Genomic DNA, 69967 nt, shown 5'->3' with positions numbered 1-69967 from the left:
AGGCTGGTCAAGATAAGGAACGAATGCCAAACCACTGAGAGTGAAATCAGGTGAGACTGGCATATGGCAGCCCTTAAGCAATCTCCCATATTTTATCAAGTGACAAGGCCTCTTCATTACATTTGCTCACTTATGTGTAGGGGTGTGGGTGTCAGCACATGTGTGGAGGTCGGAGGGAGACTTGAGGTCAGTTCTCTCCTCGTATCCCATGGGCTTGAACTCAGGCATTGAGGCTTGGCAGTAAGCATTTTTACACACTAAGTCATCTAGTCTGCCCCACAAAAGGAAAGAGTTTTTATTTCATAATTTAACTTGATTCAAGGATTAATATTAATTAATTAATATTGATATATCAGTAAGGATATAACAATTTCATGAATACTATGATCTATGGTCTATGCTTTTTAACTCAAACATTTTTTCAAATTTGTATAGTCTACTATTTATAATATGTTGACATAAAATTATTAAAAATAGTTCAATTCAAATAAAATATTTATATCAGGCATTAAAATACTATTAAAATACGCATAATAGGGACTAGATGGATGGCTCAGTGGTTAAAAGCACTGGCTACTCTTCCGCAAGACCCAGATTCAATTCCCAGCACCCACATGGCAGTTTGAAACCATCTGTAACTCCATTCCCAAATGATCTGACACCTTATTGCAGCTTCCACAGGCATCGAGCACACATGTGGTGTATACACATACATGAAAATCAAACACATACAAAAAATAAATCATTTAAAATATGCATATATAGAGCACATATTAACATTTTATCAACTACTAGCCTGGAATAATATATTAATATTAACTAATGTAAATCAAAACTAAAGGTCTTATCATATACATGAATGGTCATAATAGTATTGTTTAGAATAGACAAAATGGAAACAATCCAAATATCCACTACCTGTTGATCAAAGTGTTTGTACAGACATAGAACACTGTCTGTGATAAAAAGGAGTAAAACATTGGTCTGTATAATGACCCTCAGTTGTAAGATTGGCTATTACATGAACGCTGCCCCATAGTCACTTGATCCACCATGCATTTTCTGGGAACTGCAAAGCCACAGAGAAGTAAGGGTGCAGCTGCTGCCAATGGTTGAAGGCGAGTGCTGACGTCAGCAGGGAGTAAGAGGGAGTGCTCAGCACGGTGGCATTGCTGAACACTGGAGGGGTTGCTGAAGTGCAACTGTAGCATTTACTGAAATTCAAATGATAGCCTTAAAGTGGGTACATTTTAATATGTAAACTATACTTTAAAAACCTGAAAAAGCAAATCAGGCCATCTGCTCTTTAGAACACTACACTACAAACCATCTATAATCCATCCAGATTTTACTAAAGGCCTATGAAGGAATTAGTATCTTATAAGCTGAATAGTGACTAGTAAAATGTAATCTTAATAGCAACACTGAGGGAAGCCTGCTAGCCATGTGCATCCTGATTTTTCCACCTATAACTTACTAAACCAGAAACTTGGTGTGGAACCCTGTTTTATCAAGTTCCCAGTGAATAACACAATGCTTGCTAAATTTAAGGACCACTGATTCTACTTTTCTACAAGTTGAATTTTCCAAATTTTACCCCTGCCAAATCAAAGCATAGACCAGTGTGATCCCTTCCCACACGCTGCTACCCGCCTTGTATAACAGCAACACATTCATGAGAGACAGAAACTTCAAAGGTTTTGTGTTTGTCTGTTTGTTTTTAAATCAATAAAGATGTCACTAAAGCCAACTTCAGCAAATGACAGAGTGTAAATATTTTCGGCTTTTTTGGTCAAAGACCTCTGTCGAAACAACTCAGGCTTTGCCTCTGTGGTATGAAAATAGCCTTTAGTCCTAATAGTGGATGGCATGACTAACTGGTCCTCAGGGTCCATGGGTCAGAATATGCTGACAACAGGCTCAACTAGAACACTGGACTTGGACTTTTGCTTATTAAAGAAAGAGTTGCTGGGTGGTGCTGGCTCACATCTTTAATCCTGAGCAGGTAGAACTCTGAGTTTGATGCCAGTCTTGATCAAGTTTCAGGGCAGCCAAGGGCTACACAGAGAGACAGACCCTATCTCAAAGAAACCAAAAATAAAAAGCTATGACTATACTCCTCAATTAATTCAATAACGTACAGGGCAACATGAACACTGTGGAAAACCACAGTTGCTGAGACTAAAACCTGAAGTGATACTCTAGAGGAAAGAGGACTGGGGTCCTGGGGGTGGGCACAGCATGAGAGTGAGCTGAGCAGAGCAGGGCATTAGTAAGGAACAGCTCTTTTAAAACAGCCTGATTCACACATATGTTGAGTCTGCAAAGAAAGGAACAGAGAACGCCATTCATTTTTACTTGTTCTTTGGAGACAGGGTATTGCTATGTAGCCCACACCAGCCTGACACTAGAGACCATATTGCATCAGCTCGGTGCTTGGGGCGACAGGATGCTTAATTTAATTTTGTAGCTTAAAATAATGGAAGTTTCCTAAAATTTATTTAAAAATATATAGTTACAATTATGTAAAAAAATTTAATGACCAGCATTTGGAGGCAGAAGTAGGCAGGTCTCTGTAGAATGGTCTACATAGCAAGTTCCAGGCCAGGCTCAAAGCAAGCAAACAAACAAACAAGCAAACCAAAAAAAAAACTAGTAAAAGTGCAAGAAGTACAAACAAGGAAACTATGGCACTTATACTTAAATGTCTTTAAATAGGTGATAAAAATCAACAAGACAAAAAAAACAACAACAAAAAACCCCAAAACACCAAACAAAACAAAACCAAGCACAATCAACAGAAACTGCCCAATCACAGAGAAAAACAACTAGAAAACACTTGCAGATCCTCAGTAATTCCCAAGAAGCTATCCTGATGACTTCTCTCTAGGAAAGCTAGGGAGAAACCATATTGTCTGTACTGAACAAGTGACTGAATTTCTGTGTCCAAAACCATGCAAGCCAGAAAGAAGTGGAACAATGGTTTAACCTGCTATAAGAAAGAACTGGGGGTTGGGGATTTAGCTCAGTGGTAGAGCGCTTGCCTAGCAAGCAGTGAACGGAAGTGTGTGTAGAGAAGGGAGGACTGGGAGACATCACTGAATGCACTAAGAGAGTTGCTAAAGAAAGGACTTTAGTAAACCAGGCGAGGATACCAGAAGGAAACTCAACCACCAGAAATGGAGAGAATGCAAGAGAAATGTGTGGACAGACATAATGTTCTATGCTCTCATTAAGTTCTCTAAAACATCTTTAATAGTTGAAAAGTAAAAGATGTTCACTGCCCAATGGGCATTTAATTGTATGAAGATGTAAAAGAAAAGCTATTGTGTAAAGAAATATATGGGAGGGACTGGAGAGATGGCTCAGCAGTTAAGGGCACTTGCTGCTTTTGTGAGGACCAGGTCCACTCTCAGCAGCCACATGGGTGGCTCCAAAAGATCTCATGTTCTCTCTGTCACCAACAGGCTGTTGTACAACACTGTGCACACACATGCCGGGGACACACTTGAATACACACAATTCTTTTAAAGAACTAAATCTCTGAACAATTATACATAGGGAGCCAGTGAGATGGCTCGATGTATAAAAGTATTTGCTGTTCAAACCTGACAACCCAAGTTCAATCTCTGGAATCCACGTAAAAAACAAAACCCAGATATCAGCATTCCTGAGATGGGATGGATAGAGACCAAAAATTGTCTACAAGGTCAGATGGCAAATAGCCTGAGGCACTGAGGATGGCAGAAGCAAGAGCTACTCCATTTCAAAGGGAGGGTGAACAGAGAACCAATTCACCAAATGTTGCCATTTGACTGACCTCCCCTGGTGTGAGGCAGCATCCATGTGACTATACACATGCACCACACACACACACACACACACACACACACACACACACACACACGTCTAAATTCAAAATAAAAAGTAAGAATGCCCCCAGCACTCAGGAGGCAGAGGCAGGTAGATCTCTGAATTTGAGACCAGGTCTGCAGGACAGCCAGGATTGCACAGAGAAACCCTGCTTTGAAAAAACAAATGAACAATGAAACAAATGAAGAAGTAATTAAAAGTAAGTAAACTAAATATACCAACTAAAAGGCATTGTCAGGTTGAAAACAAACTTTACCCAATTATATGATATAGCAAATCATATTTATTTCAAATATAGTGATACAGGAAGAAAAGGGCTAGAAAAAGATAAAAAAAAGATATGTTACACAGCATAAAAGTAATCAGTAGAAGCATGGAGTAGCTCAACTAAGATCAGAAACACTAGATTTCAGAGCAGAGAGGACTGCAGCAGATAAAGGATAACACATCCGTGTGGGTCAAATTCACGAGGCAGACAATGAAGAGAGCACCGGACAGGGAGTCCAGGGTGAGTGCAGCAGAGACTTACGGAGGGCCGAGGAAAACATGTCGACTTATCCTCAGAAATAAGCATAAAAACAGACAGAAATGAACTCACCAATGTCAACCACCACCTAAACCAAACAGTTATTATAGAACACTGCACTAAACACAGCATGTGCCTCCACGGTGGGGTGGCTTCGTAGCATATGAGAGGGCATGGGTTTAACCATCAGAAAGCATACAAGTTAGACTTTCATGGTCACAAAAGTATTGAAATAATGTAGAATATGTTCTTTATAATAAAACCAAACTATACAAAATAAGACTGGTATCAAAAATAGAAAAACTTTCAATTGCTTGGAAATTAAATAGCACATTCCACGTAGAAATGAAAGCTGAAATCTTAAAATATTCTAGAAATCATTATAAATGAGCATTAACATCTGTATCAACATTTGTGGATTGCAGCTAATGTAGTATTGGGAAGAAAGTAACAGGATTAAATGCTTTCATTAGCAAAGAAAGACTACATTCAGTAATATAAACTTCTCCCTCATAAAATTATTATGAAAACACACAAACTAAGAAATTTAAAAAAACATGTAATAGTTGATCGGTCAAAAAATTTTTAATTACAAAATATTAGGAATAAAAAAAGCATATTTTGAAATTTGTGAAAAGCATTCTTCTTCATAGGAAATTTGCAGCACTGGGTACTCTCAGCATCAAACTCAGTCACACTACACCAAATCCACCACATGTCACGATGAGGAGCGAAGCAAGCCATGCCAGGGCAGAGGGACGGGAGCAAGACCAGAAACTAATGGGACCACATGAAAGAGCAGAATAACTTGGGAAAAACTAAAGAGGTGAGATCAATGAGTAACAAGGATGCAAAGGAAACACCTTGCCTGTGGGACAGGAGCTAGGGCACAGCTGGGCCTTATGATGCAAAACAAACATCAGGAATGTCTTAACTAGCCCAGCGGTGCACACCTGCAGTCTCAGCTTCTCAAGTGTTAGCTAAAGCAGGAGGATTGCTCAGCTGAGCCTGGATAAGACAGTGAGAACCCATCTCACAGTAACTAGTACTCACTACCTCATTGTGTGTGCGAATGATTTAGTGGTGTCAAGCAGATCATCCCTCTAGATCAAACCTGTAGGAATGGAAACAGATGAAATGTGACCACAGCAACACAACTTGCAAAACACAGAAGGTGGAAATGTCCTAGAACAAGCCCCTCATTTCTGCAGTAATGCGCTGTAAGACACAGCAGGCTTTACTACCATATATACATCGCACAGACTTCTTCTCAACTAGACACTTAGTGTTTGCAGCTTACATGCACATTTATTAAGACAATGCCACTGGAGCCACAGAGGTGGTTCAGAAGTGCTAGCTGCACAAGCATGAGGACCCAGCTGGCACCCATGTAAATGCCATCTGGATGTGAAACCTCCCTGCAATTCCAGGGCCTGCTCCAAAGGTAGAGATAGAACAGTCACTTTTTAAAGCATCTTCAAGGAAAAGAAAATCATCCTGAGTGAGGTAACCTAGACCCAGAAAGACAAACATGGCGTGTACTCACTTGTAAGTGGATATCAGCTGTAAAGTAAAGGCTAACCATGCTACAGTCCGCAGCCCCAGAGAGGCTAAGTAACAAGGAGGGCCTAAGAGGAGGATGCAAGGATTTCCTTGGGAAGAGGAAATGGAATAGATTTCACCTGTGGACTGGGGTGGGCGGAGTTGAGAAATAATATGGGGGAGGGGTACTGGGAGAAATTACTAGAATTTGGGAGGCATTTCGGGGTCAAGGTAGAAACTTAGTGCAGTGGAAACTCCATGAAATATAATTAATCAATTAGAGAGTAACCCTAATAAAGACTCCTAGTAATGGAGAACTGAAGCCTAAACTGGCCATCTGATACAGAGTAAGAACAACCTATCTAGACCTCCTACTTTACTACAAGACTGCCCAGGTTTACAGTCTGTGTGTTTGAATCTCTAAAATGTGCAGAAGTATATGTTAAGGTTCAGTTTTTAAATTCTAGTATTTCTTGATAGCTGAAGAATCCTTTAATATAACGTAGAACATCTTTAAGAGCGCACAGGCACAGAAACAGGTGTCCATACCTTGCCAGGATGGTGAAGGTGCTACAGGAACTTCTCTGTTTGGTTCAAAAGAAGTTCAGGTGTTTGGTTTTCAAACTGCTCTTTACTAATGAGATTTGCCTTCTTAAAGTTCTTGCTTAAGTAGAATTGGGGAGTCTAATTATGAAACTAATTAATGACTAAAATTTGACCAATAGACAACAATTGATACCAACCTCAAAACAATTGAGCTTTAGAACAGGGCTTAAATGTACCTTAATAAAGATGTTCTGTTAAGGAATCTAGTGTCATATTTAACAATATGAAAAGCTTAAGAGAACCTTAAATATTTATATGTAAAAACTTTGTAAGAGCATATATACTCGTCATCAGCTGTTTATTGGGTATTTACAGACAGGAATGCTGGGCATTATTGAATTTATATAGTTTGGTAGTATGAATATGCTTGGCCCAAGGAGAGTCACTGTTAGGAAGTGTAGCCTTATAGAAATGTGGCGTTCTTGGAGGAAGTCTGTGACTCTGGGGGTGGGCTTTGAGACCCTCCTCCTATCCATGTAGGAGACAGCCTTCTTGTGTTGGCTTTTGAGACAAGATGTAGAAATCTCAGCTCCTTAGCATCATGCATGTTTAAACACTACCATGCTTCCTGCCATGATGATAATGGACTGAACCTCAGGACATGTAAGTCAGCCCCAATTAAATGTAGTCCTTTGTAAGAGTTGTCTTGGTCATAGCGTCGTCTCCTTACAGCAATGAAACCCTAAGACACACAGTAATCTAAACACACTTGGCCCTTAAGAGATATTTTTTAAGTTCAAAATTAAGTGTATACATAAAAAGAAATGATTATCAGGTGAAATATGAGTGGCATTTGGTATAAGATTCAAGATCACTAGAAAGACATCATACCACAGCTGGGACAAAAACAGTCCCTAAAGTTTGAGAATTTACAGTATGGGAAAAAACATTCTAAATATGGATTGGAAGCAGACACAAGACACTTAGAAAAGACACCACATCTATTAGAAAATAAAAACATGAATAAGAAAATGTGTGTACAACATGGGTAATGAAAGGCCTATTGAAGAACCAGAAGAAAGCTACTAGAAGTTTTGCTTCGTTCTCTAGTGATGGGTTGCAAAGGGTGAGTTGGGATATCTAGGTGAGCTGAAGACTCGTTTCTAAAACCCTCTCACAAGCTCAGCAGACAGGAGAGAAGGGACCCCTCCCTGCCTCTGCCCCCACAGGCTCCTCCTGCTACATTATTACGTACGTGTCCACTGCACTGATCTGCAGACGTGTACAGCATTGCTAGAGGCAAAGGCCATTCATTCTGGAAAGCAGAGAACGATCTCCAGTGACTAAGGTTACAATCTACTACTACTGGATGGTTAACTAAACAATAGATCTCATCCAGGTGGACAATACCCAAAGAAGGCTTAAGTGTTTGGTAGATGGAAGCAAATTAAAAGCATCATTAGAGAACAGTTGTAGGAGTTTGCTCTGAATACCTAGCCACAGCATGTCACATCGTTAGTCATTAGTTACTACCAACTGGCATCATCCACCACATCCTGCTGGTGTTGTTGATGATCTTGTTTGCTTTGGGAGGTGAATGTGTTGGGGGCTTTGAGATGTTAGGGAGATGGAGAGGGGTTAGATATATTTCATGGTATCCATATAAGGAATTTCTCTAATTAGAAATATATTTAAAGGGCATGCTAAGAAATATAAGCTCCTTACTTTAGGCCAAAATTTCTGCTTCCAAGCCTTTATTAGGTCTAGGGGAGTTAGCTAATTACAGATGAGGCACTGGGATTCATTCACTAGCCCTGTGGAAAAACTGGGGAGGGGTCTCTAGTTGCAGCCTGTGGAGGAAGGCTTGCCTAATAGATCTAGTATATGCTATGCTATGATTAATCCAAATACCAGAAAAGAAAAAAAGGAAGGAAAAAGAAATTGTTCTTCGCTGACTGTTCCTTACTATGGCCCAAAGGTCATTATTAGCAAGTCCTAAGTCAATAAACAAATACTCTTTATAACATGGAGGACTCAAAAATACAATCAACCTGGATACACCCAGAGAGTATGTTCTCCTTTAAAACAATTGATATAAACTGGAGGACTGATAAAAACTAGATAAGCACAGGAATCAAAAGTGTTGATCTTAATAGTAATCAACAGGGAGCTAGTGATATGGTCCAGTATGAGACCTCAGTATAGTTCACAACAGCTCCCCTTACAAACCTGTGATGAATAGAACTGTGTAAGCACCTCTCAGAGAGACCACTAGCACCCTCAAAGCTCCTCTCTACCTATCATTCTGCTTTCTGCCTCTCCTTCCCCAATGATAGCTAGGGTGCTGACTTCCTCACCATAGATCCTGGTTTGTCATGCAGGACTGTGTCGGCTCTCAGCAGTAACTAGTTGGAACACGGCACACTCATTTGCTTAGCAGAGCTTCATCAGTGAGACTGCAGAATTGAGCAGTTGCCACACATAAACACACGACCGTCGTCTACTTCCATCCTGTCCTACGGTCAGGATGGATAGAGTCCTCTCTGCATTATGGCTACTACAACTAAGTTGCTATTTTTTTAAAAGTGTATTTCTCAAGAACTTCTTTTCTATGAACAAGGACACAAACTTTTGTTGAATATTTACTTGCAGGAGGCACTGTGAAGTCAGTATGTTCCTCCTTAGTTTAAAGGAGAAAGGCCCAACTCTTCTAGGCTGCCATCCGCATCTCCCAGTGTAGTAAAAGCCTCAGAATCAATACTTGGCAGCACCAGCTCTTAAAATCTAGCCATGGTGATGAAGAAAGAAACCAACATAAAATGATGGAACATGAGTGACAACAGCCTATGTAGGTTCATAACTGTAACAAATGTTCCACTGTGGTGAAAGTATTGATAATAGAGGTGGCTAGGTATAAGGCTCAGGGCCTGTGGAAAAATCTGACTCTACTCATTTTGCTGTGAATCCAGTACTGTGCTAAGAAATAGGTAAAAGTTCAAAGCCATTTTGGCAAACATTAACTATGGGTTTATGTTGCCTAGACTGGTTTTGAACATGCAGTGATCCTCCCACCTTAGCGCCCTCCATGAGAGGATCGGAATCGTAAGCCAATATTCCCGACACTTTGTAGGAGGTGTGGAGGCTACAATGTATTTGGTTTATTCCCAGACTATCCCCAAGTTTAGTACAAAGCCAAGGTTGGCATGAAACTCCAAATCTTCCTGCCTTTAGCTTCCGCCAGCCTACTTTCTGAAAGTTCTAGTGGTTTGTAAATATTAGTTATGTCTTTGTTTTCTTTAAAAAAATGCAGTTTTTGTCAATTTTTATGCTATGTACCTTATATTGTTTGCATATATGTATTTGAAATTTTATCCATCAGTAGATGTATATAGATTTAGAGGTTGAAACTTTTAGAGTAAAACTCATGATTATAAAATGTCCATTTTTGAGGCAAAGTTTAGAACAGAGGCAGAAGGAATACCCATTAAGAGCCTGCCCCACATGTGGCCCATACATATACAGCCACCCAATTAGATAAGATGGTTGAAGCAAAGAAGTGCAGGCTGACAGGAACCGGATATAGATCTCTCCTGAGAGACACAGCCAGAATATAGCAAATACATAGGCGAATGCCAGCAGCAAACCACTGAACTGAGAACAGGACCCCCGTTGAAGGAATCAGAGAAAGGACTGAAAGAGCTTGAAGGGGCTCGAGACCCCATATGAACAACAAGGCCAACCAACCAGAGCTTCCAGGGACTAAGCCACTACCCAAAGACTATACATGGACTGACCCTGGGCTCCAACTGCATAGGTAGCAATGAATAGCCTAGTAAGAGCACCAGTGGAAGGGGAAGCCCTTGGTACTGCCAAGACTGAACCCCCAGTGAATGTGATTGTTGGGGGGAGGGCAGTAATGGGGGGAGGATGGGGAGGGGAACACCCATATAGAAGGGGAGGAGGAGGGGTTAGGGGGATGTTGGCCCAGAAACCAGGAAGGGGAATAACAATCGAAATGTAAATAAGAAATACTCAAGTTAATAAAGATGGAAAAAAATAAAATGTCCATTTTTATATACTCAAACATTATCTTTATTATATATTTATTTTATTATGAGGTATGTGATGTGTTTGGGTGTCCATGTGCCATGATAAAGGTCAGAGGACAACTCTGTGGGGTTGGTTCTCTCCTTCTACCTTTGTGTAGTTCCTGGGGACTAACTCAGGTTGTCAGGCTTGTGTGGCAAACTCTTTCTTCAGTTAGCCACCTCACCAGCAATTCTTTTTAATCATGAAAATCTGCTCCTCTCTGTTGACAGTTTCTTTTGCTGTGCACAGGAAACATCAGCTGTGAACACAGACTGCACACAGAATTGGAGAAGTCCTCAACCAGATATACTTCAGATAGGGCTGAAATCCAGAATTATAAAGAACTTCAAAAATTAAATTCTAAGGAAATAAAACTGCCAGTCAACAAACTGGGCTAACAAATTTAACAGGCAGTCTTCAAAAGAAGAAACACAGGAGCTGGAGAGATGGCTCAGCAGTTTAGAGCACTGACTGCTCTTCCAAAGGACCCAGGTTCAATTCCCAGCATCCATATGGCAGATCACAGTTGTAACTCCATTTTAAGGAGATCTGACACCCTCAAACAGACATGCACATAGGCAAAACAGCAATGCACATAAACACAAATGGCCAATAACTATATAGTAAGGGTTCAATGTCTCTAGTCATAGGGGGAATGCACATTAAACCTACTTTTGAGATACATTCTAGAACAGCTGTCATCAGGAAAACTAACAAGAGAATGTGGACAAAGAGGAACTCTTCTTATTCACTGTTGGGAGAGTGCAAATAGATAGATGTTATGATAATATGATTGGAGGTTCATCAAAATGTTAAAAGTAGCTTACTACTACCTATTAAAGAGAACTACCCAGCTCTCCCATTCCTGGGTGTATGCCTTGAGTACTGTATACTCTGCTATAGTGATATCTACATATTCATGTTTAATGTTGCTCTGTGTATAGCAAGGAATGGAGCCAGATTAGATGTGTGTCAGTAGATGAGAGATAATGCAAACTGTCACACATACAAAGTAGAATATTATTCAGTTCTATAAAAAATGAAACCACAACATGTACAGGAAAATACATGGAACTGAAAATGCACATTATTACGTGGTGTAACCCAAACTCAGGGTGGGGAACCTTCATGTTCTCCCTCATATATGGATGCTCACTTATGATGGATGCATACATATATAGATGTAGGTGTGGGCATAGTACACCATTTAGAAAGGACATCAAGAAAGAGCAGTATTAGGTGATGAGGAAGCAAAAGGACATGAACTGTGAATTGGGTGTAAAGCTAATTGGTTTTCTTCCTAGTTTCAACTCCATCATAATTTTTTTCTTTGTGGTCATTAAGTCCATAAAAATCCAAGTGACAGTCATTTTAACTGTGGGAAAGTTCTCTGACATGTACAGTTTTGGACTAGGTATTAGCTAGCATGGCTATTCTAATTTGGGTATGTGACATTTTCACTTGGGAGTTCACTGTGATAAAGTGATTTGATTTCAGTCTTCTGGTTATGAGCAGCAGCACAGGCTTGTGTTCCGTTCCACACACACTGAAGAGTTAGGCGTCTCCTCGCTCTACCCCCTTGCCCATATTCCTGAGTTTTGTCTGGTACCATGTTTCTCCATCTGACATTCTTCCTTTAGGATTTTAAGTCCTGCTATAAATAAAATCTTCCCTGGTTTTGTTTGATAATATTGTTATTTTAGATCTAGTTTAGCATACTAGTTTAGGGAGCTATGTTTGTTAATTAATTGATAAAGCAATTTACCTATTTTAAGAGCAAGATGGAGAGAATGAGCAACTAGGGATCCAGGACTCTTATCACCCTACTCTTCTATGCTCTTCTTGTAGTTAACACATCACAGGTCATTTTGTGTCCTTTGGCTAAAGGTAATCATCATGCTGGCAGAACTGATGTTGAAGTGTTGAAATAACATAATTAACTGATTCACATTCAAACTATTTTAGATTTTCTTTTATTTTAAGTGGCTATACTGGGAGATGAATTTTAAATATTTAAACTTAAACACTATATATGATGGCTATGAAATCTAAAATTTGAGGCACTCAATATCTTCAAGAATTCTTGAAAATTCTAGTCATGGTGGCATGTCCAAATTAATTCCAGCACTCAAGAAGATAAGAAGGCAGGAAGTTTGAAAGCCTTGTCCATGACATAAGACCCATTATTTAAAGGGGCGGGGAGAGACCATAATAGTGTGGTTTTACCAAAATTAGTAATTTATTTTCAAAGGATGCATCTACTTCCAAATTCTGAGCTACAAGAGGTGAATGTAGAATTGTAGCAATGGAAAAGCAGCTAAGAACATGAACTGTTCTTTCAGAACTGGGGTTGGTCCCCAGCATTCAATCAGTGGGCTCCTGCATGCACACAGTACATACAAACTCATGTAGGAACAAATCTACATAAAAATAACACTTTAAGGGAAAAGAAGTAACTGTGGTAACTATCCCCACCCCTCATTCTCCCCCAGGGCAGCAATGGGATGCTGCCAATCAAACTGTCAGGTCCAGTTCTGGAGAAACACATAGGTGAGCCAAACTAAAACAGCCCCCTCCACTTGCTGCAAGGAAGAATTAACAAAACTGGGCCTGATTAGGTGGCTGCTCAACTTTTTATTCTTGAGGATGAGGTCTCCTTCAGCTGTGAGAGCAATAAGATCCACTGCCTCCTCAGCTCCACTATTTTTATTGAAAACTTGAAGCCACCATGGTATTTGCCTCAGAAAGATGGATGAAGGCACCTCAAGCTGATCAAAGCTCAGGAGCTGACCCTCTGGAAGCAGTCTTCCTCATTCTGACTGGTAGGAAGCAGCTCCATAAGGTCCCACACATGTAAGTTTTGCTAGAGGTCATCTCTCTGTTCTTTAAGGAATATACTTTCAGCTTTTGGTCACTTCTAGAACTGGCAGAAGTATTTAAGTGAAATGTAGGCCCAAATTCCTGCTGTAGTTCTCCAAATTTTCTTTTTGTTCCTTCTTCTAGATTTTGGCATGATTCTGTCTTGTTAGCTCTTCTGTTTCTTCTAATCAATTTCTTTTTAAAAATTTATTTATTATAAGTACACTGTAGCTGTCTTCAGACACACCAGAAGAAGGCGTCAGATCCCATTACAGTTGGTTGTGAGCCACCATGTGGTTGCTGGGAATTGAACTCAGGACCTCTGGAAGAGCCATCTCTCCAGCCATAATCAATTTCTTGAAAATTCCACTTCTCTGTGGTGCTCAGCAGGAGAGGATGGGATGTCCATTAATGGAACACACACCCATGCCTGTTTTTGCATTTGTTCTTTATACATTTATATTGTGGTCTATCAAAAAGGGAACCAGGGCAGGACAGTGCAACACACCTGTTATCCTAGCAAGCAGCAAATTCTAATAGGAACTTGATTTCAAAGCTAGCCTGGGCTCCATGATGAGATTGTGCCAGAAGGAAGAATAAGAGAAGGAAAGGAAAGAAATGGAGAGAAAGAAAAAGGTAGAAAGGATGCTGAAGAGATAGAGACAAAGGGCAGGAAAGAGGAAGTACCCTGGGGTTTAGCTCGGTAGTAGAGAGCACAGATTTTGATGCCCGGCCCTCCTCCACCACCACCACCACCACCACCCAAAAAAGAGGAAGAAACAAGCTATCAATAAAAGTATTTCCTGGATTACTGTATGACGTAGGTTTACAGCTAGAGGATGAAAAGGAGTTTGGCAAATAAGCACCTATGAAGACACTACAGGGAAATAGCATGTGCAGGAGACTGAGAAGCTTAAAAACATGTGCTCGAACTGCCTGTGCCTATTATTGTTGGCATGTGGAGAAAGCAAGATGCAAGAGGAAAATCACAGAGGAAAGCATACCAACGATAGAGCGAAAAAAAAAAAAAACCCAAATCATGTCCTTGGCCTTGTACAAAGCCTTGCCTGAAAACAAGTACCACATCTGGGACTTTGCAGGACATTTCCTTATTCCCTAGGTTGAAAAGGGAACTGGACTGCAAAGAGAGCAAGAGAATGAATATAAAGAACCTATCAGATAAAGGTAATGAGAAGATGTGTGGCAGGGAAATGGACAGGAAAGACCAGCATCCAAACAAAAGCACAAGAAAGAGGATGGGATGAACTCCCCTTTCATGGTAGACACAATGAAACATATTTACAGAACACAAGTCACACTTGAGAATTTAGCGGGTTACTGGTTATGTACTAGTAGAGTCCCACAGAGATACTAGGGAGTTTTTGTATAAGCCAAGTTAGCAAAGTAATCTGAGAAGCAAAGCAAGACTAGAATCTGGGAAGGGCATATTTAAAAGTAGTGGTCAGCAAGATGGCTCTTCAAGCCCCTTATCATGCGAGAGAGAAAGTCTGAGAGTAGTCCTCTGATCTTTACACATGTGCTGTCTGCACATATATAATTTTGGAAACATAAAAGCCATGAAGTTATTTTTTTAAAAAGGAACTAACATACTCTGCATTTTTAAGTCACAGAACTGTTTTTAGATTATTATATGATTCTCCTATTTGCTGCCAACTTTTTCATTTATCTAAGACTTTTATTACTAAATATAATGAATTATAAGTCACATCTTTTTCATGGATTTCATCTTGTGTTTCTATTGATGGGCACTGGATCCAGGGCCTGGAACATGCTAGACCTGTGCATTACCACCGAGCTCAATCCCAGCCCTCAATTTGTTCCTTTGCCACTGCAACCTGGCACAACCCAAGTAATCATTTGTCTCCAAGTTACTTTTTAAGTACATTCTTCCTAATCTTAAATTTTCCTTTGGTGATGTTTTTTGTGAAGCACATTTTAAAACCATTTAAAAATTACCATGTTAATTCCTTTTGTGTGCACTTCATTACTGTTAAGTATACGAACGCTGTTATAACATCTCAAACTCATCCAACAAAACTGAAATCATCTATCAATTTATCATCTTCCTCTTCTCTCAACCTTTATAGATTTTCATCTCTAGCTACAATCTCATCATAAGTAGGGTGATATATCTTGCAGCAATCTGAATAAAGCATTAGCTCATGTATTTATGAATTATACACTTGACAATATTGAATAGCTTTTAAAGTATTTACAAACTGTTTTACATCACTTTTAGGGAAATGTCTATTATGTCCTTTGCCTATTTTGAAAATTATATTCCTGAGGGCTGGAGAGATGTCTCAGCAGTTGCTCTTCCAGAGATCATGAGTTCAATTCCCAGCAACCACATGATGGTTCACAACCACTTATAATGGGATCTGGTGCCCTCTTCTGGCATACAGAAAAAGTACTCATATACATAAAATGAATCTTTAAAAAATTATATTGAGTTGTAGGCGTTCTTTATACACACAAGGTAACTCCTTATATATGTGATTTATTAAAGTTTTCTCCCATCACATAATTTTGTTCAGAGGTCATTTCACATGCATAGCAGTTTTAAATTTTCACAAACCCCAATTTACTGTTTTTGTAGCTTGTGACGTGAAAACTACTGATTAGTGGACTATCACAAAGTTCCTAACCTACAACCTTCTAAGTCAGTAGTTCTCAGCCATAGTAATGCTGTAGCGCTTTAATGTGTTCCTCATGTTGTGGTGACATACAAACATAAAATTACTTTTGTTGCTACTTTATAAGTGTAATTTGGCTACTGTTATGAATCATAGTATGTGATATTATCTGATATGCATGTTATCTAATGTGATCCCCATGAAAGGGTTTTCAACCCCAAAGGTGGGTTGTAACCTACTGGTTGAGAACCACTTTTCTAAGTGTTCTATAGTTCTAGCATTAAGTCCAATTTCAATTTTAAAATATAATAAATTGTGCATGTGAGCATGCATACATGTATACACACACATGCATTCTCGCATGCTCACACAATACATTTAAAATCATTTGGTACAAGCATGGAATTCTTCCAAACTCTATTTGTCCCACTGGTCAACTATTTTGGTTGCTGTGATTTTTGTAGCATATCTGTAAATCACGGAAGGGAGAAGTATCTTCCTTTTTCTGTTAGAAAAAATAATTGTCTTTTTATTTTAATGTGTGAGCACCTGCATGTACACCTAAGCACCAGAGTGCCCAGAGTCCAGAAGGTGGGAATGGGTACCTTTGAGGTAAGTTACAGGTGGTTGTGACCTGCCCAGAAGGTGCTGGGAATAACCCAGGTCCTCTGTAAGACTGCCCTGTGCACTTAACTGTTGAGCAGTCTCATCAACTTTTTTAGATCAGTCCTTACTATACCACAGGATAGCCTCAGCTTTCTCCTTCCTCAATGTGAGTGCTGGCATCACAGGCATACACCACACCCAGATGTTTTTTTGAGAACAGTTTATAGCATTCAGTAAGTTTTAGGTCAGATATTACTTTTGTTGTTTTTATTAGTTTTTAAATTGTTTTATTAGTGACAAATGTTGTCCCCCTTCCCAGTCTCCCTCTTCAAACCCTCCATCCCTTCCCCCTTTATTTTGCCTCTAAGAGGGTACTCCCCTTTCACTCTCACTCCCACCTCACCCTTTTAACATCCCCCTACACTGGGACAACAAACCTCCACAGGACCAATGACCTCCCTTCCCACTCATGCCAGATAAGGCAATCCTCTGCCACACAAACATAGCTGGAGCCATGGACCCATCCATGCATACTTTTTGGTTGGTGGTTTAGTCCTTGGAAGCTCTGGGGGAGGGGCGGGTCTGGTTAGTTGATGTTTTTCTTCCTATGCAGTTACAATCCTCTTCAGCTCCTTCAGTTTTTCCCCTTACTCTTCCATTGGGATCCTCAGGCTCAGTCAGATGGTTGGTTAGGAGTATCTGCATCTGTCTTAGTCAGATGCTAGCAGAGCATCTGAGGACAGCCATTCCAGGCTTCTGTCTGGGAGCACTTCTTGGCATCAGCAATTACTGTATGTGTGTGTGGGGGGGGGGGGTGGTCTCTGGATGGCCTTTCCTTCAGTCTCTGCTCCATTTTTTGTCCTTGTGTTTCCTTTAAGCAGGAACAATTCTGGGTTAAAAATTGAGATGGGTGGGTGGCACCATCACTTAACTGGGGGGCTGTGCCTATCTATTGGAGGTAGCCTCTAGAAGTTCTATCTCCTCTTTGTTGGGTATTTTGGCTAATTTCATCCCTGTTGGATCCTGGGAATCTCTCACTTTACTGGTGTCTGGGACTTTCTGGTGATTCCCCCCTCTACCTCCCATTTTCCACTCCTACTGCTACATGTTTCTATTCATTCTCCTGACCCCTCTGGACATCTCTTCTGTCTTCCCATACTTGATCTTGCCCCCCCCCCCCTTTCCTTCCCCTTCTCTCTCCCTCTCAAATTCCTCCTGGCTTGTGATTATTTTATTCCCCCTTCTAAGTGGGATTGAAGCATTCACACTTTGGTCTTCCTTCTTAAGTTTCATATGGACTGTGAGTTGTATCATGGGTATTCTGACCTTTGGGACAAATACCTAGTTATCAGTGAGTTCATACCATGTGTATCCTTTTGGGTCTGGGTTACCTCACCCAGGACATTTTCTGGGAACATCCAATTTTCCTGCAAATTCACAAAGTCTTTTGTAATAGATGAGTAAGTACTCCATTGTGTAAATGTACTACATTTTCTCTATCTATTCTTCTGTTGAGGGACATCTGGGTTGTATCCAGCTTCTGGCTTTTATAAATAAGGCTGCTATGAACATAGTAGAGCATGCGTCCTTGTTATATGTTGGAGCATCTTTAGAGTGGTTATGGCTGGGTCTTCAGGCTGGGAAACCACCAGATTTCCAAAGTAGTTTTACCAGCTTGCTGTCCCATCAGCAATGGAGGAGTGTTCCTCCTTTTCCATATCCTCAGCAATACTGCTGTCACCTGTGTTTTTGATCTTAGCCTTTCTGACTGATGTGAGGTTGAATCACAGGATTGTTTTGACTTGAATTTCTCTGATGACTAAGAATGTTGAACAATTCTTTAGGTACTTCTCAGCCATTTAAGATTCGTCAGTTGAAAATTCCTTGTTTAGCTCTGTACTAAAATAAATAGGGTTATTTGCTCTGACTTCTGGAGTTTTTATATATTGGATATTAGCACTCTATCAGATGTAGGGTTGGTAAATCTGTAGGTTGCTGATTTGTCCTACTGACAGTGTCCTTTGCATTACAGAAGCTTGCAATTTTATGAGGTCCCATTTGTCAACTGTTGTTAGAGCCTGAGTCATTGATGTTGTGTTTAGGAAATTCCCCCTTGTGCCAATGAGTTTGAGGCACTTTCTCTACTAGATTCAGCATATCTGGTTTTAGGTGGAGGTCTTTGATCCACTTGTAATTTGTACTTGAGCTTTGTACAAGGAGATAAAATTGGATCGATTTGCATTCTTCTGCATGACTCCCAGTTAGACCAGCACCATTTTTTGAAAATTCTTTTTCCACTGGATGTTTTTGGCTTCTCTGTCAAAGATCAGGTAACCATAGGTGTAGGAGTTTAATTCTGGGTCGTTAAAACTATTCCATTGATCTATCCACCAGGTTTCTAAACATTACTTCCCCACCACTAAGCCAAGGTTCTCATCAGTCTCTGTACCAATACCGTGTGTGTGTGTGTTATCACTATTGCTCTGTAGCACAGCTTTAGGTCAAGGATGGTGAGTCCTCTAGAAGTTTCTATTGTTGAGAATTGTTTTAATGGGCTGGAAATATGGCTCAGTGGTCAAGAGCACTGACCGCTCTTCCAGAGGTCCTGAGTTCAAATCCCAGAAACATGTGGCTCACAACTGTCTGTAATGGGGATACCCTCTTCTGGTGTATCTGAAGACAGCTACAGTGTACTTATATATAATAAATATTTAAGAAAAATGTTTTTACTATCTTAGGTTTTGAGTTATTCCAGATGAATGAGAATTGCTCTTTCTAGCTCTGTGATGAATTGAGTTGGAATTTTGATGGGGATTACATTGAATCTGTAGAATGCTTCTGGTAGGATGGCCATTTTTACTATGTTAATGCTGCTGGACCATGGGCATGGGAGATCTTTCCATCTTCTGAGCTTCAATTTCTTTCTTTAGAGACTTGAAGTTCTTGTCATACAGATCTTACACTTGCTTGGCTAAAGTCACACCAAGGTAATTATATTTTTTGAAAAAAAAAAAAGCTGCCAAATTTTTGACAAGGACTGGAGAGCCTAGAATGCTTTAATGGTACTGATATGTTAAATCAGTTATCAGATGTTAAATGTTATCAACCTAACTGTGTCATTTGTTGGTGCTCTTGTTGAGACAAGATCTTTGTGTGTTACCAAGGTTGGCCTCAAACTCCTGGGCTCATACAATCTTCCTGTTTCAGTTTTACAAGAAGACTGGAACTATAAGCATATACCACTGCAACACTTTCCTGTTGTTTCATATAATAACCTTTAAAGTGCATAATTCATAAAATTCAAATACATAAATACATATAATAATCTTTACATATTTAGCTCTGCCACCATTAAGTTTAGAAGGTTCTCATTAGGCGCTCCAGACACCGCCCAGACCTGAAGGGACCAGATCAACAGTTCTCTGCACCCAAATCCCGTGGGAGGGAGAGCTAAACCTTCAGAGGGGCAGACACGCCTGGGAAGCCAGAAGAGCTACACTCTGCCCACATTTCTGACTCCAGAGGAAAACACCGAACATCATCTGGGACTCCAGTGCATGGGGGCCCCCGGGAAAAGGTGGCCCAGGCCCTCCAGGTTGCCGCCCTCACGGAGAGCTCAACAGCAATCCCCCACGAGCAACTTGTGCTGCGGGACCACAGGTAGGACCAACTTTTCTGCTCCAAGTGACCTGCCTGGTAGATTCAGGACGCAGGCCCACAGGAACAGCTAAAGACCAGTAGACAGGAAAGACTACACGCCAGAAAGCAGAACACTCTGCTCCCATAACTGGCTGAAAGAAAACAGGAAAACAGGTCTACAGCACTCCTGACACACAGGCCTATAGGACAGTCTAGCCACTGTCAGAAATAGCAGAACAAGGTAACACCAGACATAACCTGATGGCGAGAGGCAAGCACAGGAACCCAAGCAACAGAAACCAAGACTACATGGAATCATCGGAGCCCAGTTCTCCGACCAAAGCAAACACTGAATATCCAAACACACCAGAAAAGCAAGATCTAGATTTAAAATCACATTTGATCATGATGCTGGAGGACTTCAAGAAAGACATGAACTCCCTTAGAGAAACGCAGGAAAACATAAACAAGTAGAAGCCTACAGAGAGGAATCACAAAAATCCCTGAAAGAATTCCAGGAAAACAAACAGGTGAAGGAATTAAAAAATGGAAATAGAAGCAATAAAGAAAACAAAAAGGGAAACAACCCTGGATATAGAAAACCAAAGGAAGAGACAAGGAGCCGCAGATACAAGCATCACCAACAGAATACAAGAGATAGAAGACAGAATCTCAGGAGCAGAAGATTCCATAGAAATCATCAACAAAACAGTCAAAGATAATGTAAAACGGAAAATGCTACTGGTTCAAAACATACAGGAAATCCAGGACTCAATGAGAAGATCAAACCTAAGGATAATAGGTATAGAAGAGAATGAAGACTCCCAGCTCAAAGGACCAGTAAATATCTTCAACAAAATCATAGAAGAAAACTTCCCTAACCTAAAGAAAGAGATGCCCATAAACATACACGAAGCCTACAGAACTCCGAATAGATTGGACTAGAAGAGAAACTCCTCCCGTCACATAATAGTCAAAACACCAAATGCACAAAACAAAGAATATTAAAAGCAGTAAGGGAAAAAGGTCAAGTAACATATAAAGGCAGACCTTTCAGAATCACACCAGACTTCTCACCAGAGACTATGAAAGCCAGAAGATCCTGGACAGATGTCATACAGACCCTAAGAGAACACAAATGCCAGCCCAGATTACTGTATCCTGCAAAACTCTCAATTAACATAGATGGAGAAACCAAGATATTCCATGACAAAACCAAATTTACACAACATCTTTCTACAAATCCAGCCCTATAAAGGATAATAAAGGGTAAAGCCCAACATAAGGAGGCAAGCTACACCCTAGAAAAAGCAAGAAACTAAACGTCTTGGCAACAAAACAAGGAGAAGAAAAGCACACAAACATAGCCTCACATCCAAATATGAATATAACAGGAAGAAATAATCACTATTCCTTAATCTCTCTCAATATCAATGGTCTCAACTCTCCAAAAAAAAAAAAAAAAGACATAGATTAACAAACTGGATACACAGTGAGGACCCTGCATTCTGCTGCCTACAGGAAACACACCTCAGAGACAAAGACAGACACTACCTCAGAGTGAAAAGCCATATACAGCAAACCAGTAGCTAACATTAAACTAAACGGAGAGAAACTTGAAGCAATCCCACTAAAATCAGGGACTAGACAAGGCTGCCTCTCCCTACTTATTCCATACAGTTCTTGAAGTTCTAGCCAGAGCAACCAGATAACAAAAGGAGATCAAGGGGATACAGATTGGAAAAGAAGAAGTCAAAATATCACTATTCGCAGATGATATGATAGTATATTTAAGTGATCCCAAAAGTTCCACCAGAGAACTACTAAACCTGATAAACACCTTCAGCAAAGTGGATGGGTATAAAATTAACTCAAATAAATCAGTAGCCTTCCTCTACACAAAAGAGAAACAAGCCGAGAAAGAAATTAGGGAAATGATACCCTTCATAATAGTCCCAAATAATATAAAATACCTCGGTGTGACTTTAAACAAGCAAGTGAAAGATCTGTATGATAAGAACTTCAAGCCTCTGAAGAAAGAAATTATAGACCTCAGAAGATGGAAAGATCTCCCATGTTCATGGATTGGCAGGATTATATAGTAATAATGGCCATTTTACCAAAAGCAATTGAATCTACAGATTCAATGCAATCCCCATCAAAATACCAATCCAATTCTTCAGAGAGTTAGACAGACAATTTGCAAATTCATCTGGAATAACAAAAAACCCAGGATAGCTAAAACTATCCTCAACAATAAAAGGAATTCTGGGGGGATCACTATCCCTGAACTCAAGTAGTATTACAGAGCAATAGTGATTAAAAACTGCATGGTATTGGTACAGAGACAGACAGATAGACTAGTGGAATAGAATTGAAGACCCAGAAAATGAACCCACACACCTATGGTCACTTGATTTTTGACAAAGGAGTCAAAACTATCCAATGGAAAAAAGATAGCATTTTCAGCAAATGGTGCTGGTTCAACTGGAAGTCAACATGTAGAAGAATGCAGATCGACCCATGCTTATCACCCTGTACAAAGCTTAAGTCCAAGTGGATCAAGGACCTCCACATCAAACCAGATACACTCAAACTAATAGAAGAAAATGTGGGGAAGCATCTCGAACACATGGGCACTGGAGAAAATTTCCTGAACAAAACACCAATGGCCTATGCTCTAAGATCAAGAATCGACAAATGGGATCTCATAAAACTGCAAAGCTTCTATAAGGCAAAGGACACTGTGGTTAGGACAAAAGGGCAACCAACAGATTGTGGCTCAGTCTTAGCACACACCTTTAATCCAAGAGCTTTCTCCTTGAATATTGTAAACAGGATTAAATAAAGTCAAGAGGAGGAGCAAGCAAGCCTCCAGTTGACAGGAAGCAAATATGGGATTATTTTAAAAAAAAAAAAAAAGAGTAAGAGGGAGACCCACAGGATATAGAAAAGAGGGACATTTAGTTTGAAGGATTTTTTTTTTTTTTTTTGAGACAGTGTAAGAGAGCCATTCCTAGTGGGGGATCAGCTGAAGAGGAAGCTCAGCTGGATGCTTTCTCTGTCTCTATGAGCTAGCAGGCTTACACCCAGCATCTGGCTCCTAAGTCTTCATTGGTAAAATTGAACAATTAAGATTTTGTTAAAAAACAATTTGTTGGGGATTTAGCTCAGCGGTAGAGTGCTTACCTAGGAAGCGCAAGGCCCTGGGTTCGGTCCCCAGCTCCGAAAAAAAAGAACCAAAAAAAAAAAAAAAACAACAATTTGTGTGGACATGTTTTCACTTGTATTGGTTCACACATGCAACAATGGAATTGCAGGGTTATGTGATAACTAAGCTATCTGCCAGTGTAGATGATCTATTTTATATCTGGGGTTGGGGGGAGTTGGTGGGGACAGGAGACTTTGATTCCTCCCCATCCTCCAATGACCAGTATCTGCCTTTTGTAAACAATAGCCATGCCATTGTTATGAGAAGTTATCTGGCTGTTGATTTAGGTTTTCACTTTCCTGCTGTATAAATACATCTTTAGAAAAATCTTTGTTTAAATTTACCCCAGTTTAAGGTGTGTTGTTAGACTGACTTCTATTTATATATTTTAAATACAAGTGTACATACATACACACACACACACACACACACACACACACACACTTAACCTCAAGCGTTAATAAGTCTTTGTATCTAGTATAGTTTTATAAACAAAGCACTTGGCAGAAGCAGAGTTATTGCAACACATCCTCCCCACTATCACTGAGCAGTACCAGAATGATACACTACTTAAAAGTAACAAAGTCCACAGTCCATTCAAAATGGAGCAACTATGTGTTTTGACAGACTTTATCATGAAACCATTGATGACACTGGCAACACTGTCCTAGAAAACTTCTCCAGTGTTCTCATCCTCTTCTGCATCTCTAGCAAATGGTTCTTATTGTCTCCAGTTGATTCTCTAGAATGCTACAGCTGGAGTTCATACATCATTCAGCCTTTTCAGATTGATTTTACTCAAAAACACAAACTTCAGACTTAACTCCTTATTTCCCCAACTTGATTACATATAGTAATAAATAAGAGTTCATTGTCTGGATGTACCATGGTTTATCTACTGACCTCCTAAGAGTTACCTTGGTTACATCCAAGTTTAGGAAATTATGGTTAATTAAAAGTGCTGTAAACACCCATATACAGGTCATTGTATGGCTATAAATTCCAACTTGTGGTAAATTTACTTGATTTGTTTTTTTTAATATTTCAATTTGTAAGAAACTGTTGAGGGGCTGGAGAGATGGCTCAGTGGACAAGAGCACTGACTGCTCTTCCAGAGATCCTGAGTTCAAATCCCAACAACGACATGGTGGCTCACAACAATCTGTAATGAGATCTGATGCCCTCTTCTGGTGTGTCTGAAGACAGAGACAGTGTACTTATATAAAAATCTAAAAAAAAAAAAAAAAAGAAAGAAAGAAAAAAAGAAATTGTTGAAACAGCCTTCAAAAGCGACTGTGCTACTTTGCATGTCCCATGACAAGCTGCCCCTCTTCCAGTCTGCATTTGGTATGTTCATTAGCTTGGTGCTTGGTCATCTTAAATGGCAGTATTACAGCACCTTGCTGTTCTGACTGGAACTCCCCAGTAAGATTCTATCTACACCATCTTTTTCTACTTCCACTTGCCACCTATGTAGTCAGTCTAGATCTTAGGACATTTTTGTTTCATGTTAGTCTCATACAGTCCCAGGCTGGTGCCATAACTGTGATGTAGTAGAGGCTGGCCTTAAGCTCTTGATCCTCTTGCTTCTTCCAAGTGCTGGGATTTCAGGAGACTGGAGCGGTGCCCGGCATTTGACCATCTTTAAACCAGTTTGATTTTCTATTTTAAATGGTCTTTGTATATTTTTTTTGATAGAAGTGCTGCTTTGTTAGACATTTTTGACAAATATTTCCTCCTAGTCAGCTTGTTTTTCCTATCTCGTCAGTGGCTTTCAAAGAGCAGCTGTTTTTAAATTTAATAAAGTTCAGTCCACAGATTCTTTTTCCATAGATAAAACGTTGCCAAAAATCATGGCAATCCTAAGGCCATTTAGATTGAGTTTTACTGTTCTTATTTTATATTTATAATCCACTTAGCTAATTTCCATCAAGAATGTAAGTTTGCATGTAGACTCTCCAGTTCCAACAATTTTTCTTCACTGTATTCTTCTCCCCTTTGTGAAGATCAGGACAGGCTAGAGGTAGCTCAGTTAGGAAGAGCACAGGGTTCATCCTCAGCACAAAAACAATACCAACAGAAAAACAACAAAAGAAGTTCATGCATTTTGCCTTTATATTTAGACATTTAATTCCTAGTAATCTTTTTGTTTTGCTTTCTTGTCTTGAGATTAGGGTCTCATTTGCTTAAGCTGGCCTCAAACTTGCTCTGTAGGTGAGGATCACTACCTGTACCTATGAACCAAATGCTGTGATTTCCAAGCATGTGTCACAGGCACAGCCTGGTTTTGTTATTTTAATGTAATGTAGGGAAATCTCAAACAAATTCATTATTTTGCATGCAGATGTTCAAATGAACCATCACTACTTGTTCAAACTAATATTCTTCCTTCATTAAATGCCTTAAATGCATTAAGTATTTAACCTGGTTAATAATCTCTGACACACAAGCTTATTTTATTTCAACTCTCAATAATATTCCAAGTTCCTTATGTCTATCCTTATGCTAGTCCTATTATCTTGGTAACTATAGTTTTTAGTAAGGTTTAAGAACAAAGTTCAAGAAATTTTCCCCAGTGCCCACATGTTCGAGGATCTTCCCCATTTTTTCTATTAGTTTGAGTGTATCTGGTTTTATGTGTAGAACACCAATGGCTTATGCTCTAAGATCAAGAACTGACAAATGGGACCTCATAAAATTGCAAAGCTTCTGAAAGGAAAAGGACACTGTCATTAGGACAAAACGGCAACCAACAGATTGGGAAAAGATCTTTACCAATCCTACATCTGCTAGATGTACAAAGATGTAAAATATACAAAGAACTCAAGAAGTTAGACTCCAGAGAACCAAATAACCCTATTAAATAATGGGGTACAGAGCATTGAGATCGACATCAACTCTCAAACCAAGCATCAGAAATGTTAACAGGGTGGGCAAGACAGGTTAGCAAGTAATGGTGCTCACTGACTAGCCTGAGGAATTGAGTTCAATCCTCAGGACCTACATGGAAGGAGAATCAACTCCTTCAAGTTATCCTCTGATCTCCACACTTCCATTTTGACATGAGTACACATCCTCCCACCCTCTCTCTCAATGAATATGACTAAACTTCATTAAAACATACTTCTTGGGCTGGAGAAAATGGCCCAACAGTTAAGAGCAGTCATTGTTCTTCCAGAGGATCCAGGTTCAATTCCCAGAACCCATATGGCAGCTCACAATTGTCTGTAACTCCAGTTCCAAGATCTGACACCCTCACACCAATGCACATAAAATTAAACAGACAAAAACACCATAGTTATTTCCCACAGCAGCAGGATAGGCAGAAAACTGTTCAGGCTTTAACTCATTTGACATGATCTATCAGGGGCATATTCTCTTAAAAGGCAGTGATTAAAAACAGTAATGGAACTTCCAACGTCATGCCTCTTGTTCACACCAAGCCCATTATAGGCCTCTGTTCAACCACTAGCTGGCAGCTTTTCTTTCTACAACTGTTTTATTTCTAAATCCATACTGTTTGAGGTAACATCCCCTCACTATTACTCAGACATTTAACTTTTTTTGCAGCCTCTCCAAAAAGAAAAAGACCCCTTAACATTCCTAATTTAAAGAGATTTGGAGATCAGACAGCTATTCTGGTTCGCTCTTCTACCTTGGCTTAATAAGATAGAGGGTAGAGTCTGTGGTGAAATCAAGAAGACCTGTCTATATTAACTTTTTTCATTCCTTCATAAGAAACTGCATTTTCCCCACAAGTTTTGGTCAGCACTTAATACTTTTGATATCATCCCTTAAAATTACTCCTTAGAGGTTGTGACTATTGTGCACAAGAATTTTCAAATTGGGTATATTATTTATACTCAAAACTTTATGAAATAAACCCCTAAATTTAAGAAAACAAGCAATAACATGCAATCAGTGTGAACTATCTCTCAGCTGAAAGATGCTGGCCAGAAATCATTAACTACCTTTATGGCTTTTCACCTTCCATGCACAGATGCTGTTCATAGTAATACAAGCCATCATTGACTGACTTTAGCACATTCTGATGTAATTTTTATGATATATGTGTGCCTGTTCAGTCTCTTCCATGATGCTTTCTCATATAAGGTGTTGTCTGAGTTACAAATCAAAATCTTGTTTAAACCTTGGTCAGTAATTCATAATCTGAATTATTATTGGACCAATCAGTGTATTTTTCTTTCTGTCTGTTCTGTCTCTTCATTAAGCAAAAACAAGTTTTTCTTGTTCTGGTTCCTCTGGCAAATTTAGTTCATGTCTCTTCAGGTTGAAACCTGAAGAAACAATGTAGTGTCTCATATATAATATTAAAAAAACTTTAAAAAAGCATTATTTTTATTTATTTTTAAGGGTAAATGTCCTATAAAGGTGTTAAGTGTTCAACATGAGGTTTGTATACTCAATGACCAAATTTGTAGGCAAATTCTAATAGAAGACTAAGCAGTTGTTCTGGCTGGACTTGAGAAAAACACAAGGATAAATAAATCCTTGAATAAAAAGATTGATACAGACTCCCTAAATTTGGGGTGGCCTTTAGTTTATCTGACACATGGCCCTGATTCACTGAGCCACAGGAGGCAAGGCCTAGACATGGAAATTACTTCTGGTGCATTCAGAAAGACAAGAAAAATAAAACCTTTTAGGTTTAAAGTTAGCAAGCTCTCCATGGCTAAGCTTCAATGTGTGTGCCCACTGTGTGCCTGGCACCCACACGTCAAATCCTCTGCCATCCTCATCTCCTGTGGTGCTGTTTTCATGTTAAATCTGCTCTAATGCTAAGCTGTCCTTGTGCTCATGTAAAACAGCTATAGTTGATTCTACATGCCCAAGCTCTGGCTCTAAAGATCCTTCTGGCAGTGTCTAACATCTAGCCTAGCCTAAATCGGAGCACGGAGCACACCAACACTTCTGCTTTGCTGTCACATGCCACTCTCTGATCCCACTTTACTTTTGAGCTCCATATGCCTAGAAAAAAGTAATCCCTTTCTTTCAGAATTCTTAGCCATGTAGATTTATAATCAGTTAGTTGACAATGTGTGCCAGGCATTGCCCTAGGAAAACTGTGTGTGAATACTTTATAAAATGCAAAATGTTGGGGTTGGGGATTTAGCTCAGTGGTAGAGCGCTTGCCTAGCAAAAGCAAGGCCCTGGGTTCAGTCCCCAGCTCCGAAAAAAAGAAAAAGAAAAAAAAAATGCAAAATGTTGTATAATATGTTTGTGTATTTGTGCATGTCTTGGTCAGCAATTGTTCTCTACTTCATTATTACTAGTTCTTGAATTCAAAGATTCTTCAGTTGCTCCTCTTTTATTTTTTTATGTGTATGGGTGTTTTTCCTGCCTTTATATGTTTGCACTACATATGGGCAGTGCCTATAGAGGTCTGAAGAGGGCATCGTATCCCATGGAACTGATTGTGAGCCACTGTGTGGGTGAATTCAGGGTCTCTGGAAGTGTACCCGGTGCTTTACTGTCGAGCCACTGCTCCAGCCCCTGCTCTTGATTTTTTCCAGTCTCATTAAACCTGGAGGTTAGGTTCTGATTATACTGATCCTCCAATTTCCATCTCTCCAAAACAAGGGTTACAGGTACACAACACCATGTCTAACTCTTTACATGGTGCTGAAGATCCAAATTTAAGTTCTAATGATCATGAGGCAAGCCACTGAGCCATCTCCCTAGCCTAGGTCCTCTTCCAGGGAACCTAAGTTTGACACCCAGCACCCACTTAGCTCAAACCAACCAGTTCCAGGGTTACAATAACCTTTTCTGGCCTCTACAGACACTGCAAACATGTGGCATGCACACACATAAAGGCAGGCAGGCAATGAACCCATACACATAATAAACAAAGAAATAATAATACTGAATATATTTTTAAATATATATATGTATATTTTTAAATATATATATATATATATATATATATATATATATAGTGTATATAGGGGAGGGGCTAAACGATCCAACACCAAAGTATTAATAATGTTAAATTAAACTCTTGGACTAAAACCTTTCAATTTGTAAGGAATGATAAATTTTGTGTTGAGCTAAAAGGAAGGCTCGGCAGCTAAAGTCACTTGTCTCCAAGTCTGATGATTTGAGTTCAATCCTCAGGACCCATACAGTAGCGAATTGACTTCCTTCCTCAGATTATTTTCTGATCTCCATACCCATGCACCTCCCCTCATATAAATATTTTTAAAAGATTATTATTTGAAAATAACCTAACCATATGCTTATGCTCCATAATGTATATATAAAGTTCACTTAACAATGAATAAAATTAGGTCAGAAACTTTGAGTTTCTAGATAGCACAAAGTACATGTGATTATTATAGTGATGATACCCAAGAACCAGCACCAGCCAGTGTTCTAGCAAAGAAGACAGAAGACTCTACTCTCACCACAATCCTAGAAAGCTTTCAAATGGAAAGCACAAAACCAAGAATGGACAGTGGGCAGCAATCAAAGGGAAGCATTGGAAACCAACCGCAAAGCACCTTTCCCTTCCTTTATTTAAAAACATGAAACTTGTGTCCTCATGTAGTCAGAGCAGGGGTAGAAGGATAAAATATAATCTCATCCGTAAAAAAGGGAAACTGATTGTATCTCTAAGAGAAAAATAAAATACTTCTTGTTTTTGCAATGGCTGAGATCCAGAGTCAGCATGTCTGTTTTCTGCCAAGGTGTAGGACAGAAGTCCAGATCTGTGGAAACTTTCGTTCAGTCAAGAGTGTGGGCTGTACCTGACATTCATGAAAATGGCCTAAGGGTCAGAAGGCTGTATTCACAGCCACAAAACAGTCTACAATTTACTAATACCGGTAAGAACCACAAACCAATATCCACAAATAATACAGTCCCTCACAACTACCCAGGAAGGCTGTAAGAGATCAGAAATGACCTGATTTTTTTTTTCCCCAAGGGAGCTTAGCCTTTGGAATACACACTTTGGAGTGTGGTGCTTTTCTGACAGCATTTAAATATACTGTGTCTAACTGTGTCAGGGGTGGAATGTAGTTCACTGGTAGAGCACTTGCCTAGTATACTTGAAGCCCTGACTTGTATCTTTAATACTAGAATAAAGAAATAAAAAGATCTATTTTCTTTTTTCCTTCCTTTTGTTTTTTTCAAAACAAGGTTTCCTGTAGCCTTGGCTGTCCTTGAACACACAAGAGAACTGCCTGTTTGGCTGGGATTAAGGGTTTTGCCCTGCTTATTAAGAAAGGTTTGTTAAATGCCAAGCAACCAGAGCTTACAGGGACTAAGCCACTACCTAAAGACTATACATGGACTGACCCTGGACTCTGACCTCATAGGTAGCAATGAATATCCTAGTAAGAGCACCAGTGGAAGGGGAAGCCCTGGGTCCTGCTAAGACTGAACCCCCAGTGAACTAGACTGTGGGGGGGAGGGCGGCAATGGGGGGAGGGTTGGGAGGGGAACATCCATAAGGAAGGGGAAGGGGATGTTTGCCCGGAAACCGGGAAAGGGAATAACACTCGAAATGTATATAAGAAATACTCAAGTTAATAAAAAAAAAAAAAGAAGAAAAGAAAGGTTTGTTAAATCAGAACTATTACCCTTGGACTTAGCTATACTTTAGAGCATGGAGGCCCTCAGAGGCCTGTGGGTCATCAGCTGTACTTCTGGCATCCTCCAGACACAGAACACCCTCCCACTTACAAAAAAAAAAGTGTTTGTTGACCTGGACAAATGCAGTCTTTGAAATCCCAGCTTCCTCTCTGTACCTCTAGTCTCCAGGACAGAACCTGGTTTATAATCCTTTAAAATTCTTCCCACAGTTCAGCCATGTATTTTTGATTACCTTTCCTTAGAGAGCTTACCTTCTGAGAATCCAAGCAGCACTTATTCTAAAAAATGGTAGATCTGACCCATCCTTTGCCCACTTTCCCCATTCTATAAAAATAAGCACCCTATAGAACCCCTGCACCCATCACAGGACAAATTACTCACATCCACATAAGCCCACAATTTTACTTGCTTCCCAACTTTTACTTGTATTAAATAGTTATTCAGCTAAAGTAACATCATTTTATAGTAAGTTGTGTATCGGTCAACAATCAAAAATGTAAAGTAGTTTCCTCTGGCCCAATAATCAAAAATGTAAAGTAGTTTCCTCTGGCCCATTTACAATTCACTCTAACATGCTGAAGCCTGTAATGTGCCTTAAGAGCCTTATGAATAATCACATTATGTCAACGTTTGGAAAATCTTAAAACATTACAAAAATAGAAATATTCAAATTTAAACTAGTCACTTAGGGAAAGGAAAAATAGTAATAAATGAAAAAACCAAGTCAAAGCATTCTTAAGTTATGTTAAAAATAAAGGATAAAAATCTTGGATCTGTAGAGCTGGCTCAGTGACTAAGAGTACTGGCTGCTATTTCAGAGGACCTGTTCAATGCCCAGCACCCACATGGCAGCTCACAACTGTCTGTAACTCACACCCTCACACAGATATACATGTAAGAAAACCACTATATGAAATAAAAATAATTAATTTTTAAAAAGATAAATCTTTAAAAAAGAAAGATAATTTACTTTTCGTAAATTAACTCAAGTTTCTCTTGAAGGCCACAATTTCAATTTTTAAAACCGTTCAAAGTCTATGTATATGACAAACAGAAAATTTATGAATTATATATTATAACCAAGGCACACATTCATTGGGTGTGTACACTGACATCCAAATGTCACTGGGGATGGGCGATGATTCACAATCACCCTCTTTCAGAACCCATGGCTCTGAGTCCAGGTCAGGTAAGCTGGTAGACAAACCTCTGATAGCATCTGGAGGGTATGTTTCAGTATTTTCTTTGGGGTCAGAGGAATTTCAATTCTTGGAGTGTTTGGGGTAGAATCTTAAAATTTTAAATCAATTCTGCAATTAAAATTGGTCCTTCCTACCCATTAACTGTATTTCATCTTGCCTTAATATGAATTTTCCTGCACAAAAACATGATAATCAATTTCAAAACTTTTCCATGGTCTTCAAGTATGAATGGCTTGCAAGATTTACTCTTTTAAATATTCAAAAGGAAAGCCATTGAGTGAAGGAATTTTACCAACAATTACACAGAACATCACATTGGTTACAGCTTCATGAATGTTGTGAGTCACCAGTTATGATGGTCAGTCCATTTGAGAATCAAAATTGTGAAGTCTTCAACATGAACACTGAACTATAAGATTTCAACAGCTATTAGTCATAGGTAGTCTAAATACATATGATTTCCTGACAGATTGACAAAGATCTACACCACGGTTAGCCATTACTCTACATCCACATCCCTGCATGGAAGGCAGTGTGCCCACTTACTGCATACTTTGCTGAACACTGCAAAACACACATCACCACAGTAGAGCACACAGCTCCGGCAATAATCACTTTCAAATTTCAAGGGTCTTTCTTGGGGTTGGAGAAATGGTGGAGAAATGGCTTAGTGGGTAAGAGCCCCTGCTGTTCTTTTCAGGTCTCAGCATCAGCATGGCAGATCACAACCACCAGGCACACACATGGTATACATGCATGCAGGCAGGCAAACATATACAATAAAAACCAATGAATCTTTTTATAAAATTAAGACCGTTCTTCGCCTTACTTTTTCAGTCATTTTTAATCAAAATAAATATAAATTCTATAAAACCCAAATTGTTTTCTCTAAGTTGTTTTTCAAAGTTTAAGTTACAATTCCATCCCTGGGTCAGAAGATAACCTGTTTTAAACTGTGAATATACAAAAAAAAATATTTTTTACAAGTGTATGCTCTAAAATTCTAAGCATCATTACTTTTAAATTTAATTCACTAAAAAGACCTCCAGGGTGAATGCTTTATGCAGAAATTTGAGATGAACACTGAGTCTTTTACTGACTAAAAGCACAGAACAGGAATGTGTGACGAGGGTTCCAAGATTTATTTCCATAAACATGCTAAAGCTGGATCTTCCCCCTTGACACAAGGATGTATTCATCAAATCACTGTTATTTTTAAAAAAGCAAGGAGATTTAAAGTAGAAAAAAGGCTCCAGAATATTCTAGTCAATACAGCAGGCATGGGCTTGCAAACATATGGCCCATGGCAGGCCTTTAGATTTGATACCCAGAACCACAAAAAAATGAAAAAGGTTGTACAATATAATAAATTCCAGTTATGTGCAGTGAAGAACTTGAAGTGAGTCCAGTTCTGAAATATGCTCAAGGCAATTGTAAAGTGCTGTTAAAAAACAAACAAACAAACAAACCACCTGGCACCTTCTGTCCCAAATAAGCAAAGATTTATATTAGGCATGTTGTAATAATGTAGCTATGGTAAATAAAAGTATTTATGTAAATATTACTGAAACTAAATGCTTTTGTTTAGTTGCTGTTTTTGTTTTTTAGTTTCAGTATGGAGCCATGTTGGCTGCACTTGCTTAGCAGACCAGGCTAGACTAGAACTCACAAGAAATCTTCCTCTCTGCCTCCTGGAGCTAGGATCAAAAGTGTGTGTTATGACACCTGGCAAATATTTTGTACTGTATTTATACAATGACCAAAGAACACAAAGAACCACTATCTTATTAACTGTGGGGATGGGATGACATAGTTCCTTACACAACTCTTATTAAAAATACACATACATGCATAATTTAACAGAATTACTACACATATACACATATATATACACATATATACATATATTTATAGGAATATATATGATCTAAATGTCAGAATAGCAACTGGAACAACAGTGGGGAAAATCAAAACTGTGGTTTTAAGGGGGTGGTGCCACATGTGCATGGGGCCTGGGAGGTCAGAACAGGGTGCTGGATCCCCTGGAGCTAGAATTGTGAGCTGCCCTACATGAGTCTTCTGCAGCAAATGTTACAGCCCCAGTACTTACTGTCTTACTGCACAATTTATCCTTGTTATACCCACCTAACAGATATATATATATATAAAAATCATCTCTTGTCTCTAAGCTTGAATTATGTTTACAGTTACAGTTGTTTTATTATACTAAAAATTTATGGGCTTAGAAATGGAATATTAAAATATTTGGCAAAGAGAAAAATTAACAATATCAGGATGAAGTTGTTCACTTTATGCTTAAACTTACACATATACTCTGTCATGTTTTCAGGACTCCTAATTTATTTTATAACTAAAGTATCTTAAATTATTTTTAATAACATAAAATCAAAAGTTTAAGCTTTTGGCCATATAACACCTTGGGTATAATTTGAGTGAATATATACCTTTGCTGATTTTATATTAAATAGAAAATGTCAGTCTGATTCTCCAAAGAAAAATGTGTACTTAGATCTAGGGTGGCTTTTCTCCTAACTATGGATTGACTACAGTTCTCAGTCATGAGGATTCTTCAAGAACTTCTACATAAAGCTTTCAGAGGAAGCTCCACAGCCTGTACAGTAACCATTCCTCTCACACACCATGAGCTGACAGTACACCACACCCACAGCAAACCCTGCATTCCAGAAGTTATCTTACCAGTCTCAAAATCAACCTTTTGTGCTGATTAAGATCTTCTGCTCGCTGGCAATGCCAACTCGTGTTACACAATTCAACCTCCAAAGAGGAAAAAGTAGATATTTAAATTTCTGTGATAAAAAGAATCAGTTATGTTAAAATAGTTTACCATACAAAGGCCACAGAAACATAATCAAACATTAAGATACTCTGAATTTGATTTATTAAAGGGTATTAGATAAAAGCTTCACTCCTTATCTCCACCTATGGTTACATAAGAAGGCTGTCTACAGTCCTACCTTGTTTCTTTCTCCAGTGTCAGTGTCACACTATTCTCCAAACAATCTACAAGTAGACTAACAAGGTCAGATGTGAAGATTTATAGGAAATGGAGGAAGATTTACTACGAGCTAATGTGAATCAGCATGATTCTACCAGCATCCCACTCGTTTAGCATCTGCTTGTCCTTTATAATATAAAGATCTGACATTAGCATGACATTTATTTACACTGACTTTTTTGTATGCATCTGAACATAGGTTAAAAGGGTAAAATATATAAAACTTTGATTTTTTTATTGCAATTTTATTGATAATAGATGAATGGTTAATGGAAAGTCATCTCCACCTTGACTCACCTATCTTAGCTATCTTGTGGAAAAAATATTTCCATATTACTAAACATTCCCAATTACTTGTTCTTAAGATGGTTAAAATATTATCTTGAACCCCAAGTATACATCTTGTATAAAAATTATTTTCTATACTATCCAACGTTCCCAGCTAGTTGTTCAGGATCCCAACTTTACACGTAGTTTCTTTTTTTTTTTCAGTTATTCATTCAATCTTTAGGAATAGAAACCTAAATTTCACTTCTCTTTAAAAACATACCCTAATTATTATAGAGAGACAAAATTATGGGTAGAAAACACCCGTGGAAAGCTAAAAACTGTGGGTCACAAAACATCTGAAACTAGTTCAGTGTGATTTAAAGAGTCACAAATTGTATGTATGGTTTGCAATTATAATTCAAATACCTTTATAATAAGGACATGGACATTAAAAGGAATAAAACCAAAGGAAATATTTTGGTCTCAAACAGAAATATCTAAAATTATTCAATTGTTTACTGACAGGCAGTATATGGCTATCTTTTTATGTCACTGTAACAAAACACTTGACAAGAAGCAGCTTAAGGGTAGAAGGATTTATTTTGGCTCACAGTTTGAGGGGCAGAATCCATGATGGCAGGAAGGCATGGAGATAGGAACATGAGGTGGCTGGAAACACTGTGTCTGCAGTCAGGAAGCACAAAGATGAATGCTGGTATTCAGGCCAAGCACCCAGCCCAGTTTAGGATGGGTCTTCCCTCTTCAGTTAAGCCTCTCTGGAAATGCCCCCACAGACATAACCAGCAAAGTTAACAATGAAGATTAATTATCACAAGTACACTCCTTGTCAACTTGACTCTCAAACAAATCACTTTAAACCATTACATTTCATCTCTGACTCCCATAGCCTCATAAAGCAAAATAAATTCAGTCTGACTTCAAAAGTCACCATAGTCTTTAATTGTCCCAACATTGTTCAAAAGCCCAAAGGCTCTGAGATGCAAGGCAAGGTCTTAACGTGAGTTTCTATAATTTCAGAAAACAAGATACATACTTCCAATGTACAAAGGCATAGTGTAAACATTTCCATTCCAACAGAGAGGAATGGGGTATAGCAAGGGAAGATTGGATCAAAGTAACACCTAAACCTAGCAGGGAAACACTATACCATGATCAGCATCTGGGGCTTGTGGTACTATCATCTGGGATCCAAAAACCATGGACAGCAACACCCCTCCAATGTTGTCACCTGTACTATATATATAGCTTCTCTCATGGGATGATTCTACTACAGTTTCCATTGGCAGGTGTTCCACAATTCTGGAACTTCCAATAAATAGCCTGGATGTCTAGTTTACAACTTGACCTTACAGAGCTTTAAACAATGGTGTTTCAGAATCTCCTTTGCCACACAGTTTTTCAGTGGCTTCTGATGCAAGCTTCCATGACCCTGTAACTTGCATTTTACATGCTGATGAAGCATTCAAGTTCTACTGCCAGCCTGAGATGCTGTCTGGCCCCTATTACCTGTAAGTAGCTTAAGAGTGCTATAACTAGCCTTTCAACATACTTGGGCTTCCAAACCTGTTAAACATTTCTCATAGAAGTCTGTTTACATAGCAGAAATTAGCCAGTCTCAGTTTAGTTTCTCTTCTTTCAAATCAATTTGAGACTACGGGCACTTGCCCTGCCTTAGTAGTAATGTTTAATTTCTCACTTTGGCACTAATTTCCTTAAGTATAAAAAGCTCTCTGTGCACTCTGCTGGGTGCACTCCTTTCTTCCCCACACTGAACATTTTTCACTCTCTGCTTTCTCTTGCTATAGATCTGAATAAGCACAGTGAGTAGTAAATATGCCTTTGCCTAAACATAATTCTGTTTTGAAACTGCCACTGCCAAACAAACTGCAAATCGCTCTATGACTTACATTCTCAGGAATGGGCAGAATACATCCATATTCTCCATCAGTAGGAAACACAAATAGCCTTTAGCTCAACTCTCCAGTGTTACCTGCCCCTCTCCTGAGCACAATGGTCACTTGCTAGGTTCTCATTGGTGTGCTGGTCTCCTATAAGCCACTCAGAATGACTACTGAGCTCTGCATCCTTCTTTCACATTCCTTCTGAGGACCAGGTCCAACAGCCTACATACCACATAGGTTACTACAGCAACACTTCGACTTCTTGGTACTAACTTTATTAGTTATTTTTTTCATTGCTGTGCCCAAATTCTTGACAAGAAGGATTTATTCCAGTTTACAGTTTGAGGAACATAGATAGGCAGGCAGTTTTTTTATGCCAATGTATGAGATACAATTTTGAAGCCAGAGACATGGCTCAGAAGGTAAGGGCACTTACTGGGCAAATCTAACCACCTGAGTTTAATACCTGAGTCCCACAGTGGAAATAAAGAACCAACTCTGTAAAGTTGTCCTCTTACCTCCACACATACATACCATGGCACACATATGCCCACACGCAAAAAACACACATATGTGCACAATAATAAATAAAATAATAAAAAGAAAAGCCCTTTAAAACAATTTTGAAGCATAAAGGAAAAATGCCCTTATTTATTTAACTTAAATTTCTTACCCCTTAAGTATTCACATTAATACATCTTATAGTACATGTGAAATATGACAACATGTGAGTTATGCAAAGTATACTATATTAAAGAGCAAGTCAAATAGCAAAGGACCTAACAATTTTGGAAATGCTACTCAATCCTCTCTTTTTCTGCTTTATTGATCTGGGCAAAGTATAAATGCCTGGAAACAAAAGATAGAATTTGCAGTATTTCCCCAATGATAACAATTAACTTTCCCACCATGAAGTAGCCCGTGCAGCCTAAGCTAATGACATAGAAAGGAGAAGCTCCTACAGTAACAGCAGTCCTCTGGTCTGTCTCACATCATTATCGTAAAGGTGGTTTTCTCCACTGCAGGCTGGCCCAACCTTCTCCACAAGGGGGTGGGCGTAGACATTCTTGCACAGAAGACAGTATGGTCACTCTCACTTCTGCAGCACGATTTGCTCTCATATTTACATGGTATTTCAGGGAGTCACCTACTCCACTGTATATTCCGATCACATGACATCCAAGAGCATCAGTAGATCATCACCCTGACTGAAAAAAGGTTAAGCACACATATTTTTCCCAAGAGCAATTATCTTTAAAATGAACCAGGCAAAAAATTAACACTATAGTTTTTGGAAACTCAAAAACACAGGTAAAGAAAATCCCAACACTATTTTAGAATATGGGTTATCTTATATTTCAAGACAAGTTTAAAGTACATTGGGAACAAAAAAAAGGAAGGCTAGCTAGTCTTGAGTACAAATGCTGGCTCTTTCAGGTTTAGGTAGAGAGAAGTGCTGTGATATACCAGTCATTTAGTAGAATTTTAAAATGGAAGAAAGTCCACACAAGATAATACACAAAAAATATCTAAGATCAAGAAACACTATGATTGTGCATAATTAATTATAGTTTAGCTAGGAAATAGCTTAAGTAGAATTTGGAGGACCAAGAGTCATTTAATTAGCTTTAGCTTTGCTATTATGAAAGCACAACAGATTACAGATAAATAGGAAACCTCACAAACAGCCCACTCTTACACTGTTTGAACTAGTAAAAGCAGTTACCTGTATGGGAGCCAAAGGCCTGGCCAGGTATGAACTCCGGACAATCAATCAACTGAGAGAAGTCTGTCTGTGGCACATTTCGTGGAGGAGGGCCTGGAATTGGCCATTTTTCTGGTTCTATCTTTTTCCTCATTTTCTCATCCACAATTTCTACTTCTGTGCTATCCTTAAGTGCCTGGCAGTAGAAAATTTACACATTAAAGTTACATGCAAAAGGTCTTAGTTGTATGCTTTAAAAATTCTTATCTAAAAATTGCAAAGCTTCAAGTTAGTAGGCTGTAATAACATAGTTAATGCGTCTAAGACTAACTGTGAATTAGTCTTAGCAATAGAACATTCCTTTAGGTATATTGGTCCATGTCTGTAATTTCAGTGATCGGGCAGCAGAGGCAAAAGGATTGTGCCAAGTTTGGGGCCAGCTTAAGACTCTGTCTCAAAAGACCAGAAACAGAACTCAGGAAATGGGGGTGGGAGATAAATAGAGGTAAGCAAAGTTCTCGAAGTCATTCTAGGCTACAGTGAGCTTGAGGATAGGTGGCACTACATGAGACCCTGTACTCCAACTCCCACTGTCAAAAAAGTGAATTAACAAGCTGAAGATAGAGCTTACTTCCTAGGGTTCTTCCCTGACATGATTGATGTCCTGAGTTTTATCACAAGTAATCCCCCCCAAAAAAAAACAGGTATGGTGATATGTGTCTGCAATGCAGCACTCACTCAGGTGGTAGGGATAAAAGGATCAAGAATTAAAAGTTTTCCCAAGTTACATAGTGAGTTTGATATGAGTTGAAGTCAGATCTGTGCTATGCAAGACCCTAATTCAAGAGGAGTATACAAAAAGAAACTACACTGATTACTAACAAGAAAACAACTGACTTATTACTGGCCAAAGGTGAGGTTAAAAACTGTGTTACAGATCCTGTGGAATAGATTTTTTATGTAGAAAACAACCTATGGAATCACTTAGTGGTCCATGCACAGGACTTTGGATTCTGTGTACTGGGTTTGGCCCAATGCTGCTTGTATTCTAATATTAATTTGGATCCCCAAAACTGCTTACACCATTGTCTGCATGTAGCTTCTGGGAACCTGCCGGTAGTGGGTCATTGGTAATGTCTGTGGAGGGTAGACGGAGGCAGATTCCTGGGCTTGGGACTAGAGGAGGGAAGGGAAATTTGCGAGGTCAAGATAGTGTAAAGATGATCAGAGAGAATGTGTGAAGGAGCCAGAAGAATGTGGCCAAGATGGGCAGCCCTCTGGGTCCAGAGTAGCCAAGACAGAACACAGAATTTATTAAGTTTCAACTCAGAATTATTGGGGGGAGGTAGATTCTATCAGTGGTGGAGGTTGGGCAGTAGCCAGCTATTGTGCTGATTAAGGCATATTAAATATAAAGGCTGTATGTGTGCTTCATTCAGGAATGTTAAGCATTGAGACAGGTAGTGACCCACCACCACCAAAATTAAAAGACAAAACAAAACAATTCTGTCCTTAGTAAATGAACAGGTAGAAATTAAAAGAAATTAGTTATTCATTATTCATGTCTTCTAAAACAATTAGAGCAAACCAAAAGCCAGGCATAATGGCACATGCCTATAAACTCAACACTAAGGAGGGTGAGGTAGGAGGATTAGAGGATTACTACCCTGTGTGAAAGAAACAAGCAGACAAATTCTAAAGGGAACAGCTATATGCAAAATGTTCAAGCAGCTTAAATCTGAAAAAGTCTAAAAAAAAAAAAAAAACTGGAACTTTTATAAATTCCAAAGCTTAACCTAAATCAGATCCTGTTTTAACTGATATTTGGGGGCGTCCAAAGTTCTGACTAGCTGACCAATTAGGCATTTTTCTTCATGATACAGTTAAAGGAAAAAAAAGTGATGAGAGTACACACCTTTAACCCCTCACTCAGGGAGGCAGAGGCAGGAGGATCTGTGTCAGTTCAAAGCCAGCTGGTCTACATAGCAAAGAGAAACCCTGATTCAGAAAAAGAAAGGAGGGAGGGAAGAAAGGAAGAGGAGGAAGAGAAAGTAGCCCTGGGCTAACGAGATATCTGAGCTGGTATAGACACCTGACATTGAGGGCCTGAGTTCAGTGGTGGAAGGAGAGAGAGCACTAGCTCCTAAAAGTTGTCCTTTGACCTCACACCATGGCTAACCATGCCCACTCACTGACCTGCTAAATAAATGTCAGTTTGCCGTATTAAAATAGCAAGTACTAATGATCTATGTAGAGATCTATCCCTTAGGGCTGAAGATCTGCATCTGTGAGAACCTGAGACAAAGGAAATGAGCAGACATAAATTCAGTTGATGCAGAACACGAGATTTAGGATGGAAGCAAATAACCTACCGCTACCCCAGAGTGACCTTAGTTACCAGCTGGAATGCTACAGAACAAGGGTCACCTGACCTACTGCAGGCTTGAACCTCATGAGCCTCATACCTGCAATACCAATACTCAGGAGGGTAGGGCAGGATTTCTGTGAGTTTAAGGCCAGCCTGGCTACCTTTTACAGAAATTGATTCATAATGTTTAGCTATGTAGATAATACTAAATCAGAGCAAGTTATTACACATCCTAGCAACTACAGTCAAAAGAATTTACCCAGCATAAATGAAAACACAATCACATGAGACCTCAGTCTTTATTTACAATCTCCAAAATGGAACACAGTCATCCATTAGTGCATGGGTATGCTGAGGGACATCTGTACTACAGAACAGAGATCAGCAACACAAGGCAGGGGAGGGCTGAAACAAAACAAAGCAATCAATCCCAAAGGCACTGTGAGACGTCAAAGATCAGGAGCAGCTGTTTGTGATGCCTCAGACCTGCAGTGCTAGCACCAGGGAGACAGAGGCAGGAGGATCCCAGCCTGGGCTTTATTGAACAGGGGGGGCTGGGGGGGGAGGAAAAGAAAAGAGAAAGGAAAAAGAATTAAAGACTACAAAATCTTAACTTACTAATTTATATGGTATCGGGAAAAACAAAAACTACAAGACAAAAGATCATCATTCTTGCTACGTGCTATGTAAGAGCCTACACAGGGACTATCATATACGTAGAAAAAGGAAAATAAAAAATGTTGAGAGAATTAATTTCTAGAAAGAAGACAAAATCACAGATTTACTTAAAGGCAGTATTACCACAGCTAGAAAGGTTTTCTCCAATTAACTTCCTGACTAGAAAGAAGCCCACACCTGTAACACAGTTCTTTGGTGGTAGGGACAGAATAGGGAGTTCAAGGCTAGCCTCAGCTCCATAGTGACAACAGGTTTGAAACAAGCCTAGCTACCTGAAACCCTGCATCCATGAGTGAGCATGTGCACATGTGCATTCATGTGAAGGAAGGTTTCCTAAAGCACATGATAATTCAATATTTAGTAAGTAGAATTGCATGTTAGTTTAGACCAGTCTGAGAGAAGATTAAAGACCTCAAAATACTAAAGGTTCAAGATTTCAAAGAAACACATTTAAAATAGGACTCATTAAAAATAGGAAATAGCTGAGATTTCTCTGAACTCAGGAACTATTGACTGACAGCTTTTTATTATCTTTATTAAGATGACAGCTAACCTAGAACATATGGACTCAAGGATTTATACTTCTGAGTGGCTTTAAATCTCCATGCCTAGCATACTTCTCTAGGAGTTAGGAGTGGGGAGGTCCTAGGGGTCTTGCTCTGTAGCTCAGATTTGTCTTGAACTTACCAATTCTTACCCAACACCTTAGTCAGCATACTTTTTAAACACATAACCAGTATTTGTATAGTGTGTGCGCATGTTGTGTGTATAGTGTGGCCTTGCATAAGTATGCCATGGTGAACATGTGGAATCAGAGGAAAACTTGTACAAGTTGGTTTTCTCCTTCCACCACCACATGGACTCTGTGGGTAGGACACAGGTCTTCGGAGTTGATAGCAAGCACCCTTACTCATGGAAGCATCTCAGCAGCCCACTTTTCTTTCTTTCCTATTTTTTTGGAGTGGGGAGGGAGCTAGTTCTGGGGATAAACAGAGGATCTCATGTGTATTGGCCAAATGCTCTACCACTGAGTAGTCCTCCTTTTTAAACACTTTTTAAGGACAGTTTTTAAGTTTGACTTTTTATTGTTTTAAATAAATATTTACCTCCAAGATGAGATTAAGGTTTGTGGTGAGAGCCTGCACACGGTGAAAACCAGCAATCAGGGAAATGGGCAGAAATCCCTGCTCATCCATCTTTCTTCGAAGAAAGAAGTCCCGTTCCAAGTTCTCTATGCTGAAGTAATACTCACTAAGAAAAGAGGACGAGTTTACCCACTCATGTGGCAACACAGACGTGTACCCACTGCTTAGAACAACTTATCAAATTATTCTCCTCTGGTTAGTAATACTGCTATATTTACATGTTAGGCAAAATATACATGGAACATAATATAGCACATGGCAAACATGAGACCAAGCAAAACCCTGCTCAATTGATAAATTTCTTTTGCACACAAGCAGAAACTTATTAAAAGTTAATGATAATCATTTAACTAAACTTATGTCTAACAAATTAAAATATAATTTAAAAATCCATGTTTATATTGTTCAGAATACAGACATATACTTGCTGGGTAAGTGAAAATTCTACAGCACTGAATTTTTCAATGAGTCATTCACTGAAAGATCCTATGGCAAAGTTACCTCCACCTGCTTCATTAAACCCTAAATAATAACAAAACTAAATATATCAGTTTACTACCTCCCAAACACTGGAAAGAACAGAGCACTTGAGAGTATCTTTTGTTGATTCATACTCAAACATAAGGTCCTTTGTCCCCCTACCCCCAAAATAACAACACCCTAACATTGTATATTAGGACCCTTAGCAACCAGCACACAACTAAGTAAAAATCATGCCAACACAGTAACATATGCATAAGTCATAGAAGCCCAAGCTTTTTGGTCCTCAGCATTTCCAAACAAAGGGAAGAATAATATAATATATCTAAAAAAGACATATCACTGGCTCCATGAACTAAGTCCATGAAGAGAAAAGATACAGACAATGCTTAGATAATTTGGGGTTAGAGTTATTTAAGTACAGATCCACTTAACCTTGCCCCAGACAGATTCTAAACAGGCAACTATCAGTCTAGCCAAAGACAATAAACTTAAAAGATAAGTCATAAAAGACCCAGAAGGAAAATTTTTTTAATGAAGTGGAAAACATACATTTAAAGTACAGCATCCATATAGTAAAAAAGAAAATAATTTGACTCTAAAGACAGAGATCGGGGTCCCAGGTGGGATAAAGAGACCCATGGCTACATTATAATGGGCAATCCTACAGTCCTAAAGCTAGCTTCCCAAGCCCAGAGAAAGTTCTTGGGAGGCAGCAAGGTAGGAGAAAGCACGCAATTTCACACTCTTTAGTGTACAACTAACTCCATTACTTGGTAACCTTGAACTACTTAGGACAAATTCTAACCTTGAATAACTAAGCACCTCTAAATATTAACTGATTAGGAATAACATTTCACTTGTGGGAGAGGGGGAAAATACTTTAAAAACATATGATCTAAATCTGTCCTGTGTAATATTCATCAGTCAAGGTGCAAAGTTCTCATAGAGCTTATTTACTGACATCTGGGTGACACTAATAAATTGTGTGTTCTGACTTTTATTCCACCTCAAATGCCTAATCCCATTGCCTCAGGATCTTGAAATGTCTGAGATTACAAAACCTGGGACATTATACTAGCCATCTGATGTAGTCATAAGTTAGAACCGTATTTAATGCAGTTTCCTAAATCAGTAGTAATTGATCCATTGTGAAAACCAAAGCTACGTAAGTAAATCCACAAATCACTATTAGCTATAGTCTGTACTGGGTTACAAACATACTAATCTATAAATTTGAATGACAAGAGATTGATCAGTGTTAAAATTTAGCCCAGTGTGGTGACAAAGTAGCGGGTACTTGAAAGTTGAGACAGGAGGGACCAGAAGTTTCAGTCACTCTATGAGTGCCTATCTCAAAAGGAAAAAAATAAATAAAAATAAAAACACCATTTAGCATTTGTTAGAAATTTTTCATTTAAAGTGACTAAGACTATCCATTAGGAATAATAAAGCAACTTTAAAATATATTTTCATCTACCTAGTTCACTCAGTTGGTTAGAATGTAGTAATGGTAAAATAATATTTAGCATCAAAGTACAATAAAAACTTTAAAAAGGAGAAAAGGACAAAAATGCAAATGCAGACCTAATCCATCACTTCACCTCTCTAAGTACAGACTAGAAACAGTCTGACCACTACAGTGAGCAAAGTGTGAACCCGCATCTCTAAGAGACACTCCATGGATGTTTGCCAAAAACCCTGCCACTGAAACAACAAAAAAGAGTCATGGCCAATGTCTGACATTTTGCTCAGTGTCCTAGGGGACATACATGTCCTACCTTAGCAGCTCTGCATTCTACACTGCATGACCAGAAACTGTCAACAAGGAAGCAGCTCTGCTCCTCCCTCACTCATGAGCACAGTGGATGCCGATTATCCTGACATGGAGTTGCATGTTCACTGTCAGGTCTCAGAAGGACCTAGCAGTAAGAGTTACAAAAGAAGACAGGAATAATGGTATGAAGTTGACAGGCACTTTCTGGCCACAAAAAGGCCCTTTGCTTAGTTTTGTGTCAACCATAACAAAGGAAGCAAGAACAAAATAAGCAAGTTGCTCTGTACTGGTAGCCCATCACATCTACCACTACTAAGGCAACCAAAGGTGACTGGCTGACACCAATGAAAAAAATAAAGTCTAGTTACAGAGGAGGGTCCCATCCTTTTTATATATATATATATATATATATATATATATATATATATATATATATATATATATATATACATATATATATATATATATATATAAATGTGTGTATTTTAAATGCTTATGCCCTCTCAAAAATAGACCATTTTCCTTCATCATGTAAGGTAGAAAAGTAAGATTTTACCCAGTTGGTTACACAAATTACTTGGGAAAGTTGTGGGGTTTCCTGGGGGGCTTGTTTTGTATTCTTTGTAATTTCCATGATATAAACATACCATGCAGATATGCAAAATATATATTTGGAATAAGCAGAGTTCTTACAGAGGACTAGTGTATGATTTAAAAATATTTCTCCTTTAATAGATGCCATGAAGAATTCAGAGCTTAAAAGATAAAAGACAATGCAGCCATCAGTTGCTATTAAATTTTGAAACATCAGGCACTATTTTAATCATTTACAAGTGTTTTTATTATTTTTTTCATATTTGTTTTGCTTTTTATCATATGGGTTTTGCTCTGCGTCTCAGGCTAGCTTTGAACTCAGCAATGTTCCTCAGAATTTCAGGCATGTACCACCACACCCAGCTCATTTGCAAATTTCAATTACCTATTTGCAAATGAGACATATTTTACTTATTTTAAATAATATGAAGAAGTTTTAGTCTTACATTTTTTCATACTTACTCATTACGCAATGACATTTCAACTACTCTTAAATGACAGGCATATAAACAAAAAGAAAAGTTTGTAGACACCTATTTTGTCAATCTCTTAGAAAAAAATCAAAATAATATTCCCATTCTGTAATTTTACTATTGCAGTTTTGAAAATATGATAAGTCAGATATATAATAAATTTGCTACTGAAACAGATGTGAGTGCCTTCTGTCTTTGACATGTACTTACATTTGGCGCTTAATGTACTCTTTAAGCAGTGTTTCTTCCACAGGATACACCTGCACACCTGTGCCATCATCATAGTAATACATCATGCTGGTGTTAAGCTCTGTAGGAAATGGCTGCTCAGTCCTTTCCCCTGGCTCTCGATAACCATATGAATAATCAAAGTTCACTGGATACAAAGTAAAAGAAAGGTGATCACAAATTAAAAAATAAGCAGTAACCACAAAAAGAAATCCAAAATTAAAAACTTCAAACACAAAAACTAAATTTACTATCAAACTAAAATGATTTGCTGACCCATCCTGCCAGAGGATCACTGAGATAGCTCAGCAGGGAAAGGCCCATGTCACCAAGCTAATAGCCTGCATTTAACCTCCAGGTGTCACATCATAGAGAGAACCAACTCCTGCAATTTGTTCTCAGATTTCCACATGCATACCATGGCACCCTGACCTAAACCACACACATAAAAATAAAATGTAAAAAAATGTTAACATAATATAGGGCAACATTGAAAAAAAGGATAATTGCTAATTTTCTTTCAAAGTTCACCTAATTTAACAGAGGGGGAAAAAAAACCTCATGTCTTACATCTAGGGTTTCCTCGACCTCGGCCTCTTCCTCGGCCCCGGCCTCTTCCCCGGCCTCTAGTGGAACCTCGGATGGTACCACCCTCACTTCTCACACTGGATACTTCATCTTGATCATCTCTCTTTTCTCTATCCCGTCTCCAACCTTCAAATAAAAATATTTAATACATTCAAATTTACAATAAAATAATGATCTCTATGAAATATAGTAACTACTTTCTCCCCCATTTTTTCCTCTTTGAATTTAAAAGCACCTCTTATTTATTCTTTTCATGTGCATACAATGTATTTAATTACAGTCACCCACTTCCCCCTCTCTTGGGTCTTTTTTTTTTTTTAGATAAGAAATCACTATGTAGGTGGGGCTGCTGGCATTGAATTTGGAGAGCTGCCTGGGGCTGCCCTCCCAAGTGATGGGATTAAAGGCAGGCGTTAACAAGCGCCAGGCCTTAAGGTAGTGTCAGATTTGGTAGCCCGGGTTGGCCTTGAACTCCTAGAAATTCCTGCATAAACCTGCCATAGTGATGAGATCACTAAGCAGCAGCTACCACATCCTTCTATCCTAGTTGATAGTAGCCAGGCTGTATTTAAAGAGCAAGAATCCAAGGTTACTATCAATATCTTTAGCATAAAAAGTGGGTTGGGGTAAGGAGGTGCTGAGCATATAGAAAACATTATGTATTAAGTAAACAACATACTAGAAAGACAATAATATGCTAATAATGTTATATACATATTTAGAATGCTCCATGGCTATTGTATTTATACATAAAACTTCCCTAAAAATACTTTCTACAAAACATGTAAGGAAGAAATACTACCATTCAAATAAAAGGCATGCTTTTTTAAAAAAGGAAAACTGAAATCACATAAAAAATCCAGACAAAAAGAACAAGAGAATTGTATCTATAATATTCTCCCACTCTCACTCTGTATACAAGAGGCTATCCTCAAACTCAGGGATCCCTATGCCTCTACCTCATGAGTGCTGTTAAAGGTGAACCGCCATGGCTTACAACAAAGATTTTTGATGGTGGTTAGACAAGAGTGAGAAAGAAGGAATTACCGTATGCTGTTCAGATGTGTTCCATAACCCCCCACTTCCACTCATTAGCCCACACCCCACATCTATGCATTCTTCAGAAAGGACATCCAGCATTATCTCTCCAACTGAAAGCCCTAGACCCTATAACCCCATCTTCTATGACAGTTTAAAATTCTTTGTAATTTATGTGTCTGTATATGGATTTATGTCTACCACATGTGAAGAAAAGCCCACAGATGTTAGAAGAGACCCTTGGATCCTTGGAACAAGAGTTATAGGTGGTTGTCATGCTGGAACCTAACACCACTTCAAAAGAAGTAAACATTCTTAATTATCACTCCAGCCCCTAAAATATTCTTGCCAAAAATGGCTATACACCTACAATCCTAGCTATTGGGAGGTTGGAGGACTTTGGGTTCAAGGCCAATCTGTACAACAATATTCAGTGATATCCAGAACAGTTAAACCAAATAGTCCTACCTTAACCCAAAGTAGGCCTCATTTTACATTATACCATAATAAACTCACAAAAAGTTTGCTATTGAAACATAAATATCATCTAAGTATTTAGATGCCAGGCACTGTGATACACACTTTTAATCCCAGCACTCGAGAAATAAGAGAGGCTAATAGATCTCTGGTTTATACAGAGACCTTGTCTTAAAAAAAGAAAAGTATTTCTACTAATAATTTGTAATTAAAAACTAATCATAAGGAAACATGACTCAAAACATAGCCCAAAGTAAAAAAAAAAATATCTGTTTAAAACCAATTATTATCTTGCAGGGAACAGTTTATGCCTTTAATTCCAAAATTTTAATTGGCAGAGGCAGGCCGATCTCTGAATTCAAGGTCAGCCTGGATTACACAGAAAGACCCTGTCTCAAAAAAAAACCATAATCACTACCATCATCATTCAATTGTCTTATAAAAAAGAAAAAAATCAATGTCAAGGAAGTCAAAGCAAAGGAACTGTTAAGACAATGGTGGAGATTAAGGGAGTGATAGCGCCTGTCTGTAAGCCTAGCACTCGAAGGGGTCGAGGCAGGAAATCACAAATCTGAGGTCAGATACATACATGCCTGGCTACAGAGTAAGCTAAATAGTAAAGTCCTGTCTCAAAATATAAAATAAGATATAAAATTAAGCCAGGAGATGGTGGCACATACCTCGAATCCCAGCATTCAGGAGGCCTACAACAAAGTTTTTGAAGCCAGCCTGGCCTACAGAAAGAATTCTAAGGACAACCAGGGCTGCACAAGGAAACCCTGTCTTGGAAAACCAAAAAGATAAAACACCAACATTGGAATAAGTTATATTGTGTTCAGCCTTGTTGTTAGGTGCCATAATTGCACTATTCTTTAGACATGTCCGCTGAAGATATGTAGACTTAGATGTGTCTGCAGTTTACTCTACATAGTTCCAATGGTAAGCACTAAAGCTATGTTTGTTCAAATTCACGGCACTCTTGAAATGATACTTACTTCGTGTATCACTTTTTCTATTGTTGTGCGCTGGTTTATTTGCTTCAGGTTGACATCTAGAGCTGTTCCGGGACCCAGGTCTTTCCTGGCTGTCTGGTCTCACATCATCTAAGTGGAGTGGTACCCATTTGTGCTTATTAGCTTGAAAATAAAACAAAACAAAATTGTTTCATGATGATGTACAATTCTCATGAAGGCTGTGTAATTCTAAAAGCACTCTGAATTTTAATTAAAGATTCAGTCTGCCTTTGAATGATTTTCTGTATGTAGAATACCAAAAGAATTCTTTTTATTTTTATAGACCTATCTTTCACTAAGTTTGTGCAAATTATTTCTAACTAGCAAGTGAAAAGCCAGTAAACTACAAAAAAAAAAAAAATCAATTGAACTAACATCCCAGGAGTTGGGAAGATGAGTCCATTAGTAATTACTTGCTAGCTAAGTACACGGCCCTGAGTGTCACCTCCAGCACCTACATAAAAGCCAGGCCTATGATGCCAACACTCAGGGATGGGGAGGCAGAAAAAGGAGGATCCCTGGGGCTTGCCCATCAATATGTTTCAGGTTCAGTAAGAGAAATAAAACTGAGAGTAACCAGCCTCTATACACTTATGCATGCATACACAAATCATATACACATAAATACATAAGCACACAAAATTATAAAAACAAACCCAGAGACTTTGGCTTCAGAACACTGTAGTAGTCATTTGTCTAGTATTACTACTAATAAAAAGTTTCTCAAAAGCAGGTGAGGAATAAGTATAAGATATTTCCTCCTTGATACAATTTTCTTGACATGACATTACCAGTATTTATTACTGGTCAATATTAAAGACAGACAAAAGACAAAAGAAGCTGAACAAAATGGCTCATGCCTGTAATTCTAGCTCCGGAGAGGCTAAGGCAGGAGGATTTCAATATCCTGGGATACACATCAAAAAAAATCTAATAAAAAAAATGATGCTGTTAATTTCACTTCTTTCCTTTCTTTCTTTCTCTTTTTTTCCATAACTGGGTCTCACTCTGGAGCTCCATCTCACAAAGATCCATCTGCTTTACAACTACTGGAATAAAGAGTGTCCACTTGATGATGTTTAATATCAATTGTCAACTTGAAGGTATTTGGAATAATCAAGGAACAAGCCTCTATAAGAATCTATAAGATTTTTTTAGAGTCTGTTAATTAAGGTGGGCCAGAGTTAATAGTAGCCAGCACTATTTTATAGGCCAGGGCACATGAGAAAGAGCAGGGCAAAAGCTTTTTGGCTTCCTACTGCCTGGGAATGACAAAAGCCAATAACTCCAGATCCTGCCTCCATGACTTCCCCACCAAAGACTATCTTTTAACCATAATCAAAATCAAAAAATGAATCCATCCACTTGTAAAGGGAACTAAAACAACAGGTGTGGTGGGTGGTTCAGGACTATAATTCCATCAACTTGGGTGTTGGGGCAAAGGATTAATAGTTCAAAGCCAGATTAGAACCCAAAAAGGCCCTGTCTGAATAAAAGGTCAAATGACAAGGGAAGGCAGAAGTAGGAACAGAAGGCAAGGGAGGATAAAGGAAGGGAGAGGGCAGGAGAGGAGGAGAAAAGAATCTTCTGTTAGAGACTGGTTGGTAACTTTAAAATTATCTTGGTTGCTAGGCATGGTGGTATATGTCTTTATTTCCAGCATTTGGGAGGCAAAACTAAGTGGATTTCTGTGAGTTTAAGTCCAGCCAGGGCTACACAGTGAGCCTCATGATAGCCAGAAGTAGATTGAGAGACCTGGTCTCAAAAAAGAAAAAAAAAATATTATTATACCTGATATCTATTTTCTACAAAGTTAAAAAGATTTACAACAAAAAAGAGGGCAAAGTACTTTAAGAAAAAAAGATTAGGGCTGGAGAGATGGCTCAGTGGTTAAGAGCACTGACTGCTTTTCCGGAGGTCCTGAGTACAAATCCCAGCAACCACGTGGTGGCTCACAAACATCTATAATGAAATCTGATGCCCTCTTCTGATGTGTCTGAGGACAGCAGCAGTCTGCTTATATATAATAAATAAATCTTTAAAAAATATATTTAAAAGAAAAAAAGATTATGGCAGTAAGATAGCTCAGCAGGTAAAGGCACCTTCCAAAAAGCTGACAAACCAAAGTTGACCCTTAAAATCCATATAGGAGAGGACTGACTCCTGCAAGTTGCCTTCTACCTGCACATACATGCTGTGGACACACACTCAAATAGATGCAGCAGTAGGGACACTCAGGCAAAGCTGAGTGGATCTCTAAGTTAGAGGCCAGCCTGCTCTATGGAACTCTATATATAGGATGGTCAGGGCTACACAGAGAAATCATGTCTTGAAAATTCAAATTCAAATAACCAAACAACCAAAACCATAAAATGGTTTTGTTTTAGAAAGTCTGCATGTTACTGCTCACCCTCCCAACCCAATCCCAACTTTGACTACTTTATCTTTTGGTTTCTCAAGACAGGGTCTTGACTATAGTCTTAGCAGGCTCTGTACTCACAAAGGCAGGCTGGCCTCAAATTTTTCCAAATGAATGGTAGCCCAAACTATTTGTGTATGCACATGCATGAGCATATGTTATACATGCATATTGTACATGGAGATCAGAGGACAACCTTTGGAGTTGTCCTCAGAAAAAATGTTCATTTCTCACTAATTCTGCTAAACTGGCTGGCCAGTGAGCCCTACCAAACCTGTCTCCAACTCACAAGTTCTGCCCTCATACCTCACTTTTCATGTGGGTTCTGGGGATTAAATTTGGGTCCTCCTGTGTGGATGCCAAACACTTTTTGGCCTGAGCTAACCGCCCAGTCCCTCAAGCCCTTCTTTAAAGTCAAAAAGAAACCAGGCATGGTGGTGCAAACCTTACCTCAGAAGCAAGGACAGGGGATATCTGTGAGTTTTGAGGCAAGCCTGGTCTATATAGTTAAGTTCCAGGCCAGTCTGGACTATGTAGAGAAATCCTGTCTCAAGTAAACAAATTAAATAAATAAATGAACAAAGAAAAAAATACATGCTGGGTTCATGTGCTGGCTCTGCATATACACCAAAGTGCTTCTGAGCTTCAGACCAGAGTTGAATCCTTGGAACTCACATTGTAGAGACAAGGCAACTCCTGCAAGTTGTTTTATGGCCTCTACGTGGATACAGTGGCATGTGTATGCAGCCACCCCCATCGATAAAATATAAATTTTTCACTGGGTAGTGGTATATGCCTTTAATCCCAGCACTTGGGAAGCAGAGGCAGATGAGCTCTGAATTGGAGGCTAGCCTGGTCTAAAGAGTGAGTTCCAGGACAGCCAGGAACCACACAGAGAAACCCTGTATTGAGAAACCAAGAAAAATATATAATATAAGTTAATATCATCTTCATTGAAAAAAAAGCATGCAGTAGGTGCACAATTCATGGCTTAAATATGACTTAAATTTATCTGGCTATATAGAGAACGCCTAACAGTATTGACTCATCAATTTCAACTAAATCAACAAAAATCAACAAAGACAAACTAAAGCAAAATGACGGGTCTTTCATATGTATGAATTCTAGACAGCCATGAACACTATTATAGAAAAAGCAAGAAAAATGTTAAGTGACAAAGCAGTTAATGAACAGGGAGAAATGTTTAACAGTTGCTTATTCTAAGTCAAGCTTTGCTTAGTAGATCAAAGCAACCTAGTCCTTAACTCTTACAATTATTTAATAAAGGATTATTATAAAATATAAAATTATTTAATAAAAACTCAGTCATGGCTGTACACACCTCTATCCCTTTAATCCCAGCATTCAGGAGTCAGAAGCAGGACAATATTTGTGAGAGGCCAGCCTGGTCTGCATAGTGAGTTCCAGGATAGCCAGAACTGTACAGAAAAAGCCTGCCTCAAATAAACAAGTTTTAAAAGACAATGAATCAAGTAAGTGCTGTATGTGCTTAGGATATATATTGGTCCTGACAGCCATGAAGTTAAGTGCCACGGGCTACACCTATGATACCTTCGTGTGTCATTTCACCACTGCAGAGTAAATGCCTGCCTAAAGCAATCACCCTCTTCATCTCAAGTTACCCGAACATTGCCTCTCTCTCTCTTGCTGACCATCCTAGACTCAGAACCCTGAATGAGTATAGGCTCTCACCAAGCTTGCCCCTAAACACCCGAAGATATGAAGAGTCCAGGAAAAAAATGGAAAAGAATTTAGGGCAGTAAATTTTTCCTTCATAACTTAACCTTTTCAGGGAAAACCCTGACTAAAATTGGGGCTGGAGAATTGATGACACAGGGGTTAAAGAACATAAACTGCTATTCTGGAAGACCCAGTTCCACTCCTAGAACTCATGTTGAAGAACTCAGAACTGCCTACAACTCCAGGGATCAAACACCCTCTTCTAAGTTCTATGGCTATCTGTGCCCACATGCATATACCCATACACTGACCCACACTTGCACACACATAATTAAAAATAAAATCTTGAAAAAAAATTGTTGGAGACAAAAGAAAGTTCCAGGCCACTCTGTGCTACAACAAAATAAAACCAAAAAATCCTTCATACACTGACTAAAATTGTTTTCACTTTTTCTCTTAGAAAACCAATTTTTTCATTTTCTCAGAAATGCAGGGAGTAATTTGAATATAAATTTAAGAAAAGACTATAATCCAAGAATATATCTGCAAGAGAATCTATAAAGAATTTCACTCCATTTTTTTTTTTTTGGTACAGAATAGAGTTTAAATGCAAAAATAAATAAGTGGTGGGGACAGGCCAGAAGACCAAACAGGCCAAATCAGTCACTACTTCAGGAGGTTGAACATGTGATGACAAAGAGACATAACTACAATTCATCAGCATGCAGTCTTCAAAACTTCAAGTTAAAATAGACTCAGACCAGCTCACCTCTCTTCCGCTGGCTGCTTGACTGAGCTTCATCCTCGCTGACGTTTTCAATAGGACCATCTAGTTTTGCTTCCCGGTTCTCTTTGCTCTCACTGTTGCTTCTTTTTTCAATCTTCTCTTCTTTTTCTTTTCTAATTTGTGGCTTTTTATTTCCTTGGCTGATAACACTCTGAGACTGCCCCCCCCCAAAAAAGTGTTCTGAATAGAATCATTTTTATTAGCATTTCACTAAAAAAACAGTCAACATACCTATGCTAAATATTGCTTTAAAATGCAAAACCAAATAACTTACCAAAAGTAAAAACCTGGGGAGTAGGACACTTGTCTAATAGTATGCATAAGGTAAAGGTTAGATACCCAATTTCACCAGCACATGAATATGCTGCCATCATTCATCAAAGAAGTGCAAATTAATCACATATTTATCACAATGGATATAGCTTTAAAAAACTGACCAACTTGGGCTGAAGAGATGGTTCAATGGTTGAGCACTGGATGTTCTTCCAAAGGAAGGGGTTCGATTCCCAGCACCCACATGGTAGCTCACAACTATCTATATACTCCAGTTCCAGGAGATCTGAAACCCTCACATACATACAAACAGGAAGAACACAGATGTACATAAAATAAAAATAAATCATTTCTTAAAAAATAACTGACCAAATTAAGAGTACTGAGACTGTGAAGTAACTGAAATTCTAAGATATCACCACTGGGAACAAGTTTGGCAATTACTTAAACTAAATAATAGCTAGGATATGATCTTGCCATTCTTTTCCCTAGTTATCTACTATGGGGGAAAAAAGGAAATTTCTGTGCAAAAGCTTTATAGAGTTTCATTTACAATAACTCAAATCAAAATAAATGAGTGAACCGTGTTACAACTGTGAATTGAAATATTACTGACACAAAAAAGCATAATTTTAAGATAACAGTACTTGAGTAAGCCAGAAAGAACAGTGCTTCCTACAGTATTCAACATACACAGAAAATATAATTTATAGTAGGAGACAGCTTATCGGGACTTGCTAGATGGCAGGGATGGCTGCAACACTTGCAAGCAGGAGCCAAGCTTATTTTCTGGTCATGGTAATGAGTTTACATGCACAGTCTGATAACAGCCTATCACATTAAGGCTGGGTATAGTGATCTATTCCTTTAATCCTAGCATTTTATTGGCAGAGGCAGAGAGATCACAATGAGTTTGAAGGCAGCCTAATCTACAGAGTGAGTTCAGACAGTCAGAGCTATATATAGAGACCTTGTCTCAAAAATAAAAAACAAACTCCCCTAAAAAAAATTAATGATTAGGGGCTGAAGAGATGGCTCACCAGTTAAGAGCATGTTTTAACTCTTACAAAGGACCTGAGTTCAAGTCCCAGCACTCAGTTTCTTACAACCACCTTTAATTATACAGTTCCAGGCAGTCCTTCTGACCTCCATAGGCACCAATTATGCACATGGTGCCTATACAGGCAAAATACTTAAATATATTAAGTAGATCTAGTTTCTTTAGTTAAAAAATAAAATTTAATCCTTTTTCGGAAAAAAAAAGACCATAGAACAAAATGTAAACACCTCACCCCAACTCTTGAGGATAAGCCAGTTAGGGAAATATAAATGAAATTATCTTAAAATTTGGGTAAAACTATGAAAAGAATAGCTATCAAATTTGTACCATCTTCTTATCAAGAGATATGATCATATAAAATGTAAAATTGATTTATTATAACTTATATGTGATCATTATTATAAAAATACACTCTGGGGTAAATGTTAAGGCACCAAATTCATTACTAATATTACTTTGTAGGAAAAGATGCTGGAAGTCAAAAGACTCCTACTGGTGAGCCAAATCTTCATGTATACCCATCACAGTAATGCTGAAATAAGAATTTTCTTTTTAAAACAGAATTAAAGGAAAACACTCACCCCCGTGTTAACCAATTCACCTGGTGTTGGCCAGTTTGCCATATCACTGAAGTCACTAGCCTAAAAAAGTAATAAGTGTTATAACTGAAAATGATTTTTAGAATTTTTAAAGAGAAAAAAATTGCTAAAGGTAGTTTTGTAGCATAGCATGGTGGTCCATGACAGCAATCTTAGGAGGAACAGGAATTTGGTATCAATCATGGGTGAAAAAGGCTAACCCCAGGCTACAAGGAGACCCTGTCTCAGCAAAAGCGAAAAGCTAGATATAGCAGTACACACTTCTGATCCCAGTAAGGAGGCAGAGGCAGGTGACCTTTTTGAATTCCAGGCCAGCCAAGGCTATGTAGTGAGATCCTGTCTGAACGACAGGGCAAAAAGAAATAACAAAATCAAATAAAGCAATAGTAATTTTTAAAATTACCTATATTTATTTATATGTAGACTTTCAACCACTTTGAAGTAAAACTTCAGTGATCTTAGGACCACTTCAAGGATCAGACTTTCAAGCAGAATTGTTTCAAAATGATTTTAAAAAAATACTTCCTGTAAAAGCATACCTTGTTGGATTTCTTTGTCTTGAGTTTTCCCGCTTTTATAATTTTGGGGGAACTGAGCTCTAAAGAAAATAGACAAAATTGTTCTTACAACCACTTCATTTAATAAACTTAGTAAATGAATATTATTTCAATTTTAGCAAGTTAGCATAGTTACCACTCCCAATAAAATCTAAGTTATCCGTTTTTCAAATTCCTAAAAAGATATCAACTATATCATGCAAATTTAAATGTTACCCACATTTTAAAGGTGGAAAATACTAGCTGGGTAGTGGTAGCACACACCTTTACTCCCAGCACTTGGGAAGTAGAGGAAAGTAGAGTTCAAAATCAGCTTGGACTACAGAAAGAGTTCTAGGACAGCCAGGGCTACATAGAGAAACTTTGTCTCAAAAAAAAAAAAAGTTGGAAAATACTAATTTACACCAAACTGACAAACCAGTCCTTTCATTAATAACAACAGAATAAAACTAAAACTGTAACTTCTTTAAGTAAAATTCTACTCCACCCATTTTCTTGTTCTCTTATTTTTTTTTTTTTTGGCATGTCATCAATGGGAAGGCATGTTCTATCTCCAAGTTACAGCCTAGCCCTCAACTCACTTTGTAATAGGACAAATTATTCTACATAACACATTCACCAAGAAACATTTGGAAGAAGTGTTATAAGACTTCAAACTACATCTAGGAAACAAACAGGTTTGTCAACCTTAATAGATTATACCCAGGGTCTCTCTTAGGGATTTTGTAATTGTTAAACACCATTACCAGGGACTAGAAAGACAGCTCAGGGGTTAAGAGAATTTTTGCTCTCACAGAGGACCCAGGTTCAGTTCCTATAACCCTTAACCATAAATAAAATTCCAAAAAAATCTAACACCCTATTCTAACCTCTTTAGACACTAGGCACACACGTGATACACATACATAAATGTAGGCAAAACACTTATACATGTAAACTAAATAAATTTTAAAAAGAAAACAACAAAACTACCATTACCAAAAGAAACTTGGAAAGGAAAGCACTTGAAAACAACAACAAAACTACCATCACCAAAAGAAACTTGGAAAGAAAGCACTTGTCACAGAGATTCTGTCACAGAGCTGGGGCAGAAACCTGGAGGCAGGAGCTGATTCAGAGGCAATGGAGGACCGCTGCTTACTGGGTTGTTTCTAGAAAATTATCTTCTTGGATATTGTTAGTTCGAGCCAAGTTGACTAAACAAGCAAATAATTAAAATAAAAAAAATTTAAAAAACAGCAAACTAACCAGGATATCCAGAACCCAACCACACAAAAGAAAGTAACTGGTCTCTGTAGAATTTTGTGGGCTGGGGCTGTAATTCAACGAAAGGTGGAAAGCTTATCCAACATGCACAAGGTCAGTGCCCCAAACAAGTAACACAGACAACCATTTATTGATTCACCTGTCATTCTCTTTAAAGAAAGCACATGCAGGCCATAATGCCTTTAACTCTAGCAGTAGAGAGGCAGAGACAGGCAGATTATCCCAGTTGGAGGCCAGCCTGGTCTAGAAAGCAAATTCCAGGACAGCCAGGGCTTTACAGAAAGACCCTGTCTCAAAAAACAAAGAGACAAAACCAAAACAACAAACAAAATCCCAACTCTCTGTAAAAGAGGTGATAGATCTCTGTGTCTCTACTAGCCTACAGACCTAGTTGTAGAACAGCTAAGGCTACATAACAAAACCCTGTTTTGAAAAAATAAATAAAAATAAATCTTAAAAAAGGGAAAAACCTTATCTAGTTTGGTGGCTGTATATGTATGGGCGTTCCTCCAGCCTCTGTTCTAAACTTTGCCTCCCTATCCCCTCCCAAGGGTATTCTTGTTCCCCTTTTAAAGAAGGAGTTTCATGTGTTCTGTATACTTAAGGTAATTGGAGCATTTGGGCTAAATAATATCCACTTATCAATGAGTGCATACCATGTGTGTTTTTCTATGATTGGGTTACCTCACTCAGGATGATACTGGATGAAGCAAAGAAGTACAGGCTGACAGGAACCTGTAGATCTCATCTGAGAGACACAGCCAGAATACAGCAAATATATAGGTGAATGCCAGCAGCAAACCACTGAACTGAGAACAGGACCCCCGTTAAAGGAATCAGAGAAAGGGTGAAAGAGCTTGAAGGGGCTTGAGACCCCATATGAACAACAATGCCAACCAACCAGGGCTTCCAGGGACTAAGCCACTACCCAAAGACTATACATGGACTGACCCTGGGCTCCAACCTCATAGGTAGCAATGAATAGCCTAGTAAGGGCACCAGTGGAAGGGGAAGCCCTTGGTCCTGCCAAGACTGAACCCCCAGCGAACGGGATTGTTGAGGGGAGGGTGGTAATGGGGGAAGGATGGAGAGGAGAGAACACCCATATAGAAGGGGAGGTGGAGGGGTTAGGGGGATGTTGGCCCGGAAACCAGCAAAGGGAATAACAATTGTAATGTAAATAAGAAATACCCAATTTAATAAAGATGGAGAAAAAAATGGGAAATTCTAGAATATGAAAAAAAAAGGGGGGGGGGAAACTAGTAGAAGATAACCCAGCCATGGGACCAATCTACAGTGGGAGCTACTACAGTGTATGTGGTGGAGGAACAGGAAAGAAAGAGAGGTGGAATGATCTGAGCACTATAGAGGTAGAACTGGAGACTCAGGGTGGAGAGGCAGTCTCATATGAGGAGCTGGCTCTGAGGCCATAGTAAAGTCCAGGCCTGTGCTAAGGGCCATGTCTGAGTCCATGGCCATGCAGCAGCAGAGGTCTGTGTCATGAGTGTACATGAGTCATATTACCAAAGTCCATGTGAATTCCCTAGACTGGGCCACTGGCTCACAGAGCTGGCCCCACTCCTTACAGGCTACAGCAGTTGGGAGAGAGGGCCCTGCACCTCACATGGGTACCACAATAGAGCTGGCCCTGTTGGTGGGGGTATGGGTGAGCCAAGGAGAGCTGCCTTCTCTCCCCCCTTGCCACCTACAGCAGATGGGAAAACTGGCCCCCAGGTCACTGGAAGGACAGCAGGCACTACTACCTCATATGGTCAGCACAGTAGCTGATCTTAGTGCCAGGGGAAAGAGGATGAGCTAGCCCTGAGGGTGTGAAAGGGGGGAGTTGCGGGATGGGTAGCTGGTCCTGTCCCTTACCTGAGGTGACCTTGAGTGAGCTAACCAAGGCAAAGCTGGAGAGCTGGCCCTGGTGGTATGGGTGTGGAAGAGCTGGCAAGCTGACCAACTCTGCTATTACCCAGGCCCAGATCCAGGGCTTTGAAGTGGCCCAACCAAACATCTATCCCATCTATGAACTGCTGGAGCACTTGAAGGGATCAGTCCTGCAGATCCAAAGCTGGAGGGTCTCTATGACACAGGGCAACAACAGGATAGCCTTTGAGGATCCAGTATTGATAGTGTAGCCGAGGCCTGGAACCTGACTAATGACTCACTACACTGAACATTTGCAAGTAAAAATGTGTAGACGAAGGGTTATGCTGTGTGACACAATGTGACATTCTAGAGCTTCTACAAGGAGACTTGTTGTTGTTGTTGTTTGGAGAGGGCCTTTTTTCACTAAAAATTTTCTTTTGGGAGTAGGTTGCAAGGGTGGACAAAGAATGGAGAGATGATTGGGATTGTGGTACACAATATGAAATTCACAAAGAACCAATAAATAAATAAAAATAAGAGAAAACTGTCTTTAAGCAAGGCTTTTAAGCTACAGTTGTTTTTTATATTTATCCACTCCCTCCGTCCCTCATTCCGTTCATTCACGATTTGAGGCAGGGCCTGGATGTGTAGTCCCAGCTGACTTGAACTGGTTATACAGAGATCCTCCTCTCTTTGCTTTCCTACCTAGTCTTGGGAGTACAGGGTAAGTCATCACAACTAGCCATACCAGCCTGAGATTGTGAGAGTCTACCATCAGTATGTGCTATAAGTCAGTCAGTCTGTCTGTCTGTCTGTCTGTCTGTCTGTCTCACACACACACACACACACACACACACACACACACACACACACACACACACGCTTGGCCCACATCATAAAACTAAAAACAGATTTACAAAGGATCTAGAACACTTAACAAGGCAATAGGGAGGTTCAAAATAAATTACCCCCACCCTTTTGAGATATGGTTTCTCTCCTGCCTGTCTTGGAGTGTGATCTACAACTCCCACCCCTACCCCCACCTCCTGCTGGGGTTAAAGGCAGATGGCACCACAGACCAGCTAACTTTAAAAGAAAAAGATTTATCAAAGATGGTAACATAGCATAGATACCCTGTATATGTGCATACATACACATACACATGGATAAAACATATACCTTGGCAATAATCAATATTTAACTGGATTTAAGACCCAAGACCTCAACGACAAACAGGGAAATCATGCCTGGTACAGGAAACTTAGTCAACTATTCTAGGTTAGTGAAATCACAGATCTCAGAAGTACCTACAACCAGCATTTTACTAAGCCAGCACAATCCCTATCTACATTCTAAATATTTGTCCTTATACCCAAGTATAGTTTTCCCTTCTCATCTAGGAAACTTGAAACTTCTCTTTAAGAAAACCACAATCGACCAAAATGCAGAGTTGTGTCCTATTGGATAGAACTGCAATACAACTCATCCCCTTACAGCTCAGGGAACACTGTAAAAGAGGGGTGGAGGATATTAAGAGCCAGAGGATCAGAGTTTGCTGTGAGATCAGGTCTTATAGGAACATCAGAAACTACAGTCATAAATTCTTACCAATATGATTACCTAAACATGACCTAAACAAGGACAATTCCTCTAATAGACATGACAAAGTGGACAGGGGAATAACCACTAAGCCTCACTACACATAATTACAAACTACAAAGGCATGCTGAAAGAGGAAGAAATAGTTTTTCCAAGGGAAGAACAACAATTGGTTATCCAATAATAACAAATGGTCAACCCTGCAAACACAAATAAAAGTAACATACAGAGCAGGTTGTACTGTGTATAGGAATATGAATACATGCAGAATAACAATGAGGGCTAGAGAGATGGCTCAGCGGTTTAGAGCACTGACTGCTCTTCCAAAGGTCCTGAGTTCAATTCCCAGCAACCACAAGGTAGCTCACAACTGTCTGTAATGGGGATGCCCTCTTCTGGTGTGTCTGAAGACTGCGATGCGATAGTGTACTCACATGAAATAAATCTTTAAAAAAAAAAAGATTCAAAATTCAGAAAAAAAGAATGAAAAAAAGAGGTCATAAAGTTGAAAGACATTTGAGAGGTATATAGGAGGGTTAGAAGGAACAAAGTAAAGGAGGAAATGAAGTAATTATAGTATAATTTCAAAAAACAGGATATAATAAAAAACACCCCGTGAAAAATTAAAAAAAAAATACAAAGAATATAGGACAGAAGGGGGAGGGGCAGCCATGGGAAAAGAAACCAAAATCTCCAATAAAAATATCATTTGGGGGCTGGAGAGATGGCTCAGTGGTTAAATTAAAAACTCTGATTACTTTTTCAAAAGACACAGGTTCAATTCCCAGCACCACATGGTGGTTTACCAACTCTAACTCCAGTTCCAGGGGATCCAATTCTGACCTCTGAAGGCATCATATACACAGGTGGTACAGACATACATGTAGGCAAAACACCCAAACACATAAAATAAAAATATACCTAAAAATACCAGGTTGGTGGTACAGACTTATAATCCTAGCACTGGGAAGGCTGAGGTTAAAAAAAAAAAAAAAAAAAAAAAAGTCAATCTGTGCAAGACTCTCATCTAAAAAAAGAACTCTCCTCAAACTCACAAAACAAGGAAAGGATTAATTCTCTCCTATGCTAGCAAGAAAATACCAATTTATAGTCAAACGGTAATACCCTGTGGTATAACAATTGATTTCTACATTTACGCTATGGAAAGGCACAATGACAAGATACATATAAAATGTTACTTTGTCAAGATAAGGGAAGGGAACAATCAAGACTTAATAGGTCATTGCTAAATTAGCTATAAGAGTTATATATGTGGATTACTACATGATTTTAAAAGCAAGTCTAGATTATAAAGGATTAGCCAGACAAGGCTAAGTGGCACTGGTCTGTAGTCACAGTACTTAGGAAGAGGAGGTAGGATCAGAAATTCAAGGTCTGCTTAGCTACTTAGTTTCAGGCCAGCCTGAGGTACACAAAGCCCTGTCTCAAAAATTAAATTAAATTTAAAGATCACCCAGTATCTTTTTGTTTTTTTTTCAAGGCAAGGTTTCTCTGTGTGCTTCTAGCTGTCCTGAACTCACTCTGTAGACCAGGCTGGCCTCAAACTCAAAGATCTATCTGCCTCTGCCTCTGAGTACTAGGATCAAAGGCTTGCACCACCCAGCAATCACCCAGTACTGTGGATGAAATTTTGTTTCTATAGAATATATTTGTTGGAATTGTTTAAAAGTTTTTTTTAAAAGTGAGTAAACAGATTAGAAACATGACTCTTTTTGAAGGGAACATCACAGGATCAAAGTTATGGGTAGTCTGTGTGTGGGATGTGTGGGGTATGTGTGTGTGTGTGTGTGTGTGTGTGTGTGTGTGTGTGTGTGTGTGTGTGTGTGCCCCAACAGTTTTGTTTTATTTTTTTTATTTATTTATTTATTCCATATATGTGAGTACACTGTCACTGTCTTTTGACAGACCAGAAGAGGGCATTGGATTCCATTACAGATGGTTGTGAGCTACCATGTGGTTGCTGGGAATTGAACTCAGGTCCTTAGAAAGAGCAGTCAGTGCTCCTAACCACTGAGCCATCTCTCCAGCCCAACAGTTTTGTTTTCATGTTATAAGGATATATATTACTTTACATTTTTATTTACATCATATACTTATATATTTTATAATAAAATAGAATTTGCTTAAGACCTATTTCATGAAGGCACTAACAGCAAACATGTGTGGGGAAAAAAAAAAAAGGGAAGTGGGTTGATAAAAAGCAACATAGCCAGGCATCGTAGCACTCGCCTTTAATCCCAGCATTACGTAGCAGGTGGACTGTGTACAGTCTAGTCTACACTGTGAATTCTAGGCAGCCAGGGCTATATATTGAGATCCTTTCTCAAAACATAGGGTTCAAAGAACAAAAATGAAAAAAAAGAATATTAATATTTTCATACTGTTTCTGAAAAATTATACAAGGCTGATTTTTACTGTACAACCACAGCTACAAGCAAGTAATTAACAAGTCTTAGACTGTTATTTAATGAAGGGCTTATTAAATAATTACAACTACATAACAGAAGTTTAAGATGGTTTGGAAAAGGGGTTGGGGATTTAGCTCAGTGGTAGGGCGCTTGCCTAGCAAGCGCAAGGCCCTGGGTTCAGTCCCCAGCTCTGAAAAAAAGAAAAAAGAAAAAAGAAACAAAAAGAAAAAGAGAAAAAAAAAGAAGAAAAAAAAAAAGATGGTTTGGAAAGATCTCAGGTCAGAAGTCTTTTTTTTTTTTTTTTTTAAGGTCAGAAGTCTTAATACTGACCTCAAGATATACCTAGGTGGGCCTGACTGGCTGAGTGATTTATCTGGTTTCCCCAAAACAGCAATATACTACCAGAGTCATCTAAAAGTGGAGGAAGAGTGTCTCAAAACATGGGAGCCATCAAGAATCTGCTACACTTTTATCTAGAGAAAGCTAGGCTGCTGAAATGGCTACGTAGGTAAAGGAGCTTACTACCAAGCCTGACTTGAGTTTGATCCCAGAACACACATGATTTAAGAAGAGAAACAACTCCCCCAAAGCTGTTCTCTGATCTTCACATAAACCACCATGATGCATGCACACGTATGCGCAGACGCACGCAGACGCGCGCACGCAGACGCGCACACACACACACACACACACACACACACACACACACACACACAAACTAAACAAGTAAATGTAATGAATAAAGCCCATGATCATATCCTAAAAAGACTCTCCATGGTTCCTACAATGCATCATGCATCTACCTCTGATAATGTTGATAGCAAAAAGTTGTGGATATAATTCCTTCAGTTCATTAATAAGAGTAATAGTTTGGCTGGGATTAAAATTATCTCAAGAGTATTTTTTTGTAGAATAAATTCTAGGAGCACCTATCAATTGACTGTTAATTTAATATATAGCTCAATCTGCATCCTTTGAATTCTATGACCTCTGGACATTTGATTTTTTATTACTATTATCTCTTTTTGATATAGGGCCTCATTATATTTTTCAAATATTTACTTCACTTTAATTATGTGTTTATCTGTGAACTTATGAGTGCAGGTGCCCAAGCAGATGAGAAGAGTGTTAAGCTTCTCTGGAGCTGGAATTACACATATCCTCTAAAGAAGCAAAATGTGCTCTAAAGCTCTGAGCCACCTCAGCAGCCCCGCCTCACTATGTTGCTTTGGCTGGTCTCAAACTTCCAAGTACCTGGGACTGTAGGCATGTGTCACACACAGCTCATCATCCCCCCTCCTTTAAAATCTCATCTTTTAGAAGATTGCTTATTTTTATTTTTGTGTCTGTGCACCAACCTCAGGGGCCAAAGGGCAATAGATCCCCTAGACCTGGATGAACCAGATGTGGGTGCTCTGTCAAAAGCAATAAGCACTACTTAACTACTGAACTATCTGTCCAAGCTCTAGCTCACCATATTCATTTTTCTTAGGAAAACAAGAAGGAGGCCATGGCATCTACTTGCATGTCAAAAACACTCTTGGTTTTTAAGTACTGAAAGATTTGGGAGCAGAGGCTCCTTCATGCCCATTACCTCAGCTACTGGGAAGGCCAAGAGGGAGGTCTGGATTTGTTGCTAGCCTCTATAATTCAGAAAAATGCCTTCTCAAAATAAAGAACAAAATAGAAGACATGAACCCATCCATGTCACTAATTTACAAGACCAATAATCTTGCCAAAAGTCAACTAGCTAGTTACTAATAACTACACTATCACCCATTTCTTTCAGCAGTACACTCCTACGGCACACTCTATAAGTTATCCATTAGACATTATAGAGGAACAGCTTAGAGTCAGCATTGCTACCCTGCCACAGATCTGAAGAAAAGCACTCCTTGCAGTGACTCCAGGATGTAAGAGTTGTCAATACAGAAACATTGGTACAACTGGAGCTGAGAAAAGTCTACAGAGCCCTGGCTGTCCTGAAACTCACTAAGTAGATCAGGCTGACCTTGAATTCAGAGATTCACTGCCACTCCCTCAAAAGTGCTGGAATTAAAGGCCTGGTTTCTGATTTTGAGACCCTGGTAATCCAGGCTAACCTCAAATTCATAATCCTCCTGCTGGAATTACAGGTATGGGCCACACTCCCAGTAAGCCACTGTATCCTTAATCTAAGAAGGACTGGAGAGCCAAGGCACAAGTAGGCTAAACTGTCAAATATTTTTCCAAATAATTTGCAATAAAAATCATGAGGGGGTGGGTGGAAAATTTGCACATACAGTATGATAAAAGTACTTGCCCAGCAAGCTCAAAGCCCTGGGTTCATCCCCATCACGGGGAAAGGGAGGGAGGGTTCCTGTTTCACTGTGAAAAGTTTTTTTTTTCTTTTTTCTTTTTTTTTCCGGAGCTGGGGACTGAACCCAGGGCCTTGCACTTGCTAGGCAAGTGCTCTACCGCTGAGCTAAATCCCCAACCCCTCACTTTGAAAAGTTTTGAAGTCTGGAAAACAGGGTTTATAAAAACTGGGTTAATATTTGGTAGTTCAATAAATACTATAATGCCTAATACTATGTATAAATTTAGATATGGAAGGGTAGCAGTCAGTAAAGTGATTCAACAGGTTTTTCTACTAAATTTTAGGAAGACTTGGTATACCACATTCTCTTCACTTATTTAGCAATGGCAGTAAACAGCTCTTTCAGCAGACTAGAATTATGCTAATATAAGACAGAGAGCAAAATACACTATTTTTGTTTTGTTTTGTTTTTCCTGGAAATTAGAATTAATGAGGAGAGCTGAATGCCTATAATCCTAGCAACTGCAAGGAGACAGTGACAGGAAGATCAAGGATTCCAAACCCGCCTGGGCTACACAAGTAGTGTTTCAAAAAGCAAACAAAATAACAAAAAACAAATAAGTTAGTGAGCATTTCTCCAAGCAAAAGCTAAGAAACTAAATTGGCTCAACATTTATCTCCCCCTACAGGAGAGATACAACAATCACAATTGTACAGGATCCCTTCGCCGCGTTTGACCCTCACAACCCCATAAACATGCTCAAACTTCGGCTGTTCCAACGACTCTCCCCAGACCAGCGAAAACTTGCCAACAAAACAGTCGCAATTTCCACAGGAAAAAGCCTAGTTATTTTAGTGCAGTTTAATTTTAAAAACAAATGGGAGAGTTTTACTCAGCATTTCCATTCTAACATTTTTTTTTCTTTTTGAAAGACTTTACTAAATAAATAAGCTCAGTCCGGCTTCGAACGCCTAATCCTCTACATCAATAGGCATGCGCCACCAAATACAAGCCAGTATTAATTTTATTTTCTGAACTGCAGTTGTTGCAACCCAAATAAAGCCCCAAGGGCTGTATTGCATTGGTCAGCATTCGAGCGCAATGGCACAGCCCAATTTCTAACGCGCAGGCAGGCTACCGTGGGACCAGCTGTGCAATCCAGACTCCCAGTCAACTGTCCTATCTCAGGCATTCTGAAACACAACCGAAAAACACCTAATACCAGCTGCCTTCAGAGCCACATCTACCTGGCAGCTTTTTGAGACTTTCGTTTCACCAACTTTACCTCAGGAGCGAGCCCGATCGCGCTTCCACTTACTCACACGCAGGCTCGTCCCGACTCGCTTCCACTCTGTGGCAAGTTCGCGGAAACTTTTCCACAGTATTCACCGCGTCCAGGACGCCGACACGTGAAGGCACGAGCCCAACACGGCCGCGCTGCCCAGTCACCCACGCCGTGCCCCTACCCGTCAAGGAGAACCTGAGGTCCCACCTCTTCCTGTCGCTCCCTCTCCCACATGTCCATTTATGTAAATCGGCACAGTGAATGACACCTAGGAACCAAACACCTCCCGCGGATCGCACTCACCGGCCTCCGGGGAGTCCTGAGCGGGCGGCGGCACGCCGGTGCCCACCGGGGACAGGTGCTGAGGCAGCTTCTTGGTCCACGGGTTCCCCTTTGGCAGCGGCGGCGGCTTGTCCTCGAGGCCGGCTGCCGCTGGGTCCTCACGGACGTCCTCCGGTGGGTCCCGAGGTGCTGGCGGCGGCGGCGGTGGCGGCGGCGGTGGTGGTGGCGGCGGCGGCGGCGGGGCCTCCCCGCCGAAGGGACCCCCGGGCGCACGCGCCTTGTGCGCCAGGTGCAGCGCCAGCGGCCTCACGGGCACGGCCGCTTGCGGCACGCTGTGTCCCAGCACGAGCGCCGGCGACGGCTCTCCCCGCGCCCCCGCGCTGGTGGCGGCCGCGGCCCGCTCCTCCCTCGCCTCTTTGCCCTCCCGCTCGCCGGGCGCCGGCTGCTCCGCCCGCCGGCTCGCCGCTGCCAACAGCGCGTCCCGGTCTCCGGCCACGGCGGGCGGGTCCTCCCGGGGGGCAGCGGCGGGCACCGGGGCGCGAGCGGACATGGCCGGCCCCTGGCCCCAGCCTCCTGCCCAGCCTGGGGCCGTCCGGGTCCAGGGAGCCCGGCCGCCCCTCTCTCCACACGGGGGCACCGACCCGCTTCGGTCCTGGGACGCGGAACCTGCCCGCCGAGGCGTGCAGCGCCCGGCGTGCCCGTCCTCCCCGCCCGCCGAGCGGAGCGCTAACCGCCCGCCGCCCGGCCTCGTCGCAGCGCACGGCTGGAGCTCGCCACACGCGCCGGGCGCGCCCGAGCCGCGAGCCCTCAGCGGGCGCGGGCGACGACGCGGCGCTCCAGCCAGTCTGAAGGATCTCTGGCGAGCCGCGGAGGCGCGCGCGGCCTTAGCCGGTAACTGCCCCAGAGGGCGGGGCGTGCAGAGGGCGAGGCAGTCGGGGGCGGGGCGTGCAGAGGGCGAGGAAGGCAACTGGGCGGGGCGTGCGGAGGGCGAGGAGGGCCAATGGGCGGGGTGGTCAAATAGGCGGGGCGTTTATAGGCCGAGGCGGGCCGATGGGCTGGGCGTGCGGAGGCGGAGGCGTCCAAGAGGCGGGGCGCGCAGAGGGCGAGGCGGGCCAATGGGCGGGGCGTGATAAAGGCAAGACAGCCAAGAGAATCAGCGTTCGGTAGGCGAGGTGCCCAAGGACCAGGGCGAGGGCCAGTCAGGGTGAGGGGCGGGGCGGGTAGAGGACGAGGCAGGGTAGGGGGCGGGCACCCTGGAGAGTGACATGCCTACTCACTGGCATCCCTAAACGCTGCGGGCGACCGCGGCCTGAGGAGTCTTCGCGAGTGCGGCGGGCGTGGTTTGATGAGGGCCCCGCCCTAGCGGCCAGCGAGG

General features: G+C 39.8%; 1 protein-coding gene across 4 annotated transcripts; it reads right to left on the bottom strand.

The window, feature by feature from the left end:
- Positions 1–36258: 36258 nt before the first annotated feature.
- Larp1b (La ribonucleoprotein 1B) lies at positions 36259–69450 on the bottom strand. 4 transcript variants are annotated; one of them, NM_001415051.1, is made up of 10 exons: positions 68614–69450; positions 57542–57600; positions 56985–57044; positions 55053–55227; positions 50146–50286; positions 47618–47761; positions 47030–47195; positions 43457–43601; positions 39326–39500; positions 36259–38807 (listed from the first exon to the last, which is right to left on the bottom strand). In NM_001415051.1, the coding sequence occupies exons 1-10, from the start codon at positions 69140–69142 to the stop codon at positions 38788–38790; spliced, it is 1614 nt and encodes a 537-aa protein (NP_001401980.1). In that variant the 5' UTR covers positions 69143–69450; the 3' UTR covers positions 36259–38787. The 4 variants fall into 4 exon arrangements, with proteins under 4 accessions (NP_001401980.1, XP_087478363.1, XP_087478364.1 ...); XM_087622237.1 differs by lacking the exon at positions 68614–69450 and adding an exon at positions 68344–68507; XM_087622238.1 differs by lacking the exon at positions 68614–69450 and adding an exon at positions 68348–68507.
- Between the last annotated feature and the right edge of the window lie 517 nt (positions 69451–69967).

The sequence above is a fragment of the Rattus norvegicus genome, chromosome 2 (assembly GCF_021556685.1).
Source record: "Rattus norvegicus strain SHRSP/BbbUtx chromosome 2, alternate assembly SHRSP_T2T, whole genome shotgun sequence".
In the NCBI taxonomy this organism is placed as follows: Eukaryota; Metazoa; Chordata; class Mammalia; order Rodentia; family Muridae; genus Rattus; species Rattus norvegicus.
The sequence above is the reverse complement of the archived record's forward strand: the minus strand, read 5'-3'. Positions and strand labels throughout refer to the sequence as shown.

Excerpts from the sequence above, each read along its gene's own strand:
- Larp1b (NM_001415051.1), bottom strand. The coding sequence starts at position 69,142 with ATGTCCGCTCGCGCCCCGGTGCCCGCCGCTGCCCCCCGGGAGGACCCG. Across the intron at positions 55,228-56,984 it reads GTGAATTGGTTAACACGGGG|TCTCAGAGTGTTATCAGCCA; the intron begins GTGAGTGTTTTC and ends GGGGGGGGGCAG. Across the intron at positions 50,287-55,052 it reads AAGCAGCCAGCGGAAGAGAG|CTAATAAGCACAAATGGGTA; the intron begins GTGAGCTGGTCT and ends TTTATTTTCAAG.